Source organism: Equus caballus, chromosome 9, assembly GCF_041296265.1.
Source record: "Equus caballus isolate H_3958 breed thoroughbred chromosome 9, TB-T2T, whole genome shotgun sequence".
NCBI lineage: Eukaryota > Metazoa > Chordata > Mammalia > Perissodactyla > Equidae > Equus > Equus caballus.
The window spans coordinates 9,847,199-9,919,287 of NC_091692.1; the positions used below are offsets into that span (position 1 = coordinate 9,847,199).

General features: G+C 35.2%; 2 long non-coding RNA genes across 3 annotated transcripts; both read right to left on the minus strand.

Moving 5' to 3' along the window:
• Positions 1-433: 433 nt before the first annotated feature.
• LOC138915630 (uncharacterized) lies at positions 434-3,610 on the minus strand. The gene is made up of 3 exons (XR_011421725.1): positions 3,499-3,610; positions 1,409-1,588; positions 434-651 (listed from the first exon to the last, which is right to left on the minus strand). It is a non-coding gene; the product is annotated as an uncharacterized lncRNA (long non-coding RNA).
• Positions 3,611-31,670: 28,060 nt separating this feature from the next.
• On the minus strand, positions 31,671-50,948 carry LOC111774916 (uncharacterized). Of its 2 annotated transcripts, XR_011421234.1 has the most exons (7): positions 50,822-50,948; positions 49,186-49,263; positions 48,742-48,847; positions 47,691-47,743; positions 41,692-41,777; positions 36,539-36,657; positions 31,880-35,902 (listed from the first exon to the last, which is right to left on the minus strand). It is a non-coding gene; the product is annotated as an uncharacterized lncRNA (long non-coding RNA). The 2 variants fall into 2 exon arrangements; XR_002810240.2 differs by lacking the exon at positions 50,822-50,948 and having other exon boundaries at positions 31,671-35,902; positions 49,186-50,815.
• Positions 50,949-72,089: the final 21,141 nt, after the last annotated feature.

Below are 72,089 nucleotides of genomic sequence, written 5' to 3' on the forward strand. Positions count from 1 at the left end.
GTAAACCTGGTAATTTGGCAAGGAATTGCATTCCTTAAACACCATGTGTAAAATTTTTCCAAAGCAGTGCAGGTAATATTATTCCCTAATGTATAGTAATAGATATTATCTTAATTCTATATGTTTCATTCATTCATTCATGCAATTAAAAATGTTTTCGGCACTGGTATTATGCTAGTTACTGGGGGTAAAGACATGAATAAAATATATTTATCTGCCTCAAGAGATTCACAATTCAGAAATATGAATATATAACCAAAAAACTGACATTACATTTGGATAAACATTATGGCTTTCAACAAATTGTTTTTCGTTACACGTGGACTGAAACTCAAAGCACAATAATACAAATAGTATTTCTGTTTTATGTATTTAACTCATCATTGTAAAATTCCCTTTTGCAAGATCTGATTAACCCTGGTAGTCAGATAAGTTACACATAAGAAATGTGCTTTGTAACAACGAAATGCAAACTCATTTTATGGTTACCATAATTATTATTAGAACACAGAAAATATTTTAGCTCCATAAGTACATTTAATTTAGACTTTCAATACAAGCACTTACAGTTGAAAATCTTCAAAGTCTTTTATATTGCTCCAAATAAAACACAAAGTGGCTCTCCTCAATTCAACAGGAAAAGGCCTGTTTCTGAGAAAGCATTTGAGTATATATTTTATTTGCACAACATACTTATTCAGGGCTTGTGTGCTAGGTAAATCTACAGACCTTTTTGCTATAAAAAGTTATGCAAGAAATATATATCCCTGATCTTCCCTAGGGGAAAGACTTCAAAAGCATAACTTTCAAATAGGGGTAGAATTTCCCAAAGAAGTTCTTCATATCCCTGATTTTAAGCAAGACATCTGTGGCAAGAGAGAAATTTGAATTTGTTGGGAAATAAGTGAAAACAAATTCTGTACTCCATGAATATTGCTGAGTTCTCAAACATAGATACCTTTCAGAAACAAGTCATCCACAACAGTAAAAATATTTTAGATTTATACAGCACCTTCTTCTGAAGAATTCATTGAACACTAAGCTGGAAAATGTTAAGGAAAGCAATATTATACTTAAAAATATGGAGAGAAAGAGGACAATAAAACTGGCTGTGTCTACCTAGCAAGACAATAGACCATTTTAAGCCAGGCTTTAAACCAATCAAGCAACAAATTTTACTGATTTAACTCAGAGGATTGACCAGTTGCTTGAGAAAAATGAATCAACAAGCTTTTAGTATCATCTACATAGATCATCAGATTATTTTGGAACAAACATTAAGTAATATGAAGGCATTCATTGAAAAGTTAAGCATTTTAAAAGATGTTATTTTGAAGGGGAAAAAAATACCATTTAGCAATAGACTTCTTTAGATGTGAAAATAAAATTATTTCTTAGCAACATGTACCTGGAAGTATAGAAGACAATCATCACATCACGAACAGTAATAAGAAAAACTGATGTTGATTGATAAATTTCCAATTGATAATATTGAGACTTTTTTCTTCTTTTATCCATCTATCACATTTATAGAGTTTCTCCTTTGTGTCAAGCAAGGTACTGGTCTCTGGGGGAATTCTGTGGTGAACTACAAAAACCAAAAAAAGTTTCTTCCTTTACAGTCTTGTTCAGTAAGAACAGTCCTCATTGTAAAATTTCTTGCTTGAAAATCCAATCAATTTTTTCCTCATTATGTGAAATTTAAGGAATAATAACACTGACAAAAAGTTGTATAGTTATTTCTCCACCTTCTATAACTCTAGCTTTCTGAGGATCTTTAATTTTATAAATATGAAAACATATTTCATATATTTATATTTATAAATATCCATTTATATAAAATATATTTAGAAATATTATTTAGATATTTATATATTTTGAATAAATATATATAAAACGTGTTTTATATAAAATCACATTACAATACCCAAAGGCAGAGTAAAATTGGCCCAGCAAAATTCATTGAGAAAAATGCTACTTTGTGAACTTGTGTATGGTAATTTTCACCCCAATAGGGCAGTGTTTAGCATAGATGCTCTTGAAAGCAGAGCTGAGGCAAGGATTAAAATTCTGATCCTTTATTTGAGAAGTGCAAGCCAAGGGCCATGAGGATGGAAAAAAAGTGGAAGTGAGGCAAAGGTGCAAAGCACTACCATATGATGTCACTGCCCTGACTGTCATGTCAAGAAGAGCCACTAACAGACATAGCAAGTAGTTCAGAGTTGTGACAGTTTGATATGCTGAGTCACAAGTTATCCTGAAGCTTATATGACATCTCTTGAAGAATCTACAAAATGAAGACCAATGTGCAATACAAGCTTAGAGAACCTTTTGACAAAATTGGGCTTCTCAGAGTCCTGTTTTTCTGGATCCAGGTAAATTTTGCTTCCTAGACACAAAGTAACTAAACTATTTATTTGCTACCTAGACCCCCACACACCTATGTTTATTTTCAAGCATCAAAATTATGTATGGATTTTGGTAAAAAGTCAGAATATATTTTTGTTACTTACTCATATTGTTGTCACTCCTTTTCTGGAATTTTTTATTGTCTTAAAAAAGGATTTTTCCTCATTCAGTGAATATTCTCTGATTTCTCTAAACCCTGAGCAATCTTATTTGTTTCAACTAGGGAACCTAATCTCACTGATCACACGTAAAAAACCTCAGCCTTCAACAAGGCAAACCTTAGGTATAAGTTTTCACTGTACATCCATTAAAAGGTTATGCTTTTCCTGCATTTGTCTAATAATTTTTTTTAATTGAGAATGGGTGAATGAAATGCTGACAACCCAGCGGAGTGAGGAAATAGCTTTATCATCTTATGTTTATTAAAGTTTTTTTAAAAACTGCAATAACTAACTTAATCTATTTGTATTTATGCTGATTAAGTAATCCTAATAAGTAGCAGTAGATTGCAACTTCCATTTATAAATGAGCCTAACAAGCTACACTCAAAGAAAAAACATTTTCAAGGAAAGAGGTAGGGCAGGAATTTTTTAATTGTTCTTGGGACAATTTTCAATATTTAGAGTTACAAAATACAGTTGAATTCTCTAGAAACATAAATGAAATAGACTTCGGTCTAAAAATGGCCATTGCCGGTATATTAAAAATACTAACTCAATGATGAAAAAAATTTGCTTGGGATATCATCAGGCATCCAAATAAATGAAAATCTGATATAATACCTTAAACAAGCATATTTAATTTTGTTCCATTCAAATAACAAGAACAAAAGACTATGCATGTGCATTAAATCTCTAGAAAAATGTTAGATAAACATAGAAATGTTATGAGGAAAACTTAAATAAGATAAAAATTCTAGAAATATATAGAATAGATTTAAAAGTTAGGGAATCTAAATTTTAGTCCTGACTCTGTCCCAAACCAGTTGTGGGACCTTTAGTAAGGCTTACATTCTTCCTGATTTTAAAATTTTTTATCTGTGCTCCAAATCAGAGTTGAAATAGATACCATGAAGCCTCAGTCTCCTACCTTAGAATGATGGTGGACACTGCAAATGGATCCTAGCTCTCTTCTCCGCTGTGCCCAACAGGTGCCACGTTCATTCTCATCTTACTACTTCAAGCAGGTCCTGGCAACTAACGGACTCTGGCACTAGAGAGGGAATAATTTTGGCATCGTGTGATTAGATAAGCCCTAGCAGATCTGGTATTCCTTAATTCTAGGTGTCCGTTCTCTGTCCAAACATTGTGTAATTAATTGTTCTTTAACAAAATATAACCAAATTCTGGGTTTTGGTGAGCTAAACTACAGAATATCTTGTCTACTGCTCATATTTAGAAAGAGAAAATTATTCCATCTAGCAGCTCAGGCCTAAGGGAAAAATCAAGCAGCTATTTAAATCAATGACAGTTGAAAATTAATTCAATTAGAGTGACTTAAGTATCACAGAGGCAGAATAAATTACAGAGTAAGAAGGTCAAGATATCTGGATTAAAACTCAATCCTCTCATCTTTACCCAAGTTGGAGTATTTATTCAACAAATGTGTTTGAAGCTCAAGCACTCTGCTAGATGGTGGTACAGTGTTAAACAAAACTGGCATAATCTCTGGTTATATAGAGCTCATCATAGTCAAGTGTGGGAGTAGGAGAATATATATCTAATACATAATTATAAATTTATAGGATGAATTAAATTATCTCATAGTAGAAGCAAGTCATGAAAGATAGGTTAAGAAAGTGGATATCTAGGCTAAGATTGAAGAATAAGTAGAAGTTAAACTAGAACTAGAGTTGGTAGTCTGAGAAGGAAAGAAGAGGACAATCTTTAAATATATTTTTCAAGACGGTGAAATATGACTTGTTCAAGGATTACATTTAGCAGACAAAGGAGATAAAGTTTGGCATTAAATTTCTAACTTTGCTCCAGAGTGGATGGAGGCACCATTGACTGAAATGGATAATTAAGAGAAGGGAAAAAATTGGAAGAAAGCTTAAGAGTTCAGCTTTTGGAATTGGAAGTTTATAATTCCAATAAAACTTTCAAGAGATAATGCCAAGTAGGAACTTGAGGTCTGGAAATTAGAAAAGGAGTCCAGGATAGATATTTAAATTTGGGAACCACCAGCATATGTATGGTATTTAAAGCCATGGGAATGGATGAGATTGCCCAGGAAGAGAATTCTGTGTGAGAATTTATAAGAGCTATATGTGAGTCTTGAGTCTCATGATTTTTATAGAAACTTTTTCCTCAAATTATGGTCTGTGAAATAATAGCATCAGCAATACTTGAAAATTTGTTAGAAATACAGTGTCTCAGGACCCACTCCAGACCTATTGACTCATAACTTGCATTTAGAAGACCCCTTGACAACTGGTATGTTAAACTTTGAGACCCTCTTGAATAAAGAGAAGGGGTTAGCAAAGGAAACCGAGAAAGAAAGAAGAAAGAAAGGGGAAAATATGGTTTCACAGAGGCCATGAGAAGAGAGTGCATGAAAACTTATCAATAGTTAGAGTGTAATAAATGGTGAGAGAGTAATCAAGAGCGTTCAGTGCTATTGGGAGGACATATAAAATGACAGAAAAAGTGTGCCTTAAATTTAACAGCAAGGGATTTAATAATGATATTAGCCAGAGCAGTTTTGATGCAGCAATGCAAGTGGGAGCCCAGACTTTAGTTAGTTGAAAAATGAATGGAAAGTGACAAAATGGCAACAACCATGTGGAGACAACTCTTTCAAGAAGTGTGCCCTAGAAGGTGAGTGGCAAGAGGTCAAGAAGTGAAGGGAATTGAGAGGGTGATGAGAGAGTCAAATTGGATGATATTAACATAAGCAATGATAGATGATGGATAATATTTGAATGTTAATGAGAATAATCAATTATAAAAGAAAAATTTTGAATGGAACAAGAGATGAAAAAAAAAGAGAAGGAGCTCAGTACTGATAAAGCGGGAAAGGAAAGAATTCAAGGCAAAGGTGAGGAGTTTGTCTTTGATAGGTGAGAAGCTTTCCTTCATTATTAAAGGAGTAAAGGAGAAGACGAGTCTAGATGACCATAGGCTTGGCGATTTGGTGGAGGGATGATGAGAGAATGCTCATGTAATGGTTTCTAATATGAAAGAAGGTCATTTGTTTAAAATGAAGGTGAGAAGGGGAGTCAAATATTTAAGAACTGGGAATATTTTTATTCTTTCTAGATAAAAATACTATTTTATTTTCTTCATAACAACCCTTCTAGATAGGCCATTTTATTACTCCAATTTTACAGATAATAGATTTCAGATCAAGCAAATGAAAAAGCTTGGATACAAACAAGCAAACTTACTTCACATTCACTCTTTGTCAACTACTAAAATATGTATTTTGTGAAGAGAGAGAATTTATTAGAGAAATATAAGGATGTCTGGTGAGGACGAATTTTAATGATAGCCATTGGACATATTGTACTATCACCAGTAAAACACTATCTTTATACACACAAAAAAGTGACAATTTCCCTCTGAGTCACTTTTTATCTTCATATTGAACTTACTATTATGGACCTTTAAGAAGGTATAATAATTAATAATAGCAAAAATAATTAAGTTTTATATAACAGTTGATACACATTTTAACATACTTTATTTTACTATATATTATCCCATAATATTTAATGATTTAGTATATTTTCTTATAAAAATGAGTTCTTTTAAAGATATTTTTGATGTTGGGTCAGAAATCAATGTTACTAAGATAATTTATCTCTCATAACGTTGTATAGCCAAATTAGATAAATTATATGAAAGCATGTTATTCACAGAAAAACTTTTAAACTCCACTACAAAGGATAAAAAAAGATAAAGTTTGAGGAATGAATGTTATCGCGATTTTAAAAACTATGCGCAGAGCCCAGACTTATCATTCAATGAATTTTGATGAAAGTTATGTTTTATGATTGATATCTACTACTAGGTTTGACCATAAATAATCAGTAAAATCTAAGCGCTGCATTGGTTATGAGCATATTTTTTAGATGACTGGGATAATTTCACTCTGACATGATGCTATGAAATAAGAAACTTCCATAGGACACTATTCAGGACACTAGAAAAACAATATGTCCTGAGAAATCTTAGAAAATTTTCAGAAGAGTACTCTACACGGCCCTTTGTAAATGTAGCCACAACAGCAGTAGAAGATTTGAAAGATACCACCATAGGGTTTGGTAACAGCCAAAGTACAACTGAGTAAAGATCGCATGCCAAGATGTAAGAGGGAACTACAACAGCCAGGAGTGATGACACAAAGGATAAAAGGATCAGGCACCTAAAAAACAAACAGTGATTGCCAACTGTGTAAGAAAAATCCTGAGGGCCAAGGGCAATAAAAACAAGTGAGCAAACAAACAATTCATCTTTGTCACAAGGCCAAACCATATATATTCAGTAAAATAGGCTCTGGCCAAATCTGCAGACAAGACTATCTCTTGGGAGTTTTGATGATTCTGGCCCATGAAATATTTCCACAAAATAACACGAAAAGTAGGAAGCTGTTAAAAATATAAATGACTAAAATTCAGTGGGATAAAATATACCTACTCCATCCAAAGTTTAACCCCCTCATCTCCTTTTACTTTAACACTGTATCTTAGGATAAAGATAACTTTTACTTTTAGCTACAGATTTTATTTTCCTTTTTTGATAAATGTGTGGTGAATCCTGAAGGGGATAATCCTATACAGGCACCATTCTAAATGAGATGCTTTTGGTCAAGGACATAAGAATGGGGATCTAATTGCCAATTGGTCTAACTTAAAAGGGTCCTTGGAGGAGGAGAGTTTGAAGATGGCAGCATAGAAGGATCCTGAACTTGCCTCTTCCCACGGATACAACAAACCTAAAACTACCTGTGGAACAGTTTCTTCTGAGGGAGATCTGGAAACTGAATGAAAAGAACCTTCACAACAAGGGAAAACTCAGAGAGGGTTGGAAGAGGCAGAGATACAGCCAAGTTGCGGAAAAGAGCACAGCCTAGATGCAGTGTTTCTCACTCTGGAGCCATCTCAAAGGTACGGAGCTTTTCTCAGAGGAGCAAGGGTTTCAAGCTCCACATTAGACACCTAGCCGTTAGATCCAATACAGTACAGAAAAGATCCCAAAATATCTGGCTTTGAAACCAATTGGGAATAGGCACAGGAAATCTGTAGAACTTCAGGGAAAGAAAGCCTACTCTTAAGGGCACATGCACAGACTTAGTAAATCAGGAAACCAGTACAAAAAGAAATCAGATAGAAAAGTGAATAGTCCATAGGTAAAACAGACTCACTTACTAACCTTGGAGCACATCCAAGAGAGGCCAGAGGCAATTGAGCCCCCCCTCCCCCCCCCAGGGACTGAAACACTGGAGGCAGCCATTATTGTGACCTAGTTCAGCCATGCTGTTATGGACACTGGCAAGAGTCACTGGAATCCTTCCTCTAGCCTATTAGCTCATTGACCTGCCCCACACACCAGTGAGCTCATAGCTGACTTGTGCTACTGGGCCTAGGAAACAACCATAGAGGGGATCTGCCCTGCCTATCAATGCCTGAAATTGCTACCCACTGCCTTGCTGGGCACCTGCCCCATCCATCAGCACACCTGAGGCAACTTTGCACCACAGGGCCACATAGCCAGTTCACACTGAAGTCCTGCCCCACCCAAGAGCAAACTGGCAACAGCCAATAGCCCCACACCATGAAGCTAGTTTCACCAGAAGTCTGCTCTGCCCACCAACACATCTGAAGCAGCCAAGTGTTGCTTGGTCATGCAGCCAGCTACACTTGGGGCCTGACTCCTCACCAGAAAACTTCAGTAGTTGTGCACTACCAGATGTCACAGCCAGCCATGCCTGGGGCTTGTCTTACTGAATAACATGCTGTTTCAAGAGGGGAGCACACTGCCAGTCCCCATGAGACATCTCCTACCTATGGCCAAATTTCCAAGATAGGGAGATGTAGCTAATCTACCCAATACGTAAAAATAAGCACAGAGAAATAGGCAAAATGAACAGACAAAAGAAAATGTTCCAAATAAAAGAATAAGACAAATCCTCAGAAAAAGGAACCAAAACAGATATAGACTATCTACCTGATAAAGAGTACAAACTAATGGTCATAATGATGCTCAATGAACTGGGAAGAAGAATACATGAACACAGTGAGAACTTCAACAAAGAATTGGAAAATATAAAAAAGAACCAATCAGAGCTGAAGAATACAATAAAGGAGATGAAAAATTCACTACAGGGAATCAACAGCAGAGTAGATGACACAAAAGAACAAATCACTGATGTGGACTAAAGAGCAGAGGAAATCAAGCTGAACAGAAAAAGGGAAAAGAACTAAGAGAACAAGGACAGTCTAAGGGACTTCTAGGACAACATTAAGCATACTAAAACTCACAGTATACATGTCCCAGAAGGAGAGAGAGACAAAGGGGCAGAGAACTTATCTGGAGAAACAATAGCTGAAAACTTCCCTAACCTGGGGAAGGAAATAGAGATTCAGGTACAGGAAGCACAGAGAGTACCAAACAAGATGAACCCAAAGAGACTCATATCAAGACATGTTACAGTCAAAATGTCAAGAATTAAAGACAAAGTGACTCATACCAAGACATGTTACAGTCAAAATGTCAAGAATTAAAGACAAGAGGGAATCCTAAAAGCTGCAGGAGAAAGGCAACTAGTCACATACAAAGGAAACCCCATAAGGTCATCAGATGATTTCTCAGCAGAAACCTTACAGGCTAGAAGGGAGTGGCATGGTATATTCAATGTGCTGAATGGAAAAAGCCTACAACCAAGAGTACCATACCCAGCAAGATTATCATTCAGAATTGAAAGAGAGATAGAGAGTTTCCAGACAAGCAAAAACCAAAGGAGTTCATCACCACTAAACCAGCCTTACAAGAAATGTTTAAGGGATGTGTTTAAGTGGGAAAGTAAGATCCACGAATAGGAGTAAGAAAATTATCAGAGAGAAAACATCACTGGTAAAGACAAAAATACAGTAAAGGTAGTGGATCAATTACCTATAAAGTTAGTATGAAGGTAAAAAGACAAAAGTACTAAAATCATCTATATCTAAGATAAGAGGTTATGGGGTGCACAAAATTAAAATAGGAAGTCAAAAACATAAAAGGCTGGAGGGGGGAGTAGAAGTGTAAGGCTTTTAGTAAGAGGTTAAACTTAAAAGATCATCAACTTAATACAGATTTCTATAAATAGGTTATTATATATGAACCTCTTGGTAACCACAAACCAAAAACCTATAATAAATATGCAAAAAAATAAAGGAAAAGAAACCCAAACATAAAAAGAAAGTCATCAAATCACAAGGGAAGAGAGCAGGTGACGAACAGAGGAACAGAGAAGAGTTAAAAAAGCATCCAGAGGGGCTGGCCCCGTGGCGGAGTGGTTAAGTTCGCGCGCTCCGCTGCAGGCGGCCCAGTGTTTCGGTAGTTCGAATCCTGGGCGCGGACATGGCACTGCTCATCAGACCATGCTGAGGCAGCGTCCCACATGCCACAACTAGAAGAACCCACAGCAAAGAATACACAACTATGTACTGGGGGGCTTTGGGGAGAAAAAGGAAAAAATAAAATCTTTAAAAAAAAAAAAAAAAGCATCCAGAAAATAAGTAACTAAATGGCAATAAGTGCATACTTATTAATAGTTACTTTAAATATATATGGAATACATGCTCCAATCAAAAGACATAGAGTGGCTGAATAGATAAAAAAATAATAATAATAAGACCCATATACATGCTACATATAAGAGACACACTTCAGAACTAAAGACATTGAAAGTGAAAGGATAGAAAAAGATATTCCATGCAAATGGAAACAAAAAGAAAGCTGAGGTAGCAATATTTATATCAGACAAAATAAACTTTGAAAAAAACTGAAACAAGAGACAAAGAAGGACATTACATAATGATAAAGGGAAAAATTCAATGAGAGGATATAGCATGTGTAAGCATCTATGTGCCTAACATAGAAGCACCTAAATACGTAAAACAATTATTAACAGACATAAAAGGAGAAATTGAGAGAAACACAATAATAATAGGAAGTTTTAACACTCCATATACATCAATGGCTAGACCATCTAGACAGAAGATCAATAAAAAAGCATTGGCCTTAACTGATGCATTAGACCAGATGGACTTAATAGATACATACAAAACATTTCATCAAAAAAGCACAGAATACAAATTTTTCTCCAATGCACACAGAACACTCTCCAGGATAGATCACATATTAGGTCACAAAATAAGTCTCAATAAATTTAAGAAGATTGAAATAATGCCAAGCATCTTTTCTTACCACAACAGTATGAAACTAGAAATCAACTACAGGAAGAAAATCTGAAAAGCCACACGTATGTGGAGATTAAACAAAATGCTACTGAACAATGATTACATCAACAAAGAAATCAAAAAATACCTGGAGACTAAGGAAAATGAAAATATAACATGCCAATTTATGGGATACAGCAAAAGCAGTTATAAGAGGGAAGTTTATAGCAATACAGACCTACCTCAACAAACAAGAAAAATCTCAAATTATCTAACATTATATCTAAAGGAACTAGAAAAAGAAGAACAAAGGAAGTGAAAAATCAGTACACCTATCCTTCTCAAACTCTTCCAAAAACTTGAAGAGGAGAGGATGCTTCCTAACTCATTCTATGAGGTTAACATCACACTGATACCAAAACCAGACAAAGACAGCACAAAAGAATAAATTTACAGGCCAATATTGCTGATGAACATAGCTGCAAAAATCCTCAACAAAATATTAGCAAATCAAATGCAACAATACATTAAAAGGATCATACACCATGATCCAGTGGGATTTATTCCAGAGATGCAAGGATGGTTTAACATCTACAAAGCAACCAACATGATACAACACTTTAGCAAAATTAAGAATAAAAAAATCACATGATCATTTCAATAGATGCAAAGAAAACATTTGACAAGATACAGCATCCATTTACGATAAAAACTCTGAATACAGTGGGAACAGAAGGAAAGAATCTCAACATAGTAAAGGCCATATATGACAAACCCACAGCAAACATCATAGTCTATGTTGAAAAACTGAAAGATACCCCTCTAAGAACATAAACAAGACAAGGATGCCCACTCCCACCACTCTTATTCAACATGGTATTGGAAGTTCTAGCCAGAGCAATGGGGCAACAAAAAGAAATAAAACGAATCCAAATTAGAAAGAAAGAAGGAAAGCTGTCACTACTTGCAGATGATAAGATTTTATATACAGAAAACCCTAAAGAATTCCCCAAAACAACTATTAGAAATAATAAATGAATACAGTACAGTTGCAGGATACAAAATCAACATAGAAAAATCAGTTGTGTTTATACACTAACAAAGAAATAGCAGAAAGAGAAATCAAGACTACAATCCCATTTACAACCACAACAAAAAGAATAAAATACCTGGGAATAAATTTAACCAAGGAAGTGAAAGAACTGTACACTGAAAACTATAAAGTATTGTTGAAAGAAATCAAAGAAAACACAAAGAAATGGAAAGATAGTCCATTCTCATGGATTGGAAGAGTTAACATAGTTAAAAAGTCTATACTTCCTAAAGCAATATACAGATTCAATGCAATCTCTATCAAAGTCCCCAAAATAGTTTTCTTGGAAATAGAACAAAGAATCCTAAAATTTATATGGAACAACAAAAGAGCCCAAAAAGCCAAAGCAATCCTGAGAAAAAAGAACAAAGCTAGAGGTATCACACACCCTGATTTCCAAGTATACTACAAAGCTGTACTAAACAAAACAGTATAGTTGGAGCCAGCCTAGGGGTGCAGCAATTAAGTTCACACATTTCACTGTGGTAGCCCGGAGTTCGCTGGTTCCGATCCCAGGTGTGGACCTATGCACTACTTGTCAAGCCATGCTGTGGCAGGCATCCCACATATAAAGTAGAGGAAGATGGGCACGGATGTTAACTCAGGGCCAGTCTTCCTCAGCAAAGGGAGGAGGATTGGTGGCAGATGTTAGCTCAGGGCTAACATTCCTCCAAAAAAAAAAAAAAAAAACCCGTATAGTATTGGCACAAAAACAGACACAAAGATCCATGGAACAGAATCGAGAGCTCAGAAATAAACCCACACATATATGAACAGCTAACTTTCTACAAAGGAACCAACAACATACAAAGGAGAAAGGAAAGTCTCTTCAACAAATAGTGTTGGGAAAACTGGAAAGTCATATGCAAAGGACTGAAAGTAGACCATTGTCTTACACGATACAGGAAAATTAACTCTAAATGCATTAAAAACTTTAATGTAAGACCTGCAACCATAAAACTCTAGAAGAAAACATAAGCAGGGCTGGCCTGGTGACGCAGTGGTTAAGTTTTCATGTTCCACTTCGGTGGCCCGGGGTTCACTGGTTCAGATCCCAGGTATGGACCTACATACTGCTACATCAGGCTGTGCTGTGGTAGGTGTCCCACATATAAAGTAGAGGAAGATGGGCATGGATGTTAGCTCAGGGTTAGTCTTCCTCAAAAAAAAGAAAACGTAGGCAGTATGCTCTTTGACATCAGTCTGAGCAGTATCTTTTTGAATATCATGTCTCCTCAGGCAAGGGAAACAAAAGAAAAAATAAACAAATGGGACTACATCAAACTAAAAAGCTTCTGCATGGCAAAGGAAACCATCGACAAAACGAAAAGATAACCTAACAACTGGGAGAAGATATTTGCAAATCATATATCTGGTAAGGAGTTAATATCCAAAACACATAAAGAACTCACACAACTCAACAACAACAACAACAAAAACCTAATTAAAAAATAGGCAGAGGATCTGAACAGACATTTTTCCAAAGAAGATACACAGATGGCCACCAGGCACATGAAAAGGTGCTGATCATTACTAGCTGTCAGGGAAATGCAAATCAAAACCACAATGTGATATCATCTCATGCCCATCAGAATGGCTATTACAAAAAAGACAAGAAATAACAAGTGCTGGAGAGCATGTGGAGAAGCAGAACCCTCATACACTGCTAGTGGGAGTGTAAACTCGTGCAGCCCCTATGGAAAACAGTATGAAGATTCCTCAAAATTTTAAAAATAGGACTACCATATGATCTAGCTATTCCACTTCTGGATATTTATCCAAAGAACACAAAAAAGTAACTTGAAAAGATATCTGCACCCCTATGGTCATTGCAGCATTATTCATAATAGCCAAGACTTCGAAATAAATTAAGTACCCATCAATAAATGAATGGACAAAATAGATACAGTGTGTAGGTATACACACACACAGTAGAATACTACTCAGCCATGAAAAAGATGAAATCCTGCCATTTGCAACAATACGGATGGGACTTGAGGGTATTATGGTAAGTGAAATAAATCAGACAAAGAAAGCCAAATACAGTATGATTTTACTTATATTTGGAAGATAAGAAAACAACGACAAACACATAGAAACAGAACAGATTGGTGTTTACCAGAGGCAAAAGAGTGAGGGGGGAGGGCAAAGGAGGTAAAAAGTTACATTTGTACAGTGACAGATGGTACTTCAACTTTTATTAGTGAACACAATGTATTCTATCAGAAGTCAAAAGAAAATACTGTACACCTGAAGTTTACATGATGTTATAAACCAGTGTTACCTCAATTTGAAAAAAAGAAACAGAAAAAAAATAAATAAATAGCTTTTTAATTTTTAAGAGGTCAGGTTTTTATAAAGAAAACAGCAACATAAGATATTTGTTGAAAGTAACCATACATGTACTAGGGAATAAAGTATACACAGTTTCAGTAAACAGGAAACTGAAAGATAAATTTACATAAAACAAATAGTATAGAGACTGCATCTCTGTAACATTAGAGTCAGTTTCAAGTTTTTCTTCAATAAATATAGCTTAAAAAATTTATTAAACAACACCAAGGAAAATATCTGTTTAGATATTTCTTGTCTAGATCTTGTTATGTACTAGATGCTGTGTCAATCAATATTGAGAATCTTTTTTGTATCTCATTTGGTCCTTTTTCTTTAAGATAATCCCTGCAACATAGATGCAGAACTAGCATAGGAATTAGTATTAGCAGACCAATGCATTTAAATTGTTATCATACCTATATTCCATACACTAACAATTTTAAATATAGACAAGTAAGATACAAAAATGACACAAGTCAAATTTCAAGAGATGGAAACTACAATGTCCAGGATAAAAAATGCATTTGATGGGATTTGTGGAAGTTTAGATATTGCAGAAGAAAAGATTAGTAAGATTATTGAACCTGAAGATAGTGTTAGAGTCTATTCAATGTGAAACACGGAAAGAAAAGATAATTTAAAAAATAATAAACAGAGCATCAGGTGGCTGAGGGATAACATCAAATGGCCTAATATTGGCATAACTACAGCCCCTAAAAATGGAGGGTAACCTGGAGGGACAGGAAAAATATTTAAAGAAATAGTGTTTCAAACATGATGAAAAGTATAAACCTACAGATTCAAGAAGTTCCATGAAACCCAAACTATACCAAGGCACAGCATAATAAAACAATGACAACCAACAACAAAGAGAAAATCTTAAAAGCAATCAGAAAAAAATGAAGTGTAATAGAGTGAGGAACAAAAGAAAAGATCGCAACAGATTTTTTTCATCGAAAAACAATGCAAACGAGAAGACAGAAGAGCAACATCTTGAAAATACCAAAACAAACACACAAAGGGGAAAGAATAGTCCCTTCAATAAATGGTCTTGGGAAAATGAGATATCCACACACAAAAGAATAAAACTGGACTCTTGTCTTACACCCTTCATAAAAATTAACTCAAAATAGATTAGAGACTGAAATGGAACACCTGGATTCATAAAACTCATAGAAGAAAACATAGAGAAAAAGTTCCTTGACACTGTTTTTGGCAATGATTTTTTAGATGTGAGACCAAAAGCATAGGCAACAAAATCAAAATTAAACAAGTGGGACTACATCAAAATAAAAAAGCTTGTGCATAGCAAAGGAAACCATCAGCAAAAAGGCAACCTATGGAATGGAAGAAAATATTGGCAAGCCATATATCTGACAGGAGATTAATATCCAAAGTATCTAAGGAACTCATACAACTCAATAGCAAAAACCCCCAAACAATCTGATTAAAAAATGGGGCTGGCCCCATGGCCAAGTGGTTAAAGTTCCACACACTCTGCTTCAGCAGCCAGGGGTTTGCAGGTTTGGGTCCCGAGTATGGACATACTCCACTCATCAGCCATTCTGTGGAGGCATCCCATGTACAAAATAGAGGAAGATTGGCACCGATGTTAGCTCAAGGCTAATCTTCCTCAAGCAAAAACAGAGGAAGATTGGCAACAGATGTTAGCTTAGGATGAATCTTCCTCACCAAAAAAAAAAAAAAAAAAGGCAAAAGATCTCAATAGACATTTTTCCGAAGACGACTTACAGATGGCCAACAAGTACCTGAAAAGGTGCTCAACATTGTTAATCGTAGGGAAATGCAAATCAAAACCATAATGAGATATCACCTCAAACCTGTTAGGATGGTTTTTATCAAGAAAATAACAGATAACAAGTGCTGGAAAGAATGTGGAGAAAAGGGAACCCTTATATACTGTTGGTGAGTGAATACTTGGTACAGCCATTATGGAGGTTTCTCAAAAAATTACAAATAGAATTGTCATATGATCCAACAATCAGTCACACTTCTGGGTATATATTCAAAGTAAACAAAATCAGCAACTCAAAGAGATATCTGCATTCCCACTTCATTGCAACATTATTCACAATAGCCAAGATGTATATGGAAATAACCTAAGCATCCGTGGATGGATGAGTGGATAAAGAAGATGTGAGATATAGATATAGACACACACACACACACACATCCACATACATTTATATAAATCACACACATGCAGGAATATTATTCAGGTATGAAAAAGAGGGAAATCCAGAGGACATTACACTAAGCTAAATTAGCCAGACAGAGAAAGACAAACACTGTATGTTCTCATGTATATGTGGAATCTAAAAAAAAATAAATAAGTCAAACAGAAACAGTGGGTAGCATAGTGGTTACCAGGGACTAGGGTGTGGGGGAGATGGGGTACAAACCTTCAGTTACACCTTGAATAAGCTCTGTGGATCTAATGTACAGCATGATGATTATAGTTAATAATACTTTGTTGTATACTTGAAATTCACTGAGAGAAAACTTTAAGCATTCTCACCACACACGCACACACACAAAGAGATAGATGTGCTAATTAACCTGATTGTGATAATCATTTCACAAAGTCTACATATGTCAAATTGTCCTGTTTTACACTTTAAATATATATAATTTTATTTGTCAGGTATATCTCGATAAAGGTGAAAAATTAAATTACATAAAACAATAAAACAAAATTCCAAAAACAGGAGATGGAAGGAGCACTCTGGATTTTCAGCTGTCAGAGTCAGGGGAAGCCGGAGAGCTAAGAGAAGGCCTGTGAGTCATTCTCGGAACTTCAGAGAGCGTGCTCTAGCTACGCTCCCCAAGTGGGAACCATGCAGAATGGCAGAAAGAGAGGGACAAACAGACAAACAGGGAAGATTCATCCTGAGCTTACATCTCTTGCCAGTCTTCCTCTTTTTTTTCTCCCCAAAGCCCCAGTGCATGGTTGTATATCCTAGTTGTAAGTCATTCTAGTTCTTCTACGTGAGCGGCTGCCACAACATGGCAACTGACAGATGAGTGGTGTGGTTCTGCAACGCAGAAACGAACCCAGGCTCCCCAAGTACTGAGAGCGCTGAACTTTAACCACTAGGCCATCAGGGCGGCTCCAAACCACACAAATCTTGATAGGAGATTTGCACTGATCTTCAAGACACCATTTCAGGCTTCAAAGCGAGGGTATGGCTGGGGAATTACCAGACTTACCCGCAGTGAAGCCAGGTGGAAGACAAAAGAGAATGGGGGAGGCAGCGCTTCAATTTGTCAATCAGTCCTCTGCCAGCTTTACTGCATGCACAATGCTCCATGTCAAATTTTCTTTCAAAGTCTGTTTCTATTAAAAGTACAAAGGAATTTACAAGTTTCCAAAAAATGATGGATCTCAACGATATCATGTAAGGAGCAGAAAGGAGAATAAATTCAGGTAAGAAAAATAATTTTCCTCCATTGGGATATTTATTCCAGCAATAAACAGATTTCCCTCTGAACCCTGTTTCAAGGAAAGGACTATAACTGGTTATTTTTTCCATCTCGGTAATCCCTAACCTGATAGAAACTCAGTGAAAAAGAAGGAAGGAAGAAAACTGAAAGTAAATAAAGAAAGAATAAGAAAAGTGGAACACCTCAACAAAAACCCCAGAGGAACGTAGGAGTAGAAGATAAAGAATAAGAGTGGGCAGTGCCGTGTCAAGCTCAGGTTCCACCCTGCACCATGATCCCCCTTTATCTCTTGCATCGTGTCTCTGAAATAAGAAAAAGAGAAACTCTGTTATTCAACCCAATTTCACAGCTAAACAGTATCACCTGTTTAAGGAGGTTTTATGGCACAGGCATATTTACCTCAGAGAAGGTTCCCACTCCCTCTGGACCACCTTTAAAAACAGAACGTTATTTGTGACTTCAGAGTTGAGGCTTTGTCTTAGGACTCGACTCGGAAGTGAACAATTACATCCGGTTTCCAGAATTCTGAAATGTCCTCTTATCATATGTCCCAGGAACATAGACCTACTATTAACAATCTATGTAAATTTTACTAAAAGTACTATGAATGTTATCATCTGTTTAGGAGTTAGAATCCAAATTGGTAGAAACAGGGTTGTTGGTAGAGATTTTATCTTAAAAAAAGCAAATATTTCCCAAATTTTTTAAAAGGCAAAGGAATCTTAACATGCCTCTCTAGTATTTTATCTTTTACATAGGAAAAAAACCCACAAATTCATAAAATATGACTTAAGATTACACAAAAATCAAAAAAATTTGTTCAGAAATTTCAATACCTCCTACTGCAGTCTATCCATTTGTATTGAAGCAAACAGATTTAATAAATATGGATTTCATTCTATCATTTGAGAAAAATGGGTTCATTTCTAGACAGATTCATTATCAGCATTGTTTTCTGATAGTTGTGAGTTTTAATTTAACTTTTCAAAGATGAACAGATTTTTAAAATTTGTAGGAAAAGAATGCCATTATCTTGAAATAATTTTATATAGCTCTTTGTGAGCCTGATAGAACTTTTTTCTTTTAAACACTTTAAACAAGCCATATTAAAGCTTTAAGATATTTTTTGGCCAGTTTCTATGAATTCCAATTAAAGATTCATTAGTGCATCATGCCAGTAAATTTGAGCTGCAGCAGGCATATTTGTAATTATTCCCAAAAGAAGCTTGACGCTAATGGACAATCAACTTAAGAAGAGAAAGAGAGAGAGAAGGGAGGAGAAGAAGGGGGAGGGAGGAGGGGAGAGGAGGAGAGGAGAAAGAGGAGAGGAGAAAGAGGAGAGGAGAAGGGAGGAGAGGCGAGAGAAATGGACAGAAAACAGAATGAAGCATGCACCAAATCCAATTCACAATGAAATCAACCTCCTGTCAGAACACAGGCTGCCCTGCTTTTGACACGTGATATTCCTCCCTGTGTGAGTCTTTATTGCTCTACTAATTTGTACCTGTTTCAGGGATTAAACAGATCTTTTTATATTTATATTTCATAAGGACTTTGTGAAACTGACTAAATGGGTATATTCCTATGTTTGGAATTAAACATCTGTTCCTTAGTATGGATTGTTGTGGGACAAATGAATTAGCAATGTTAAAAACATCTATTCATTTTAGAAAGTACATTTGCTGTGTGTCTATTTCACTGGAGAATATTTTTTCTCTTTATCTTTCTCAGTTTCCATCACTCATCTTTGAATGTCTTTAAAGATGTTTTTGAAATCCCCTTCCATCGTGCCACTTTTCTCTGTGGCAGTCTCCTGTCTGCAAAGGGCATTTACTATCAAGTTTGCTGTATATGCCTAATTTTATATTGTGCCATCAATCTCCCACAGCCCCGACATGAGACAAGGCTGAAGGTTCAATCAGAGGTTGGGGGTATCAATGTTTAATGCATTTCTCAATAAAAAATTAGCACGTCTTCAACGAAAATAAATGTTCTTGTTTTATGCGCTCTATTTTACAAGACTATTAAAATGTTTTTTTATTATAGTTTTAGTATTCAGATAAGGATAGTATCAAATTGAACTGTTAGGTTAAGAAAATAAAATACACCATGAAACATGACTCTTTTAAATGTGAAAAACCTAAAAAATACAGGTGATCAAGTATGTGTAAACAAACAACATAAAACAAAATACGTATAATCTATAAAAAAATAACAAAATGTTTTCACATTTGAGAAAAAATGGGTTATGTGTTAAGAATCAAAATGTTAAACTTGCAATTTTTTTTTTACTTTAGAGGTGAAAATGATTCCAAGTATTCTATTTGGAATAGCAAGTATTGTATGAACAAGGACAGCAACAAAATCACAGAATTATTTTCCAAATTAGCAATAACTGAAAATTTACTCCAGGATGTAGATATCGATTAGTAACAATATTTTTCTTCCATTTCCTCTATGGGACAGTCTGAAAGCTGGAGTAAGTAAAGTAAATGGTTTAAAGAATTCTAACATGTACAATAAAAAGTAGTTTATTCATATTAAAATATGTATAATAATTAAAATTGAAAAGAAATATTTTATATATATATCCATTGTTTTTAAAGCAAAACATTGCAGTATAAAATCTCATTAATCCTTCCCATAAATTATTTCAATACAGAGATTTTAGAAGCCAAAAGCACGTTACAGATCTGAAATAGAAATCAACACGGCAACATATGCACATTAAAACTGATGTAATTTTCAGACGCTCCATGGTCATTTGGAGGGAAAGTCTAAGCCATCTTGCTGATAGAATCAGGAGACTCCTCTCTTCAGTCATTTAAACCAATGCAATTTCTAATGGTTTTACTTGTGCTGTGGTGAATTTACTATAAATCCCACCCGTGTGACAGATTCAATCAGTCCATTTGTTGGAATGACAGGTCATATTTGCAGCGGAATGATCCAGCACCAAATATTTCAAAATCACTAAAGATATTAAAAATGACAACGAATGCAAAGAGCAAGAAAATAGCAGTCAGTACAACACAATTTCAGAAATAAAAAGCCACTTTGATAACTGCACAATTACCTGTAACTTGCTCCCGAAACAAATTGCTATGAAATCTTACATTAAGAATACTTCGCACTTTAATTAGCTTCTGCTAAGTTTGACAGTATTCTCTTTGGCATAACTTTTCTGTGTCATAATTTCCACTGAGAAGCAGGAAAGTGGGCTGAAAAACAACACAACGTCTTCTAGACCCAGCGCTGTGACCTTGAGCAAATCTTTTAACTTCTCCATCTGGAACACACAAAACCATCGGCAGTCCCTTCATCTCACAGTAGGGAAATTAAAAACCAGTTTTTAAAAAATCATCGTCATGTGAATGGGTAATGAAAACTGTAAAGCAATAGACACTTGTAACATACTATTTTATTATTTTCATAATTTTGTGTTAAGAAATCTGTTTAAATGAAAATTTCTCTGATTAATCTTTAAAATTACTTTATCTTAATACTGCTTTGCAAATTATGTGTTGCTCTTCCCTCCTTGAAATTAGTTTTCTTCTTTTCACAGTGATTCTTTTCCTACATATTTTCTCACTGTCCCATTTTCATATTAATATATCTGATAAGTAAGATTAAATAAAAGAAAGGCAAAAAATTGCATTATAAGCTAATTTGCTGAAGTTGATTTCTAATTTCTTTTTAAAATAATGCTATGACTATTAATCAAGCTAAGCTCCAAAAGAAGGTTACAGAAAATGAAATACAGTTTTAACCAAGATACAGAGAATAGTCATTAGTCACAATCTGGAGCCTGAAATATTCTCTCTGAAATATTTGGAAGTCCCTCGGAGTTAAAATGTAAACAGACTCCATTTTCTTCCCTATGTCAAGTCCTGCCAGTACTGTTTACTCTGGCCAAAGGACTTTAATACAAGTTTCCTACAGGAGTTTACTACTAAGCTATTGACCCGAACTTTGTATGTACATGGCTATTCATCCTGAGGAGTGCACAAATGTTTGCTTCATATTTAATTCATCTTCGAATAGCATACTGCTAATGAAAATAGACGACAGGCAGATGAATGGATGGAGAGATAAACAGATAGACAGATTACAGATAGACAAAAAGATAGATGATATATAGATGGATCCATCCATTGATAGATGATGGATTATAGAAGCAAGGGTTCTACCAGATACCGTGTGTGTCCTCGGGCATATCACTTAATCTCTTTATTTCTAGGAGTTCAGTCTCCTCCTTTGTACAAGGAGGAGAATAATAGTACCTAATTAACAGAGTTGTGAGGATGAAATGAGGTAACGTCTAAAAACCACTGAAACGGCGTCTGATTCACAGTAAGCGCCCAGTAAGTGCTGTGTATTTATATTAGTATCTCAATGTCTTTAAATACTTTTACATGCAATTGTTTATTTTTATTTTTATTTTTTTCTCCCCAAAGCCCAAGTATATAGTTATATGTGCTAGTTGTAGGTCATTCTAGTTCTTCTACGCGGGATGCTGCCACAGCATGGCTTGATGAGCAGTGTGTCGGGCTGCGCTCAGGATCCGAACCGCGAACCACAGGCAGCCAAAGCAGAACATGCGAACTCAGCCACTACACCACCAGGCCAGCCCTGATCTTGGCTCTTTTTATGTCCTCTGTAAGTATTGCTCCTCTTGGATTATTGAGCTAAAAATGTCTTCACATGTCATTTAATCCAACTCTGATGAGGGAACTGAGCCAGGCAAAATTAAGTGACTTCTGGAAGCCAGGTCCAAAGTTAGGGAAGAAGCAACACCATTTGGAAGGTTGCTTGAGTCTGAGGATCAGACTCTGGCTGTAATCCTATAGTGTTTGTTAGGAGAGCTAACCCTGTGTTCCCTGGTTGTCAGCTGGAAGGAGCCTTGGCTTCTCCTCCTGCCTGGCACTGGCTGACATTTCTCACTCTCAGTGGGCAATTGTAAATTCCAGTCAAACTGTGTTTGGACAGCGGTTCACATTGCATCCATAACATTGATTTACATACACATTATGTTTCGGTAGGCTATATAAAATGGACTTATGTAAATAAGTGTATCCTTATATCACATATAAAGAATAAAGAATATATTTTCTCATTGTAAATTAAAACTCCAATGTTTCAAGCCTTACCGGATAAGCATTCAACCGATGCTACAAGGACCTTTCCTTAAAACCTTTCTAATGCTTCACTTTTAGGAAAGCTCTCCATTCATACACCCTCACAACTCCAATTCAGTCAAAAAAACACAACAAATCTCGCTTGCTAAGCCATTTTAACAAAGTTCTGGGTTTGAGCCTCTGGCTCTGATTGGCTTGCTTTAATCATGACCATTCATCTTTCCCTAAATAAATCACCATGGTCTGGAGAATCAGAAGCTCTCAAAAGCCAAGCCTCCGTCACATATGCACCCTCGGGAATGAATGGTGTCAATTTCACCACATGGAACAGGAGCAAAGGAGGACAATTCTCCAAGGAAAATTGGCAGTTCTATCAGAATCAGGCAGAATAGCACCAAATATGCACTATCAATAGGTGTGCTATTGTATTATCTGAATGGCAATTTACTTTTAACAGATCCCTGAATAAAAGAGTGTGATGTTTCCATCTGTGTACAGCTACGTCTAATCTTAAGTCCTTATACTCTTAATTAGCAGATACTCTAAACAGGATGCAACACTCCAGAGATTACTACTTGTGTCTTTATTTATTGTTACGAAAATTTTCACCAGGACATTTTAATTAGCTTAAGAGATGTTAGAAATAACTTTCATTGAAGAAATATTTGTACAAGACAGATGATTAGTGATAAAAGTTGTATTAGTTCCTTTGCCTGTGTATGAACAAGGTAGAAAAATCATTCAAATATCAGAGCATGTCAATTGTGGTATAACTCAAGACCCAGAACTACAGTGCCTCAATGCTCCCACCCTTAGTAGAATGAGCAATGATCTGAAGCCTTCAAATGCTGTTGCTTCTGACTCAGCAAGACTTTCTTGAACAAAACTAAAAGCAAGAGGAGGCTCTAAGTGAGTAGGGGGACATGGAACATTATTTAGGTATCAACAGCAGTTTTTGATGAGAGTTTGCATTAATTTAGCAAAACATCTTATTTTTAAAAATGGTTGGTATAAATGTTCAAGAAATAATTGTATACAACTCAACTGAAACTTAGAAAGGAGTTCCTATCAGATAGATGGACCCTGCCACCTATGTGAACTACCAAGAGTAATAATAGATGTATCATCATCATTTTATGCTACAAATTCTGAGAAGCAGTAACATTTTTTTTGATCAAGACATCAATTTGAGCTTCAAGTGATTTTTTTAAAATACGATTTCTAAATTTTTGCTTTTAGTTACAAAATTTGCGTGTGTGTGATGAGGACTTTTAAGATTCACTCTTTCAGCAATTTTCTAGTATGCAATATAGTATTATTAACTATAGTCACCATGCTATACATTATGTCCCCATGACTTATTTATTTTGCAGCTGTAAGTTCGTACCTTTTGACCTCCTCCACCTATTTCACTAACCCACCATCCCACCCGCTCTGGCAATCACCAATCTGTTCTCTGTATCTATGAGCTTGTTTTAATTTTCGATTCCACATGTAAGTGAGATCACATGATATTTGTCCTTCTCTGTGTGACCTATTTCACTTAGCATAATGCCCTGCAAGTCCATCCATGTTTTTGCAAATGGCAAGATTCCCTTCTTTTTTATGAGTGAATAGTATTTTATTATATATGTCATATTTTCTTTATCTATTGATGGACTCTTAGGTTGTTTGCATATTTTGGCTATTGTAAATAATACTGCAGTGAGCATGGGGTGCATATATCTTTTTGACTTAGTGTTTTCATTTTCTGTGGATAAATGCCTAGAAGAGGAAATGCTGAGTCACATGGTAGTTCTATTTTTAATTTTTTGAAGAACTTCCATACTGTTTTCCGTAGTGGCTCCACCAATTTACATTCCCACCAATAGGGCACTGGGGTTCCCTTTTCTTCACATACCTGCTGACACTTGTTATTTCTTGTCTGTTTGACAATAGTTCTAATAGATGTGAGATAATATCTCATGGTCGTTTTGACTTCCATTTCCCTGATGATTAGTTATGTTGGGAATTTTTTCACGTACATGTTGGCCATCTCTGTGACTTCTTTGGAAAGATGTCTATTCAGATCCCATGCCCATTTTTTGATCAGGTTGTTTATTTTCTTGCTATGAGTTGTATGAGTTATTTACATATTTATTATATTAATCCCTTATCAGATACATGATTTGCAAATATTTTCTCCCATTTGGTAGGTTGCCGTTTTATTTAGTTGATGGTTTCCTTAGCTGTACATAACTTTTCAAGTTTGGTGCAGTCCCACTTGTTTATTTTTGATTTTGTTGCTTTTGCTTTTGGTGTCAAACAAAAAAACTCATTGCCAAGACCAATGTCAAGGAGCTTACTGCCTATGTTTTCCTCTAGGAGTCTTATGGTATCAGATCTTATGTTCAAGTCTTTAATCTATTTTGTGTTAATTTTTGTGTATGGTGTAAGATAGAGTTCCAGTTTCACTGTTTTGCATGTGGCTGTCTGGTTTTCCCAACACATTTTCTTGAAGAGACTGTCCTTTCTTCATTGTATATTCTTGGCTCCTTTGTCCTAAATTAATTACCATATATGTGTGAGTTTATTTCTGGCCTCTCTATTCTATTCCACTGATCTTTGTGTCTGTTTTTATGCCAATACCATACTGTCCTAAGTACTATAGCTTTGTAATATAGTTTGAAGTCAGGAAGCATGACGCCTCCAGCTTTGTTCTTTGTTCTCAAGATTGCTTGGGGTATTCTGGGTCTTTTGTGTTTCCATACAAATTTTAGGATTGTTTGTTTTATTTCTGTGAAAATGCCATTGGAATTTTGATGAGGATTTCATTGAATCTATAGATTGCTTTGGGGAGTATAGACATTTTAGCAATATTAATTTTTCCAATCCATGAACATGTCATATTTTTTCCATTTCTTTATATCTTTTTCAATTTCTTTCATCAATGTCACAGTTTTCAGTGTACAGGTCTTTCATCTCCTTGGTTAAATTTCTTCCTAGATATTTTATTTTTCTGATGTACTTCTAAATGGAAATGTTTTCTTAATTTCTCTTTCTGATAGTTCATTATTAGTGTATAGAAATGCAACTGATTTATTATATTGATTTTTCTAACTTGCAACTTTACTGAATTTGTTTATTAGTTCTAACAGTTTTTTGGTGGAGTCTTCAGAGTTTTCTACGTATAATGTCATTTCATCTGCAAATACTGATGATTTTAGTTATTCTCCAATTTGAATGCCTTTTATTTCTTTTTCTTATCTGATTTTTCTGCCTAGGACTTCTAAGGCTATGTTGAATAAAAGTGGCAAGAGTGGGTATACTTGTCTTCTTCTCGATCTTAGAGTTAAAGCTTTCAACCTTTCACCATTGAGTACGATGTTAGCTGTGGGCTTGTCAGACATGGCTTTTATTACATTGAAGTACATTCCCTCTTTACTCATTTTCTTGAGAATTTTTATCATAAATGGATGTTGAATTTCATCAAATGCTTTTTCTGCATCTATTGAGATGTTCATATGGTTTTTTTCTTTCATTTTATTAATGTGGTGTATCACATCGTTTGACTTAGGATGTTGAACCATTCTTGCATTCCTGGAATAAATCCCACGTGATCATGGCAAATGATCCTTTTAATGTATTATTGACTATAGTTTGCTAAAGTTTTGTTGAAGATTTTTGCCTCTACACTCATCAGAAATACGAGGCTATTTATTAATTCCTCTAGTCAACGAATTTTTACTAAGTGCTTTTATTATGTACCAGGTCGGCTTTAGGTAACTTTAAATAATCAGATCACAAAGAACCTTGAAGAGAAGGTGGTCTCCAATTTACCCTATATCAAATTAAATCCTTAGAAACGTACTGTCACTGGTTTGCACCAATTAATTACATCTGTTCATCATAGGGGTACATAGATAGAGCCTGTTAAACAGTTGGGAAAGGCCAGGAGAATGAAAAACAGAACAAAACAAATAACCTAAATATAGCAGAGGACCTGATAAATATAGCAGAGTCCTAGCCTGATAAATAATTTTCCTGGGCAGCACTGTGTCCTTCTCAAGACATAAATACCATACGAAAGAAGATTGTGACTCCAACTATTACCTTTTTTTTTTGTTTTATGTAACCAACTTCTTACCAGTAAGATTGTGTATGTTACTCTTCAAGAATGTGTTTAGAAGTTATACCAGAAAAAATGGCAGATAAGGATCTGTGAAATTTCTGTCCTCCCTAAAAGCAATGAGAAAATGCAAAAATTGTCAGAATCAAAGTTTTCAAAACCGGAAATTAATCAAAGACTTGCTGCAATCCAAGGAGCATTTGCTCAAGAAAAATGACTGAATCTCAATAAGAAAACTGAGTTTTTAGTGTTTTAACTTGCCCTATGTTTACCACCCTCTCTTCAGCTCCATGGAAGCCTTAAAAACAAACAGCCTAGAATCAGTGCAAACCAGAGGCCTGGTAGCCACTGATAAGGAAAAATGGAGTTGCAGATTTTTTAAAGCTTAATTCCCAGAGAATTGTCATGTTTTTTTGGTGGTTGCCTAGAATAGCCCACTGGTAAGGCTGTCTTTGCTTGACCTGCCTCAGAGCTCTCTAAGATCTAAACACGTTTCTCAGGGGATATTTGTTGAAAATAATTAGATAACTTTTGAAATTTGCAGCTGCCTCAAGTGACCAAAAACAATGGAAGTAAGAAGTAAGGTTTTAAGAAAGCTCAGGAATGAAAAGTCTACAGGGTATTTAAAAAGCCTAGACATATATCTGGGAATGTAGACAGGAAGACTTCAGGAAGCCATAAGTTTTAACCTATGGCTGATTTTGATGCTCTACACAAGTAGGAAGTAAAGGCTAAGGCAGAGTTGTAAATTGTCTGTGTGAATGTTGAAGGTGTGCCACAACACAAGCAAAGAGCACCTCAGCAAAGACAAGGAGACCTATTGGTTCTATCCATTTAAGAAAATCTTTGTCCACTCGTTAGCTGCCTCTAAGAAAACCAAGCAGACTTCAGTGGCCACACACACAAAGAAAAAAGACTTTACAGAATTATCTCAGAGAAATCATTAAAGAAAACAACAGTAACAACAAAAAAGTAGCAACAATAAACCCTGGAGAGAGAAGACAATATTATTTCCAGAATTGTCACATTATAATATTAAAAATGTCCAAGTTCCATTTAAAAATTGAGATATGTAAAGAAACAAGACAGTAAGGTCAATTCAGAGGGAAAAACTTCTATTAATAGAAATTGTCTCTGAGGAATCCCAGGACATTGGACTTATAGACAAAAACATTATATTAGCTATTTTAAATATGTTCAGAGAAAAAAAGGAAATGTGTCTAAATAACCAAAGAAAATATGAGAATGCTGACTCACCAAAGAGAGGATATCAATGAACAGATAGAAATTTATTTTTTAAAAAAAGAAGAAATTCTAGAGTTGAAAAGTACAATGATGGAAACAAAAAAAAATTCACTGGAGGCTCTCAACGGCACATTCAAACAGGTAGAAGAAAGAACATGTGAAGTTGAATATAAGTCAATTGAGATCAGACAATCTGAAGAATAGAAAAACAAATAGAATGAAGAAAATAAACAGAACCTTAGAAACTTATGGGATACCATCAAGTATACTGACATACACATAATGGAATTTACAAAAGGAGAGGTTATAGTCAAAAGGGTAGAAAGAATATTTGAAGAAATAATAGCAGAAAACATCCTACACATAATGAAAAACATTAATCTACACATCCAAGAGGCTTAACAAACTTCATGCAGCATAAACTTAAAGAAATATACATCTAGACAAATCATACCCAAACTGCTGAAAGCCAAAGAAAAAGAGGAAATCTTGAAAGCAGCAGACAGAAATGACTCATCGTGTACGAGGGATCCTCAATAAGGTGACCAGGTGATTTCTCATTAGAAATCAGGGAGAGAAAAAAGCAATGGGATTGAATTTTCAACACACTGAAAGCAAAAGACTGTCAGCCATGAATTATATCCTCAGCAAAAGTATCCTTCAAAAATGAAGGTGAAATTAAGACTTTCTGGGAGAAACAAAATCTGAGAAAATTCACTGCTAGCAAAGCTAAATATAAGACATACTAAAGGGAGTCTTTCCAACCGAAACAAAAGAACATATGAGAACACGTGAAGAAATAAAGAGCATTGATTTAAGTAACAACATAAGTATATACGAGATAGTAAAAATTTCTTTCTTTCTTTATAACTTCTTTCTTCTCCTAATTGATTTAAAAGACAACTGCATAAAGGAATAATTATAAATCTGCATTCCTGAGCATACAATGTAGAAAGCTATAATTTGTGTAACAATAATAACACAAAGGAGTGGAGGAGAAATGAAGCTATAAAGAAGCAGAATATTTGTATACTAGTAACTTAGGTTAGTATGAATCCAAACTATATTGTTATAAATTAAGATGTTAATAGTCATCCTCAGGGCAACTACTAAGAAAATAACTCAAAAAATATAGCAAAAGGAACAGGAAAATTAAAATGACTCCCTAGAGAATATCTACTTGACATAAAAAAGGTAGCAACCAGGGAATAGAAGAACAAGAAGGCACATAGAAAGAAATAGCTAAATGACATGTGGAAATACTATTATATCAGAAAATTACATTAAATGTAATGTAATTAAATGTAAATGGGTTAAATACTCAAATTAAAAGACAGAAATTGGCAGAGTGGATTAAAAATGACCCAATTAATACATCTACAAGAGGCATACTTTAAATTAAAAAAAGACCAAACAATAGATTTAATGAAAAATGATGCAAAATGATGTACCATGTAACCAGTAACAAAAAGAGAGCTGGAATGGCTATACCAATGAGTTATACTAAATAGGCATTCTGAAAACATTTTTTTACTAAAGAAAAAAGTATGTTTTATAGTGATAAAAGAGTCAATTATCCAAAATACATAATAATTTAAACATATATGCTCCTTAGAACAGAACTCCAACACACATGGAGCAAAAAAAGACAGAATTAATAGAAGAAATAGATAATTCAACAATAATAGTTGGAGGTTTCAATATCTCACTTTCATTAAAGGATAAAAAAAACTAGAGAGAAAAATAACAAGGAAACAGATGACTTGAACAACACTAAACACTCTAAACCAACTAGAGCTGAGACGCATTTATAGAAAACCCCACCAAACAACAGCAGAATACACATTCTTCTCAAGTGCATATGGAACATTCTCCAGAATAAACCATATATTAAGCTTTTAAGGAAGTCTTTATAAATTGAAAAGTATTGAAATCATAAAAAGTATGTTCTTCTTCCAAAATGGAATAAAATTAGAGGTCAATATCAGAAGGAAATTTGGGAAATCCAAAATCCCTAAATAAAAATGGATCAAAGAAGATTTCACAAGAGACATTAAAAAATACTTTGAGGTTAATGAAAATGAAAACACAACATAGGTAAACTTATGTGATAGAGCTGAGACAAGGATTAAAGAAATTTATAGATGCAAATTCCTTTATTAAACAGAAGAAAGATTTCACATCAATAACGTAATCTTCCATCATAGGAAACTAACAAAAGAAGAGTAAACCAAATCAAAAGAAAGTAGAAGGAAGGAAATAATAAAGATTAGAGCAGAAATAAATGAAATAAAGAATAGAAGAAAATGATAGTGAGAATCAATAAAACCAAAAATTAGTTGCTTGAAAAGTTCAACACAATAGGCAAACTTTCAGTAAGATTGATTAAGAAAAAAAGAAAGATTCAGATTATTAAAATTAGAAAAGAAAGTGGAAATTGTTACTGACCTTATAGAAATAAAAAGGATTGAAAAGAATAATATGAACAATTATATAACAAATTAGATAACCTAGATGAAATGGAAAAATTTATAGAGAAATAGAAACTATCAAAACCAATTAAAGAAGAAATAGAAAATGTGACTAGATCTCTCACAAGCATAGACATTGAATTAGTACTCAAAATTTTCCTAAAACTAAAGACCTGGACCACATGGATTCACTGTTTATGTCTACCAAACATTTAAAGAAATATTAACACAAATTCTTCATAAAATAGAAGAGGAGGAGTTTCTTCCCAGACATACTATGAAGCCAATATTACACTGATGTTGAAACTAGATAAAGATATCACAAGCACACTAGAGATCAATTTCCCTTATGAATGCCTATATTAAAAATGAAAAATCTCAAATCAGTAACCTAATTTGCCACTTTTAGAAACTAAAAAAGAGTAAAAGTCTTCAACAAAATACTAGTAAACTGAATCCAGGAGCACATAAAAATGATTATGAACCATGACTAAGTGGTATCTATCCCAAGAATGCAAGGTTGGTTCATCATATGAAAATCTATCAATGTAATCCACCATATTAATGGAATAAAGGGCAAAAATCATGGAATCATCTCAATAGATTCAGAAAATTACAAAATGCCTCATAATTTAGTGATAAAAAACACTTGGAAAATTAGATATAGGAGGAAACATCATCAACCTATTAAGGGCTAACTATGACAAACCTTTAGCTAAATGTAATGGTGAAAGCTGAAAGTTTTCTCCCAAAGATCAGACAATGATGCCTACTGTCACCCTAAGAACAGAAAACAATGTTCACTCTCACCACTTCTATTCAACACTGCACTGTAAGTTCTAGCTAGTGCGATTAGCCAAAAAAAATGTTTTGGAAAACAAGAAGTAAAACTCACTCTAATTGCAGATGACATGATCTTTTATATAAAAAATTATAAGTAGTACAGACACCCCCCCCCCCATACAACCTGCTAGAACTAATAAAAAATGTCAATAAGGAGGCAGGATAAAATATCAACATATAAAAATTAATAATATTTTTATACACAAGCAATGAACAATCTGAAAATGAAATTAGGAAAAGAATTCCATATATAATAACATCAAAAAATAACAAATTTAGGAATAAATTTAACAAAAGAAATGCAAGACTTCTGTAAGTGAAAAATACAAAATATCATTGAAAGAAATTATTGAAGACATAAATAACTGGAAAGTTATCCCATGATCATTGATCAGAATACTTTATATTATTGCAATGTAAATATTATCCAAGTTGATCTACAGATTCAATGCATTCCTTCTAAATATTCTAGCTGCCTATTTGCATAAATTGACAAGCTGATCCTAAAATTCATTTGAAAATGTAAGAGATGCCTAATGAATGAAACACTCTTGAAAAAAAGAACAAATTTTAATAATTCACATTTCCCAATTTCAAAACTTAGGCAAAGTTTCAGTAATCACTACTCTATGGTACTTGAATAAGGATACACATATATCTCATTAGAATAGAATTGAGTCAGCAATAAACCCACACATTTATGGCCAATCAATTTTGAACAAGGATGCTAAAAGCATAAAATGGGAAAAGAACAGTCTTTTCAAAAAAAATCATGCTGGGAAAACTGTATATCCACATACAAAAGAATGAAGCTGAACTTTTACCTCTCACCATACCGAAGTTAACTCAAAATGGATTAAAAACTTAAACACAGGAGCAAAAAAGTAAAAATTTTAGGGAAAATACCCATAGGTATAAATCTTTGTTTTCTTGCTTTAGGCAATAACAGCTATGACACCTAAAGCACAAGCAGCCAAAGAAAAATCAATTGGACTTCATAAAAATTGAAAACTTTTGTGCTTCAAAAGATATCAAGTAAATGAAGTGATAACCCACAGATTGGGAGAAAATATTTGCCTATCATATATTATAAATGTGTAGTGTTCAGAATATATAAAGACTTTTGTAACTCTACAATAAAAAACAAATAAGCCAATTTTTAAACGGACAAAGTTTTTGAATCTATATTTCTCAAAAAGGACTTACAAAAGGCCAATGAAAAGATGCCATTAGCCATTAGAGGAATACAAATCAAAACCACAATAAGATAACAATTTACATCCAATAGGATGACTATAATAAAAAAGACAGACAGTAACAAGTGTTATCAAGGATGTGGAGAAACGGGAACTCGTGCATTGCTGTTGGGATTATAAAGTTTTGCAGTTCCTTTAGAAAACAATTCGACAGTTCCTCAGAAAGTTCTCATGTGAGCCAACAATACCACTCCTAGGTATATAATCTAGAAAACTGAAAACATATGTTCACACAGCTTATCCACAGGTATTCATGGCATTATTCATAATAACCAAAATGTAGAAATAACCCAAATGGCCACCAACTGATGAACAGATAACCAGTGTTCTATATGCACACAATGGAATTTTATTCAGCTATAAAAGGGAATGAAGTACTGATACATGAGACAACCTAGACGGACCTTGAAAACATTATGACAAGTGAAAGAAGCCAGTCCCAAAGACAACGTATTTTATGATTCCATCTAGATGAAATATCCAGAATAGTTAAATCCCTAAAGACAGAAAGTAGATTAGTGATTTCCAGAAGCAGGGGATGCAGGAGCAACGGGGAGTGGCTGCTCACTGGTACAAGGTAATAAAAATATTCAGGAATCAGACAGTGGCGATGGTTGTGCAACAATATAGTAAATCCCACCAAATTGTAATTTAAAAGGATGAATTTGATGGTATGTGAATTAATCTCAATAAAAAAAGAAAGTTTATAGCCTTTAACTCTTTTTTTTTTTTTTTGTATCTTATCAATCACATCAGCATCCCCTTATGGGATGCCCAGAACTATCTACGATGTGCCAGCCATATGCTAGCTATGAGATTCACAAAGACACAGTTCCTGAAGTCAAGAAGCTGACATCTCAGTAGAGACAATAGAAACGTAACCAAAAAACCCAACACCATGAAGCAGAATAGACGACGCAGTGCATAAGACCATTGTCAGCGGAGTCGGACTTTCTGGATTCAAAAACCAGCTTACCTATTTTCTGCATGTGATCTTAAGCCAAGTAACCTTTACAAACTTCCACTTTTTCCCTAGAGAAATTGAATGATAGCACCTGTCTCATTTGATGCTGTGAGTATTAAATGAGCGTTTGAATGAAAAGATCTGATATAATGCCTGGCTTATAGCGTAAACACTAAATAAATCGTAGCCATTATCAGTATGCTAGACATGTGTTCCAATTGTTATGGGGGCTTAAAGAAGGAAATACATAACTCTTTCAACAATCCAGGCAAGCTTTCAAGTGTGAAGTTGAATTTGAAGGATTAGTAATATTTAATAAGCAAAATAATTGAGAAATGGCATCATAACACACAGGAAAGAGCAGGTCTTGTGAGCAAGCAGCTCTTGGCCCTAATTTCCCTTCATCAGTTCTTAGACAAATGCCATTCTGTGATGAACATTTAACTTTCCCCAACAAAATTAGAAAATTAGGAAAAAGGAGATGGTATTGAATTTAAAAAGCTCCTTTTGTGTACATTATAGAACTGACCTTTATTCTCATATTAATCATATTCCAATTTTAGTAGGTTTTAAAATATTCAACATATTATTAAACAAAAGAGAGAGCAAATGGTAGCATTGTTTTTAATCCTAACAAGTAAAAATCTATTTGTTCTCTTTTGATTACTATCATTTATTTACTGTTTTGCTTGTTTCACATTTTACTGCTAAATGCAATCAGAGGGTCTGGTAACCACTGCTCAGAGTGGGATTAAATGAGTTTAGAAGGGTAGGCAGAGTTAGGCTGTGAAGATCCTTACATATATTAAGATCAGACTTGATTTTGGAGGTGATATGAGGAAAACATGGGAGAAAGTTAACAAGATTGTGACATAATCAGAATAAATAGTAGCCATTAATAAACATTATGTCAATAATTGAAAGAACCCATAAACTTCTTCCTCAGTAATTTACAATTTCAAATTAACAGGTTGGGGGCAGGATATACTGTACACAAAAGTCAAAGGGCTTGAATTAGAGAAGATACATGTACACGGATGTACGTGGGCTCCTTAAGAAACAAACAAGACAAAACAAATACACATTTAAACTAAAATATTTGTTAGTGTCTCCCTGTAGACAAAGATTAGTAACCATGGAAAAATGGAATATAACTCCAACAAAATGAAATAAATTGTTATATTTTTATGTGACACACTTTATCCTTTGTCCAAAGAAAAGCTTGTTTTATGAATTAATACAAAACATCTTAAAAATAAAATATTTTAAAAGAAGTCAAATTATTCATTACAGCTTTTTCCTAAATTGCATAATTCTTTATGTTTGTACATTAAATTCTTTGATATATCTCTCTTTGAATAAAGATATGTCTCTCTTTTAATTGACCATACAGCGGCTGGTTTTACACAATTCACCAATTTCACATTCAAAAGTATTATATAGTGCCCTTGTTCTTGGAGAAACAATAAAAGATAAAGTTATAATTATTATGCATAACCTTCATAGTTGCAAAAATATTATCTTATTTTTGTCTGAGTTCAATGGAAGATAACATTAAATTTAGCATAGTCTATTACATAGATCTCAGTAGTAAAAGTTTTGCCAATGCTGAGCCATATTTATAGTCTCCATAATTTGAGAGAATATTTGTATTGTTTCTTTATGTAAATTTTGGAACAATTTGTAGGTGTTAGTGTTGCCACAGCACATCATTCATTCACATCCATTTATTTCAATGCGTATAATTGACTTAATTTGGATACTTTTTTATTTGCTATCCTAGGTCCCTACTATAACCCATTAGATGAAATCACTTTTGGAGTTGATTTCAGTCTTCATAATGCATTGCACTATAATGATATGCACAATATAATTATGATATTTTGATAACGAAGTAGTCAAAGAATGAAAAACTCTCTTCTGAGAGGCTTGATTCTTCTACATCAAATGATGGAAGAGCTGGTTGAAGACATTTAGCTCCACTTGGCTTACAAAGTGATAAAGTTTGGGGGCTGGCCCCGTGGCTGAGTGGTTAAGTTCGCGCGCTCCACTGCAGGCAGCCCAGTGTTTCGTTAGTTCGAATCCTGGGCGCGGACATGGCACTGCTCATCAAACCACGCTGAGGCAGCATCCCACATACCACAACTAGAAGAACCCACAACGAAGAATACACAACTATGTACCGGGGGGCTTTGGGGAGAAAAAGGAAAAAATAAAATCTTTAAAAAAAAAGTGATAAAGTTTGAAATATACTTCTTATAAAATATAACGTCTCAATCTGATATATTTTATTCCAATTTTTAAAATTTTCTTCTGACAATTTGCCTTCAAAGCACGAACATTTATTTCCTAAGCACTTACCATTGTTGAGAAATGAGAGGCCGTATATTGGAAAGGAGATAGTGTCAGAATTAAATTAGAGAAATAAAACTACTAGAGATGATGCAGGATAAGAGATTTACTATAGGGCTTCAAATTTATACATTTTTGGTAGCTGGTAAGATAGTCTTGGTCTGCTGTTTCATCTCCACCTACCCCCGAGCCTAAAGGCACAGGACAGGTGGTGAGGTTTGAAAGATGGACAAGTAGAGAAGAGCAATGACAACTGAGACCTGTGTCTATATCTCATGGGAGCCCATATTGGCCTCTTCTCATCTCCAAGCCTCCAGTCTCACTGCCATGGTTGACTTGTAGAAGAAGCTATCACTCTACCAAGTAATCAAACTTGTACTTGGCTCAGAACTGAGATGTTGACAGCAGATTTCCAGCAGGAGCTGGAGACCTGGGCTGGACTGCTGCCCACGCCAACGACGTGAGTCAACAAACCTGTAGAAACTTTGATGAGCTGCAGAAGAGCCAGACTTGATCAAGTTTCCCAGAGTGAACACAATTACGGCTTTATTTTCACCTTCCAAATCTCGCACAGATATATCTTGTGGCCAAATCTAAGCAAAAACATAAGAGGGAAAAATTCTGGGAAATGTAGTTAAGCTTAGCCAAGTCAACAAATTCTAAAGCCACCACAGTCCACCCCTTGTCAGCTAGGCACCCGATCAAACACATCTCGTTTAACCACACTTTACTTCCCAATAAAGACAAAAGCAAGCTTATGCTTCTGCCTAATGTTATGCATCTATCCTGCATACAACCAAAAAGCATGCTAACTTTCTCCTCATAAAAGGTACTTTTACTTTAAAAGTGTTCTTTTATTCATTTTTCATTAATGCTCATTCTTCTGGCTGAGTCACAGTCTCTTTTTTATATCATATAACTGAAATATTGAGCTATTAAATTAGCTAGTATTTACAAATATGATGTCAGATAGTAGGAGAATGAGAGGTAGAAAAAATAATTGGTTAAAAATGTATAAATATAGTCATAAAAATTAGGAAGAAATACATATAACTGTTACAATTCTGATTACTGCAAGTAGCAATATGATTGTAGCTAATACATGTCTAACTTCTTCCTAGATCCATTTCACGTCTCCTTTGCCCTCAGCTGGTCTAAGTTCCTTGCCTATTGGGTGACTCAAACTGTTAACACTGTCTGAATTGAGTTGTAGCTCTCCATTGACTTGATCCACAAGATTTGGGACTACTAAGAGGTATCCCAGGGAATCTTCTGAGTTCCAGACATAATTCTCTTTTCATTCACATTATATAGTAGTAATCCAAGTTCGTTCTGAAATTCAAGATCACTCACCTCAACCAACACAAACTCACTACTTTGCCTGATAACTCATCGGCATCCGGAACCCAAAAGAGACAGGGGGCTACCTCAACTTCCAGTTTAAAGTAACCCATTGTATCTACCATGGTGGAAACATTCTATCTTTGAAAACGAAAACTACTAGATTAGAAAAGTCTAAATTTGTGGGAATAGGAAACAAAATTTTGTTAGGGGATCAATAGCGGTAATATTGATAAAAGCTACTCACATTAACACCATCAATTACTGAACTCTTGAATATTAGCTTAGAAAAAAGCCAGTATATACATTATGTACTATTAAGAAAATTGCCCCAACCCAATGTATGACACTGTGAGATTTGATTTCTTTATATAAATTATGGGAGCGGTAGTCAGTAAGTATTATTCTTACTTTGATTAAAGAGTAGTATAGTTTGAAATTCACACTCTTTCTTCAGATTTGCTTGCCTAACTGTGCTATTGTGTTTCAATTTCAATTCTGTAATTGTCATCCTGTCACTGTTCCACTGAAGTCTGAAGTTTTATTACCTAAGTAATGTTGCTTATTAAGAAATGAGAGGTAGTATACTGGAATGGAAACAGCATGGGTTGTGAAAATAAATAACCTGGGTTTACATCTTGGCCTTGTCATGTCCTAGGAATGATCTTCAGGGACTTAGTTAATGTCTATCACTCTAAGCCTTCTCATCTTTAAATCAGTATGATAACTTAACAGTGTTTTGTGAGAATAGGATAAAATACATACAGATCAGATAATAATAGACACATAATAAACATTAGTATTCTAATTGCATTTTTTAAATAGTGAGATGCAAATTCTTCCATAAATTAAGCAGGTTAAAATATTATAAGGGAATGGAAAAATCATAAAATCAAATAATTTTCTTCAAAATGCATCCTAGAAATTGCATTTTGCTGTTTGTTCTGCATAACAAATACTGGAACGATGTATTTGCATTTGTTTTGACATATCTCTGTTGATCATAGGAAGCATTCAATTGCATGTATTTAAATAATTGTTATAAAAGATTAATATTTTATTACATACATACCATATGCATCATATAATACTATGTATACATTATATACGTATTATATCATATGGGATTTGATGTCTCTATAATCTGACAGAAATTCATGTTACCACAGGGGAAAGGGGGAGAACGGAGGGCAAAAGGGGTGATTAAGCTCACATGTGAGGGGATGGACTATAATTAGTTTTTGGGTGGTGAATATGATGTAATCTACACAGAATTCGAAATATATTATGATGTAGATCCTAAAATAAACAAATAAATGAAAAAAAAAAAGTAGAGCTTTTAGAAAGAGGTCAAGCCAAAGAGTCTATCAACTCACGTATCCCATGTTGTGTTTGATAGTTTATTTTCCATCGTTTAGTCTGAATCTAAACTGTTTAGTCAAATCCTTAAGCAACTTTTTAAATAGAATCAATGAATTTATAGTGAATTAAAGAAAACTACATTATTTATGTAATCTCTGATAAAACTGGCTGCCTAACTGTGCCCAAAGCATGACTTTTTTTTTAAGATATGGTAAAATCCGTATACCAGAATTTGGTCAAGATTGACAATGAGTGTTTTGAATTTTTCATTCTTTTTTATTTTAATTTCAAAGCATCTTAAGTCACTCATGAAAACATAGCCCACAATATCTACTTTCATTAAGTATGCATGTGCTCTGATCTTATTTATATTCCAATATGTAGTTAAAACATGCCATTATGAGTTCCTAAAACAAATTTTTCTCTTTATACTAAGCGTTCAAATTGCTTCCTTCTTTATTCTAAGGGGTCGTATTATGGGAAAACACCTGTTTGCTCTATTCTACGTTAATATTCATAAGAATTAAGGCCTGAAATCATCAACCCTTCCAATAGTTCTAGTTGTAAATTGATGGAAGATAAAAGAAGTTATGACAGTAATTATGTAAATGAATGTAGAAAATTAGCTTGCCACTGTACTCATTTCAGAAATAATTTTAAAAGCAAGAGGCAAACAAAGGAGTTAGAGATGAGCTAGTTCAAAAACACAACACTGTCATTGACATGAATGGCTTCCATTCATTTGATCATCACAGAGACAATATTTATCTTTATTTTTTAAAATTGTTACTGATTTATGTATTTGTTTTCTGTACTGTATGCTCATTGAGTTAAAATGTAAGCTTCTCAAGAATTGCTGGGTTGAAACATAAAATATTTGAAAAAGTTAAACCTTTCATGTATAATGGGAAAGTAACCCACTTACTTAAGAATAAATAATTGCTTGAAAAACAAAGATTTCTGCAAATGAAACAAAAACCTGATAATAAATAGAGTTTACTTTTTCTATTAAATTTTACTATATGCTGTAATATTTTCCAATGTATTCTTGTCCATTTTGAAGAAATCAATTCTTATTTAATGTCATGCGTTCAGATCTTAGGAATTCTGAAAATAAACTACACATGACAGGCACAGGAACCGTAAGTGCTGAATAGTTGAGTGTGATGTGCAGGAGACAGCACGGTGCAAATGTGAAATCTTTTCAGACAATAAATCTATGAAGAGTAAGTGTAACTGTTCCTCCATCCCTCTATCAACAGCTTCACCGTCAACAATAAATGGTTGTTTGAAATCTGCCTTTAACACGACAATGCATTAAGGATTTTGGATTCTATGAGGAACGAAGAAAACAATTCTTGTTCCTTCAAGAGCCTTACAATCTACAGAAAATAAACAAATAAAATATTAACACAGTTGAGTAAAGTAAATGCTCCAGGTATTAAGAGATGAGAGTGATTATCAATGGAAGACCCAAGGGGTAGAAATACAAAGAAGGTGGTTTGTGAAAGATAATGCTAAAAACTGCTTGATAAATATTAATTATGTGCTAGTCATTCCCTTTATAAACATGTTCTCATTTAATCTCACAACACCATTATGGAATAGCTAGTGTTGTTTTCCCAGCTAAACAGATGGCGAAAATGGCGCAAAAGTCAAACTTCTCAGTTACATCACTATTAAAGTTCCACAACCTGTATTTTCCCCACTTTGAGATTTAAACTGAATAAAAGGTAGGAGAAGCAAGACCCTGAAGCTAGGGAGGAAAAAAAGAGACAATTATAAGGAAGCATAAATACATATACAAAGCCCTACCACACTATGGAGCACATTTCTAAAATAATTATTTCTAATATTACCTTCTGATTATGAATGAATAAAGATGATTTTGTTTTTTCTAGATTTTGCATATAAAAAAGGATAAAGTTTGGTCACTGGTTTCTAGAAACTGAGATTCGCTAGCAACAATATGTATTTATATTTCTACCTATTTCTAATTATTGATAAGATCCTGAACCAGTAAATATTCTCCTGGACACTGCGGCAAATATTTCAAATCTCTCAGATCCAGGTTACAGCTCTGTGGACAGAGCATCACAGCCCAAGAAGAAAATCAGAAAAAGCTCCAAAATCATATAATTTTTACAGTCTTCATTTTTCAGTTTTACCTGGAGCTGCAGAGCTACACTTGAATAACTTTTATTTAAAGTGTATATTTAGTATTTTTTGGAAAAGTCTATTTGAATAGTTCCAAATAGAAAAATAGCTTATCTACGTTTTCAAGATTTAGATTCTCCTTGAAAACAGAATCTTTTTAAACTAGTCAGTTTCTAGCTTTGTACATAAATTGGAAAATTCTTTAGATGCATTTCAAATTCCTTGCAAAGTAATATTTGGAATTAATAAAAGGTTATTGAATGTTTATGCATAACATTTTTTATAACATAACATTTATAATAATAAGCTAGGTAGTCATTTTAATTTTGTAATATATAACATTATATCAGAATATTTTATGAATATATGACCAGAATTCTGGGGAAAAAAAATAGAATCTGGAAATTAACAGGAAACAAAAAAGGTACTGGGTTATGCAGATACCTTAACTGGAAAAAAAATATAAAGTGTAATAATAAAATATAAAACATTAGAAATTAGATGAAATTTACATAGAACTTATAAATTTGGCAATTGTAAGAAAGGTAATATAAATGTATACATAAATGCAAAGCTTGGCTCTGGTATACTAGTAAACCAGCTCTCTGGAAAAAAATCCTGCTTTAAAGCATTTGCCAATTTTCATAGTGTAAATACTCCTACCATAGTCAATTTCAAGCTACCAGCATAATCTCACTGAACAAAGAATTGGGAAGAAATGCTAACAATCTGGTTTCATGATCCAGTGGGAGCCCACTCCAGCATACCTTGCTCTTCTTCCATCTCCCATGAGAAGCTCCCTTCAAGCACAGATTGAATTTTGTATCTTTTGTGTGTCTGATATATATGCAACCTACAAGACAATGACCATAACATGGTTAAATGGAAAAGCCTGAGCTGCCAAGGTAATGTTTACATAACAAGTATTGTAGCGTCCACATTCAGTCCCATCCTGAACCACATTCGGCTCTGATCCCAAGTTACTGCTCTTCCCAAGGACAGTGAAACAAAACACCCCTTTTCTGGCTGCAGGAGTACAATACAAATGGTCCGATGATATGGAGCAAAGTACCCAGCCTGGAGTGTCATCTTGCATTATCAGAGAAAATACTCCCTGGGGGTATTATATTATAAGTAGAGAAGACAGTGTTTTGCAGCAATAACTGGAGTGAAGAAGAAACACTTCCTTAGTTGTACAAGTGATTAAGTCTGCTGCTTAAAATCTGGTTTTTTGAATAAATATTTGAGTAGAAAATGAATAATAAGATTTCTGATACAAGAGAGCACCATTCAATGTAGCATAGTATGGTTCAAGAACTGCACAGGACACACAGCAGAGTGTTGGAACACGGTTAAGACAAGAAGAAAAATGCAAGCCACAGGAGAACACAGTCTTTGAAATATTCCCCAATGACAAAGTAATACGGAAACTTTACTGAATGTCACTTTTTGTCTGTGTTTTTTATAAATTGTGATTGTTAACTATAAAGTCCATACCACTCTCATCACATGACGTGCCTCTTCCAGGAAATACCATATATTAAAACCTGGGAAAACTAAATCCAACCTAACTACTTTCATCAACATTCTTGAACCAGAGTGGACGAAACCAGTCTCAGCAGCATTTCCTTACAGACTTTTGCTAAAACGGGACTGGTCTTCACTCGGGTGAACTAAATGTATTGATGCCTGCGCGTGAGTCATTTGCTTTCAAAATTCAGTGTTTGTTAATTTCAGCCAGGAAAATGCTATTTGGGTATAGCAAGAGTTAACAAGAAGCTGGATAATCCAGGATGAGAATGTATGCATATCAAAGTGTGATGATTCATTCCTGTCAAGTACTACTAAGATCGAAAGAGAGCTGTAGAACATAAACCGAAAGGTAAATGAGCAGAGGCCATGCAGGCTTTTGTTTCTTCTCTTAAGGTTTTACTTTATCTGGCAGATCAATTGTTTTAAAACTTTTCTTTAGAAGAGCAGAGCCTGTTTGTGGTGGATAGTGTTATTTATTCCTACTCTTTCATGCCCCCATGCCCTTGCCAGCGTTTCAATACGAGTTTAGTATGCTTCTCTACTATGTGACATCATAGGCCAGTGTCATTTGAGAACATAGGATATGAGCGAACTTTGAAACGTGCTTGTATTGTTTGGCCTGTCTCTGGAGCTTCTGCCTACTTCAAGAGGAGAGCGGGCCACAAACAGCCACTCATACCAGACAGAAAGACTCATGGAGGAAGCCTGGGGTACCTGCACCAAGGCCACCTCAGCCAATCCAAAGACTGAGTTAACAAGAAAGCGAATATTTGTTATTGTAAGACAGTGACATTTGGAACACATTCATTACATAGCATTATTATAGCAATCGTTGTCGAATGCTTTTTTTTCAAATATAATTTTAGCTGGGCCTAATAAGTAAAATACACAAAGCAGAATTGTTCGTTGACGGGGATGAGAAGCTCCAAGCACCGCTTGAGTCAGCTTCTCTTTCACCTGTTCCTGGTGGCCCCAGTTTGAAAAGAAACTCAATGGTTAGCTGGGAATATAAAGAGATTTCAAGTGGTGGAGCAATATGATCAGATGTCTTTGAGTGCATATGTGTGCATATTTTAAGGCCAGTCTAGCAGCAGAAGGATGACTAAAAGAGGATGAGACCAACGAGAGAGAGAGAGAGAGAGTGCTGAAGTACAAGAGAGATTCATGCTGAAGATCTGAACCAAGTAGTGGGAGAAAGAGGAAGAAATGGATTTAAGACACTTATCTGGGTAGCTGACATGACAAGATCAACTGGAAAAGCGTCTGACCCAAGTATCAATTAATACACTTAAAACAACAAAGATCTAACACTTTCACCTTACTGTGTGTCTGTTTTAAATCATTTGTCAGACAGAACAATGAAGTGACTGACTTTCTACTCTGTATCACATGGTGGCAGATGAGCTCAAATAAAACACATGACACATGAGGAAAGTTGGATAAAATGATGAAAACGTGATAAGCAGGCAACATTAATAAATTGTACACCATTTGGTTTTCCTCTTATTTAAATTTCAGTTAGAATAAGAATATGCATGATGGCGATAATGATAATTATTTCAAAATCGTGGCTTCTCTAAGTCTGGAGAAAAAACTGCCAAACCATCGGCTTGGTAGACTGAAATGAGAAACTACCACAGAATTTTTAAAAATAAAGAATTTATGGTTTTAGTTATCAGTATAGTAGGAAAGAACATGAGTTTAGGCATTAAATAAAAAGGGAGCTAAAGAGAAGATAATATACAGTTGTATAGATCCTTTGGTTTACATGGACTCTGAACAACTACCATATGAAGCAATCCGGCTCTACACGCATGTCAATCTCTCAGGAACCGTGTGAAGGTCAAGTGAGAATCCTGAGCAGTGGCCGCCATATGGAAACAATGACGGGTCAAAGAGGAATTGGAGACAAGTGCTCTTGCTCAGGAAGATCTCAGTGGAGGCCAAAGGGTGTAATCGTCTGGTTCCCTAATTTATCTTCTCATAACAGCACCTTAGATCTTGATGCTGCATCAGAGCACTAAGCATCACTTCAAGAAAGTAAGTGCTTAGCCGTGGATCACAGGGCAGGTCTGCTTTGATGCTCAGGGTTTGCAGACTGGTGAATTGGAAGCTTGAAGTTTCCACATTGAAGGAAACAACTTTGATATAAGCCTTGGGGCTGAAATATCAAGAAAGGACTTCTAAGAATCAATTGATGATAAAAGCTCTATCCCATTTTAACTTACTTTTGTGTATGTGAAAAGAATGCTACCAATTATTCTGTTTGCTAAGCTGGTTGGTTGTTCCTGGTGGCAGGATGCCTGCACTTCATAGAAAAGGGATGTTAACCTACAGATACATGTCAAATTAAACCTTTAATGTGGAGAAAAAATATCAAGAACCTTAGAACCTTCAGAAAATGTTTCCACTTAAGTGTTATTAGATGGAATAGACAGTATAAATTTTCAGCCGCTTTAGTAAATGTTAAATAATGAAGTTAGAGGTTCTGTCATATTAAATGGGATCAACTAACGCAAATAGTTGCAAGCAATGAAAATATCCAAAATGAAGCTTACTGGGCTTAAAATTCAGAAGAAAGTGAAGGAATTGGAGGTCATGAGTGAATCTGAGATCATGTAAAGGTTAGCAGTTATTGGAAATTTAGGATGTAAGATATCCTCACTGGATAAAAGAATGTCAAGAAACTAAATGACCATAATATTGGAATGATCAGATATGAACAGGTAACTCACAGAAAAAAATGTAAATATTCTTTAAACGTATGAAAAGATGTTCAGTTTCATTTAGGTTATAGAAACTAAAATTAAAACTATTACAGAGTATAAAGAGAGAGTGTTTTTACCTACAAGATTGTCAAAAGCCAAAAGACTTATCACAGTCTGTGCTGGCAAGCTATATTCTCACCCATTGTTTGCTGAAATGACAATCATTTTCTGTTAAAAAATTACATAAAAATTATAAAATGAAAGGATGCCTTTATGAACCCATGGCGATGATGTGCCATGAATTGAGGAGAATGATTAATTCAATAATGCATCTAAAGTTAAAAAAAAAATTACAGGAATATAAAAAGTGATAGCAAATTTAAATATGAAAGAAAATTTAGCATCAAACTTCTCAAATATAAATAACATATTTTTTTGACTGTTTATATGTCTTTAGCACCGTGTACAATGTATCACATAAATGATGTATTTATCTATCAAACATGTCTTAATTTCGCACTTCATCCTAGGGGCTGCACTGGGATGTGGTGAAGATGAAAGTGCATCAGTATACATCTTGCCTTCAAGCAGCTCATTATCTATTGAACAGACAGAAACTGCGCGCACAGTTTCAATCCAGAATAAGTGGCAGAATGACTCACATGTTGGTGTGAGAAAATTTGGGTCAGATAACTTTTCAATTAGAATAGAACTGAGAATTCTAAGTACTCTGGCCTACTTTTTATGGCCAATTTCTTCCTTTACTGTCCCAGAAAAATATTGCATGGCTTCTTCTCACTCCTTAATTCTCTAACACTTCCTTCCCCATCCTTAAAATGAACTGATAACCCAACTTCTTCCTTTACAGAGAAATTCAAAACCTCAAAAGTATTACATTTACTCATCTACTTGTGCCTATGCCTCTACACTCTATCCTCTTCTACACTGCTTGGAAGATTTACCCGTGCTCCTAATTATGGCCGGTTTCCATTTTTCTAGTAGATTGTATCAGTTCTTGCATTCTCAAGACATTGTTCTGGCAATTATTCTCTCTATTTCCTACATTATCATCTTTTCTGCTGTGCTGATCATTGCAATCAGGATAAACACGCACTGCTTTTGTCAAGATTACCAATGACTTCTACATATCGAAGTTTAACAGTCATGTTTGAGCTCTCATCTTACTGACTATAAGCAGCATTTAACACAGGTGATCAATTCTCTTCCCTTGAAATATTTCTTTTCACTTGGCTTCTAAAGCTCCTGACTCCCATGGATTTCTTAACGATATCACTGGCTGTTTAGTTTCTTTCCTGGTTCCTCATATCCTTGATGCTTAATATTGAAACCAACTAGGCCTCTCTTTGATTCTCTTCACTTTTCTCTTAGCATTTACTTGTTGGTCATCCCATTCCTTCTCTTGGTTTCAATACAATCTATATGCTAACAATTTCTTACTTTACATCTCCAATTCAAAATTTCACCTGAACACTTCAGTCATACACACATACACACCCAAACACATACGTGCATATGCGCACGCACACACATACGCACACACACATAGACCCATATACAACCTCTCTACTTTGGTGTCCAATAGAATCCTCATACATTACAAAACTAAAAGTGAATTTCTGATATAGTCTTCCCCAAACATAAGTTTTGGTTTTTTGTTAATTTTTATTTTTTTCGGATGTACATCGTATTTCAAATTCTGTATACATTATATCATGTTCACCACCCGAACACTAATTATAGTGCATCCCCTCACCTGTGACCCTAATCACCCTTTTTCCCTCCCCTCTCCCCCCTTCCCCAATGGTAACCACCAATCCAATCTCTAATGCTATGTGTTGTTTTTTTTTTGTCGTTTTTATCTTCTACTTATGAGTGAGATCATATGGTATTTGACTTTCGCCCTCTGACTTGTCTTGCTACTTTCTCACGTAAATATACATCAGACTTTCAAGGGAGAATAGTCTTTTGATATTTCCAAATGAGATTCCAAGTCTTTTCTGAATCCGCTAATTCACAAATTCTGCGATGGCAAACAATTTCTTTCCTAAAATTCAGGGAAATATAGCTAAGAGTTGAAGTAGGTCAGTCAAATTCTCAATGAGATTCATTGCCTATATAAAAATCTGTGGAAAACAGATGCTTCCTTGAATATGGCTGCTAAATTACTCTTCTGATGGTAGGATATGTGCACAGGATATGAGATTCAAATTTGTGTCACACATGTTACTACAGCTATTTATGAGCTTTCAGGGTTATTCACAAATAATGAGAATGTTAAATCCTCATATGCCCACAAGCTCCTACAGTATTAATTAAATTCTGCATAAACTTTTAACATGGATTATCAATTATAATGTTACCCATGTATGTCTTGTAGGAGCTATTAAATCTTTAATCTATCTCTAACTACTCAAATCCACAGGAATTTCTAGCTCTCTGAACTTCCAGAACAAGTAATACTTATACCACAAGTAATACTTATACCAATAAGAGTTGGCAAGTACCTCAGGCATCCTAAGACCAAGTTCCATTATTAACTCCATTCTCAGAGGAGGACCTAAATTTGGAAGAGAAAAAGGAAATTACCAAAGCAAGGCTACATGCTTTCTCTATATTTAGTTTACTTATCTTTTGACTGACCTTATTACAACTATCAATAGTAAGTAAGTAAAATAATTATAATGCCTAAAATCAGACTACCAGCCACAAGCCTAATGTTCTAATGTTTAGATATTGAGAACATAAGAATGATCGCAAAAATATCTTTTGGTTAGTCGATTATGAAAACTACTACATAGTAGAGGGTAACATATTGAGATATAACAGCTCTCAAAAAATCAGTATATAAAAGGTCAAAATTTGAAGAGTAAATTTTTGCCTGCAGATATTCTCAAATACATTAGTTCTGCTATGCACAAAACATTGAGAACAACCATCCATACCATAATCTTTCCACTTTAAAGAAATCTCTCAAGTTAAGTTTCTAGAGAAAATTTTCCAAAATCTAATGTTTACCTAAGATCTTTCTTCCCTGAGATTGCTCCACAAAAATATAGCTTAGCAGCAAATTTGGTAAAAAATAATTTTCAAAATGTAATTAAAGCAAGATAGTTCTTGAAGCACGATATAGTGAATATAAGAGATCACGTATAAAGATAATTTAATAGTAGCACAACACTAACAAGATGAATTAATCTGCATATTTATTTCATTCTGGAAACCAAATTATATGTAACAATGAGAAAACAATGACTCAAATTGACTTTTAAGCATTGTTGGCAAAGAAAAAACACTACTCAGGATAAAATTTTAAATAGAAACTCACTGTACATAAAAACAAATGATAGGACATAGATATAAACGTACATTTTTTTTTCCAACAATCACAGGCAAGAGAAGAACTAATTGAAAACCAATAAATTAAGTACAGTGCAGCAAGCGGTCTCTAGCGAACTCGGTCTATACATCAATAGGTCATTCTCAGTTAATTAAGTGAAGGCATAATCAGCTTAATTTATGTAGTTCACGGAAGTTAATGATATCATGGTACAGTACCTGACGTTTGGCCTGTCCATATAACTTGTTTTATGCATTCGGTTCATTCCGTTGTTCCTCAGAATGGGCACTTTATTTCTGTAGCTCACTTTCAATGCCTGTGTTCCTGCAGAAAATGGGAAATTTAACAATAAAAAAATTAAGATAAAACATCACTTAACAAAAAGTTATTTTTAAAATGACCTGATGTTTCAGCGAATTATTTTGCACTCCATAAAGAAACCGTAGCAATGAGGAGAAGTTTTCTGAAGTCAAAGCAAATATTAAAATAAGATTGGTATAAATGTACATGACATGCAAGTATAGATATTAAAAAGATGAGCCACTGAAGAAATTTTTAAAATATTGTGCAATCGTAAAATACATAAGCGTGAACTTGAAAGATGTAAGAATTATTTGATATATTTGTAAGGTGTGCTACATTTCAACACTAGATTTTTATACCTGCTGGTGGACTATCTTCTTTCTCAGCGAGAGAGTTTCTTTCCACTGTCTCTGTAGCTCATCTTCTCTTCTCTGAAGCTGCAAGTTTACACACAAAGACAAACCACAATGTCAACCAATTGGACCTCACTTAAGGAACCTGGGAGATCGATGTGTAAAGCAAAGAATGAACAGGACCCTATTTCTGAAGTACGTTGCTCAAACTGCTCTTTCATTAAAAGACGCTCTTTCTTATTGATTTTGGCTTAAGTAATGAGAAAGCTTATCCAAAAATCTTTAGCATTTGGGCTCAAGTTAAGGAAATCAATACAGTCATTTCCCATTTGAACTGCATATGTGAGTTTTATGTACGAGAGACAAGACAAAGCCAAATTCAGATAAATCAATAGCATTGTCAATAGAACATGAAACTGACAAATAGCGTTTTTCAGCAATTAAAGTGAGCTGTAAACATACAAAGACTAATCAATTACAATGTTTTGCCATTAACAGTTTTTAATTGGTACAAAAGTTATGTGTGAATGTGACTCCCCAGAAATGAAGAGTAGAGAACAGACTTCAGCATCCTTTCACTAATGAGGTGAAGCATGGCCATTTCACTGATGTTTTTATGAACACACAGAAAACTTTACAACTGCCAAAACAAATGAAGACTTTAATTAGGCAGATAGTATTTGAATATCAAATAATCTATGTAAATCAGTGAAGTACTTTATGAACACAGTCAAGGTGCACATACTGCATCCTTTCTTTTGGAATATACTCTTTGAAACACTGTTTTAAATTTTTAAAGAGTTTATAACATATTTTTGTATCTCTTAATTGAACAAAATTAAAATAGTTTTTATTTAAGCTGAAATAATGGGATCATTCTTAAATTTGAAAATTGAAAGCCAAAGTATCGCATTTCTTCTATGGTTGTATTCTTAAGAAATACAAAACTTTCTTTAAAAAATATTTCGCTTATAGATAAGGGATTCTAGCATTTATTCAAATGACTTTTAAGAGTGTTTTGTATCAGTGATAACCTGTAATAAAATACTGAGCCATTATGGTCTGCCATTACTCTGAAATATTCATGAAAATTGCAGTACAGATAGCCAAATATAATTCATAATACGCTAAGATAGGCGTATCATTAAAATGCAGATAAAACCTTTGTTTTTAATAAAAAATGATATAACAAAAGTAAAAGGTTAATTGAAAAGCAAAATAAACTACCGAATTTAGTAAGGCACATTACCTAGATTAACAGAAATCAATGAAATCATTAAAACAATTAATAACTTAGAGCTCCATTCAGACTAAGATAAACTCTGTGGCTATTAGAATGCGGACACAAGGCTACAGAGACATATCTATTCCGACTGGGCAATTTCCTCTCCTCTGTAACAGTTCAGTAATATATGCAGCTGGCATTATACGGTCACCCATTTCTTCTTGTGAGACAAGAGATCGTTCATGCTCTTTGCTATCTATGCTAAGTGAATCATAAGAACCACAGTCCTTACAGAAGAGAATGTATTTCCCCCCAGTGTTCAGGATATAAAATGGGCCATTAAAGCATCAATGATATTAATCAGAGCCTCATAATTGTTCAGCCTGTCCCCTGGATAGCAAATGTTCAGAGTTCTACCCATGCTCCAGTCATAAACAGGGACGCATTTACAGCAAAGGCAGGCACAGCTATCTTCCTAGTGGTGATGAGGTACACCTAAAGCCATCCTGTGCTTCTCTGAAGATCGCATCCTGGAAAGAAACTGAAAATAAGCAAACATAACTTTATGAGTTACATGAACATAACAAAAGTTATAATTATAAATGCTCCCTTTTTGCCCAATACACTAAAAAATAAATAAATAAAAGTGAAACTCTAGAAACAGAAGTGTAAGATAATGTTATGAAACAGAAAAGGATGCTTGAGTTTTAACCCTATTCCCAAGCTTCAGCCTTGATCTAAAGGAAGTTCCTGTCTTAGTCCTACAAAAGAAAAGAAGACAGATGACATTTTAAACCAACGCTTTATTGCCACCACCCTCAAATGCCAAGACTCAATGATTACATACTATTTTGGTCTTTTTTTATTCAGACTAAAACCAAGAATATACTGGTGCTCCCCAATAGCATTATAACCCTAGAATACAAATTTGAATACAAATACAAAGATGAAAATACAGTCTTTGTGAGACGAAAATATTTGTATTTAATAAGGTAAAAATCTGATCATATCAAAGTAAAGCAAATTTAAGTCATTACTTTAATCTGTAAGGGAATGCAACTTATCAGTAAATGTTTAAGAAATAACATGCAAGCAACCAAAAACTGAAATCTTAAGTTTTTGAAAGGGATTCTGATGAATGATCCTACAGAAGAATGTTCTATATAAACATGTAAGAAAGTACATAAACAATTTATAAAATATCAATAAACTGAGTAGCAAATAGTATATTAAAATAAAAAAATGTTCATTCTTAATCCTATATTCTAAGGAAAGGTATATCCAAGTTTAAAGAATGCATGATTCATGTAGAAAATTCATATTAGACAAAATCGTACAAAAACAACAGATGCAAATATAATGAATAGTTATAACATCCTAAAACTGAATTGCAGTGGGCTCTGGAGGAAGATCAATCTTGGTTTGACATTGCAGCTCTGCCATTTGCTAGCTGTGGTAATTTAGGGCATATTTTTACTTCTCTCTGAGAGTTTCTTTATCTGTAAAAAGTGGAGAAAATAATAGAACATTCTCAAGGGGTTGTTGTGAAGATTAGATCAGACGATATGTGTTGTACTTCGCACAATGCCTCACACATATTAGGCCTGTGCTAAATACTTCATGACCAAATGAATTAATTACTTTATTAATTAACAGTCTTACTATAATACAGAATTTGAATAAAATGCTGAAATTTCAAAATATATTGCTAGTCAAGTAATTTGTATGTAAATGTAATTGAGAAAACTGTTTATTGTATCTGCAAAAAAGATTTCTGGAACAACTCTACTAATAAGGATTCCAATTGTTACGGAGTCATTCACTCAACAAACTCATATTGAATACCATGTCACACCAGGCATGGGATTTTTAACCCTACATTTAGTAGAACTTTTTAAATGACACTCATTAGCAGACGCTCATTTCACATATGACTGAGATGATAAAGCAAGTACTAGAGGCAATGACAAGATAATACTTTGCCAAGCACCGTTACCCTAAAACGTGAAATCGAGTGACAGGTCTCTCTCCTCGCTAGCTAGGGCTCACCAGAAGCTGAATACAAGAAGAATCGGTCTCAATTTTCACTTCCAAGAAAAGGTACATGCCCATAAGCCAGCCTCTAAAATCAAATTGAGCGTCTTCATCTACAGAATGCAGCAAATACTACCTGCCTTTCTCTCTTCCTGGAATTTTGGGTGAGAATTCAAGAGATACAACATATAAAGCCTATGACCTCTAAAGAACTACACCAATATATGTTGTTGCTCTTATTATTTTCAAGAGGAAATATAAGCAGCATTCCATGTTTCTATTCCTCAGCTAGTCCAAGTAATTTACAAATTACTGAACAACTTCAATTGTTTCTGTCTTCCCCAGCTTCATAACATTGTTGCTGCCTCCATCTGCTTCCTAAACCTACTCTTGCTTCAAGTCTTAGCTCAGACAGGCCTTCTCTAAAGCCTTCTTTTTACTTTCTCCATCCCACTCACTATTGATTGAAGTTCCATCTCTGTGTGCTCCTAAAACCCCCTGTTTTCTCTCTACGAGAGCACTTCCTCTATTAGGTCATTGCCTTTTTACTTGTCCCCTTATATTGCTCCACTGGAAGTTCCTGGGGATGGGAACAATATCTTGCCTGTTTTTTGCATACCTGACATGACAAGTACTTCAGCAAATGTTGCCTGGATTGGTAAATGAATTCATAAAATGTTTGGGAATAAATTTTTTTAGAGCTTATGCTACAGACTACACACTCTGCCAAGCACTTTATACAAAATTATCTCATTTTATTCTCAAAAAAGAATACTCTACGATAAGCAGGATTAGTATTCCCATATTATGGATGTGGAAATATATGAGAGATTAGGTTCAGCCCCAATCACGCAGATGGTAAATGGTAGGTCTAAGATTCCAAGATCTCTCAAACATTGTATTAACCATCTCAGTCCGGTGGAATTCTCATTTTCACAGGTTCGAAAACTGTATTATACCAATTTTCCAGGAGAGATCAGGTCCTGGTTTATGTATGCAAGGTAACTGATCTTAGACCAAAGCATATAACAGAGTACAAATTTATTAATTTCTAATAGAATATACAAATGCTAAGTAGGCCAAAATATTTTTTTCTGTATTTCATGATCTCACCTTTAAAAAAGCTACATAAGATATCATATTTGTTTGTTCTTTCAACAAATATCATTGACCACCCATTAGATAGAAGATATTGAAGACAAGGCAATAAACTAGATGGAGAAAAAAAGCCATACTTTTGTGGAGTTTATATTCTAGCGAATTCTTATTTGGCACCATGTGCCAAGCACTGCGCACTTTACTTTTATTGACTTACATAATCTTTCTAACAACTCTATGAATTTGTTACTACTGTTACCTCAATTCTACAGATATGTACACTGAGGCAAAGAGAGGGTAAGTAACTAGTTCAAGGTTAAAGATTTTAAGAGCTGCACTCACAGCTTGAACAAGGCTCTCTGTACAAGGAACTTGCAGTCCAGGCAAGAGAGCTGTGTGTCAGTGGATCCTGTCACTCAGCCTCATGGGATGTTACGAATTGTGCTACAGAACCCTGGATGCCGTGAGCACCCAGGGCACCAGCTCTTTTCCTCAGGCCCTCTTGTTCCCTGAGGAATGCTACAGATGCTCTGATACAGACCTGCTTTCCAGTCTTCCTTTGTATTCATCCATCAGAAGCCCCATTACCTCATGCCTCGTAGGTGTAATACGATTAAGTCCGTTACATTCCCTTCATATGAATTGCTGGTTGCAATTAAGAGACAGCCCACTTACACTCATTTCCCAGAGCACAAGATCCATTTTATGCTTTGTTTTTTAAAATTTAGATTGTTCTCAACGTTATACCTTAGGGCTATAAGTGCTTCTAGTCTTTGACTACAGCTTTTGCAAAAACTAGAACTGGAAATAAGCTTTTACATTTCTAAATCATTCCTGTTTTGAGAGGTCAGCAGCACATTATTAGTACATGGTTTCAGCAAGGACATAAAAACCTTTTCTTTATAGACTTTTATTGAGTAATATTTTAAATGTAATATCTATTATATAAATATTACATAATTATTTATATTTTATTATCTATAATATATTTCAATAGTATGTCACCAGATATGTGATTGGTGCATTCCACAATAACATAACGCTGTCTTTATTTTCAGCTCTCCCCAAAACTATGCCTCCTACGCAGTAGCAGACAAGTTGTATCTGAATTGAAAGTTTAAATCTAAAATAGCAGTAGCATTAAAAATTGGCTATAAACAAAAATTGATTAAAGATTTCTCCTTTGAAAAATTCTCTCAATATGAGCTTCTATTTCTTTTCTTTTCTGGTTGCTCCTGTGTCTCTTCTCTTCTTTTTTTCTTAACAGATGCCAGTCCCATTCCGTTTCCTTCTCAGTACTCCACCAACACTTCCTCTCAATTCTAGCTTAATCTCCTATCTTCTTTCCCATTAACCTTTAATATACACACTTGCTATCTCCTCTTTACTTCCTATCTGGCCCATTCATCTCTCATTTCTTTCCTAATATAATAGATGTGAGAAAGGAAGCTCGATACTCTATAAAACAAACACAGAAATTAAGGTCTCAAAGATGAGAGAACAGGATAACTGAATTGCACCACCTGAATACAAACATATTTACATATTGTCTCTTTCTCAGGTGTTTTTTCCTCTTGCTTTTCTAAACCAATATTTTAGGGAGGAAAAAAAAAGACGCACTAATTTTTAATCCCTCTCTGCTCCATCAACTGAAATTTCTCTGAACTGCATTTGAAATAACCTATTCAAAGGATTAACTGTGTCTGGCATTTATCTTTGTATCTCTCCTACCTGGCAGAATGCCTGTCACAGAGTAGGCCCTCAATGAGCGTTTGACGAACAGAACTGAAATAAAGAGGGTTAATACTTGATAGGAAATAAATAGGTGAATTAAAGGAGAAACTGCTGTTCACCAATTGCTGCGGTGAGGACCGCGGACTTGGATGAGGGCGGGTGGTCAGGACTCACAACTTTACGTCCTACTGTTGGACTCCTCACTCTTTCCCTGATTATCATTTCCCTTCCCTCCCGGGCCACCTATTCAAAGGTGCAAGCACCTGTTTGCAAGTTAGGGTTAGAGTTGTACTAGAGGTTCAAAGACTCAAACAGATGATGCTGTAATAAGTCACTTGTTTTTGATCCCTAAATAAATGGTGACCCAAATCTAACACTGGGCTAAAAGAAAAATCTAAATGTAAAACTTGCTTTAATGGTCTTGCTTTTCTTCTGTTCTTATCTCCCTATAACACTCAGATTTTAAGACACACTGTCTGAATTAAACCTTCATGTACTCTCAACACTACTTGGACTTGCGGAATGTCAAAAATATCATGGAGAACAGCAGTTCTCAAAAGGAACTCTTTCAGAGACTCCTTTCAGGGGGTTTACGTCCGCACCCCCTCCCCATAGAGAAGATGTGGTTTATTTTATACATTTGACTTCAGAGTACCTTCTTGTTAGAAGAATGGAACATGGTGCTCTCCATATTTTTACGTCAACCAACCTAACCCAATTCTATCATCTAAAAATGAATAAAATCGTACTAACTTTCACTGTATTTAGAGTGAATCTCATCCCAAAACTTAATTCAACTAATTCTAGAATCAATATATAGTAAAAAAGAAGGGGATGTAAAACAATAATATGTTTTACTTAGTTAATAAATGAACTGATTTCATACTAGAGGACGGAACCTGTACGTGGTGCAGTAGAGGCCCATGGCATGAGCAGTCAGTACTTCAAAAGGTACCACATAAGACTCATACAGGTGAATTGGAATTGGTAAAATTGGAAATTGAGAGAGATTCTGATAATCTAGTCTATTAGGATTTAAAACCAACAGATGAGTTTTTCTGCTTCCTCACCATTCATCTTATGCGGCCCTGTTACTGGAGTACTCAACATACCTTTACAGACATGCTATTCTCTGTTCTTAAGATCTCTACCCACCCCAGGAATACATTTTTACTTTAACAAATTATTTCTTTTGTACACTCCTTTCCAAATGAAAGCTACAGCCTACATTTACATTTCTCTGTCAGAAACTTTCTCAACTCTTTCTCCTAACACCAACATAAGCCTACAAGACAGATCTATAAAATATGCCTTCTAAGGAAAAGTCCCAAGTAAAACTAAAGTATAATGATCATCAATTTCAAAACCATACTTAGCAAATGTGAAACTCCAGTAGCTTCCCTTTCTTACTTCTCTTAGATCATTGAAAGGGAGGAAGAAATTCCAGAAATATTAAGGAAGACATAATAATTGATTAGATGTGGAGTCTGAAGAAGGAATTGTTTAGGATGATTCTGAAATGTCTGCCTCGAAAAATTAGATGAGTGTAATTTCTGTCATGAATAAAGACCAATGACATTCTGATTAGATTTCCATTCTGGAAAAGTCAAAGCTATGGGGACACATAACATATCAGTGGTTGCCAGGGGTTAGGGGTGGTGAAGAGGTTTCCTATAAAGGGCAGCATGGGAGAATTTTTAGGAATGATGAAACTGTTCTGTATATTGACTGTGGTGATATTTGCATGTTTCTATGCAGTGGTCAAAACTCGTAGAACTGTACATCAAAAACAGTGAATTTTACTGTAGGTACAAATAAATAGTAAATAAAAATAACCAGTGCTTGATGGTGAATTATTTTAAATGAGGACTTATCTTAAGAATTATAAATATGTCAGAATGATTACAGGGGAAAATAAATGAAAATTAATAGAACACCAAATTAGAAATTAGACTAGAACAAGGAAAATAAGATTGCTTACAGACTAGAAATAAGAATGAAGTAACAATACTAAATTAAAAGTGAGATGAAGCTGGCCCTGTAGCATAGTGGTTAAGTTTGTGGGCTCCGCTTTGACTGCCTGGGGTTCGTGGGTTCAGATCCCAGGCACTGACCTACACATTGCTCATTGAGCCATGCTGAGGTAATGTCCCGCTTTTGCTCTGCTTCTCTGGTTGGCAGAATTCTTACTGCTGAATATAGACAAAGGTGGACAAGAAAGATAACCTAAGGCATACATTTCAGACAAATTTGAGAGGTTGCAGTTTAACTTTATAGGTTATAGTTTGGGGCAAAGAAATAATGTTGACCACATTCTGGTCTTCAGCTTTACTTAGTTAATGAGCTTTGCTAAATTCAGTTTGTCAAAGCACCTGGACTCATGACATATCAAGAGAGAGACTACGGTCTTGGCATAAATTCCCTCTGCATGCCACCATCAGCAAGAGTTAGCCAACCGCCCCTGCCTCTCCTCTGCGGGACTCAAACACTGTATGAGCAGGAGTCGATGGAGTGCCGCCAATACTTATCCTCCCTGTTACTGCTCCAGGATTCCCTGCTTCCCACTCGCAGTCTTCTCGCCCATCAGCAGTCACAGGCTGGCTCTCACTGACTTTGCAACACCAGGACTAATGGCATCTTTCTATCCCTGCTAGCCCAGGACAAATCCCCATCCAGCTGTAGCCTCACCTCTATCTCTTCTGAACTTATTTCCTAACCTTATCCATCTTCGAAATTTTAACACTCTGGACCTCAAAGTCAATCATTAGAGAACAACTTTTAAAGTTTATACTAACTACTTTTGTGAAAGTTCCCATCTCCTACTTGTCTTAAATGAAACTTGGCTCTCCGGTGACATTGCTTCCCAGAAGCTATTTAAGTAATATGTTCTTTTTCCACACCCCTTCTGTCTCCAGACCTAGAAATGAAATTGATGTCTTTTTTGCTCCACATTGTTGCTTCTAGACCACTATACCCACATTTTGTAGTCATCTAACGCTCCCCAGTGAACTACCCCTCTTTCTTTGAAATTTTAGCCCCTCGCTCACCGATGTTTTCTCCATTTCCACACCTGTCCTTCTTCTTGGATTTCAAGTTCCACGCTGAAGTCAATATCCTCATCTCTCGAATCCTTGACCTCATTCATCCAATGATCTTGTTCTCCACCCTACAGCAGCTATTCAACACCAACTGACCTTGACATTTCCAATGAAAACAAACTCTCTGTCTCAATTTAACACACCTAGCTTTCTATTATCATTTGTATGTTCCAGCTAACTCCTCTGACACCTATCTCTAACAATCTTTGGACTTCATCAGAATTTTCAATTCATTTATTCTACCAACTCTTCACTGTTCCTTCCTCCCTTCATGTCCTTTCTTTACTATTTACCCAGTTTAAATTTATGGTGAATTATTATAATAAATCTTTCTCTTAATTCCTCCCTCTTGCTTGAGAAAAACCCTGGTTAAATCCAATTTTCCAGCTCTACCCAGTACCTCTGAAGCTAAACCTGGCTGGAAAAAATACACAATAATGCTGACTGGTCTATTGTGATGACAAAATTTAAGTGGATCTTTAAGCCTGCTTAGAAATAACGTTATATTTATCTAATTCATTTTCTCACTTATTGTCTTAGGTAATTGTTCTCCTCACACTCCCAAAATCTATTCAAATTTCTTCACACTCAGCTCATGACGTTGCTTCCTACTTTGGTGAGAATATAGAAACAGTAAAAACAGAACTTACGTAAATTGTCTTCACTACATTTAACTCGCTGCCTGTATTTGTATTGATAGCACTGCGTTCTCTACTGTTACTGTGGCTGAACTCTGAATGCTCATAAGTAAAGCACCCCTCCCACTTGCCATTAATTGACTCCCACAATTTTCTACTCTTTCTTTTGCATTCTTAGCTTTTCTCTTTCCATTGGATCATTCCATCAGGATGCAACAAGCTACCATTTCAGCTATATTTTAAAAAAATTAAACCTGCCTACACCCAATTCCTTCATCTAGCTCACCTGTATCTTACCTCCAGCTTTATGAGAAAACTCTTAGAAAGAATCTATGCATAGCTGTCTTCTATTTCTTCTTTCTTGTTTTCTCTTGAATCTGCTAAATTAGGTTCCACTATCAGTGCTGCAAAGAAAGCATTACCAACCTCAGCAATGACCTTCACTTTGCTCAATCCAATAGTCATTCCTCAGACTTCATCCTGTTTCATCAGTCAGCAGTATTTGACACAGTTAATCATTTTCTCCTCAAAATTTTTTTTCTCTTTTTCAACATAGCTTCTAAAACATCACCCTCGTCAGGATTTTCGGCTGCCTTTTTGACCTCTCCTCCTCAAAGGAGGAGGTTTTCGGGGTTTTTTTCCATCTCTGACTTATAAATCTTGGAATGTTCTTGGCCTCAGTCCTTGAGCCTTTTCTTTATTCAGTCATTAGAGTGACGGTGCCACCCAATTTATGGCTTGCATATATTTACGCTGACAACTCCCCAATTTTTATTTCCTACCTGGACTCCTCCAGGAATTATATTTATATTTTCAAGAGCCTTGGCATCTCCACTTAGTTATTTAATTGATCCCTCAAACTGAACACATCCAAAACTGCTCTATGATATTCCTCTACAACTGCTTCTCCTATAGTCTTCCCCATCTTAGTCAATGGCAACGCTGTCCATTTAGTCATTCAAGTTAACAATCATGTTGTCATTCTTGACTCAACTTTCTTTCACCCCATAGCTAGACTGATAATAAATCCTGTGGCCTCTAATTCCACAGTATATTCAGAATTTTATCACTTCTCCACTTCATCACTGTTATCACCCTGATTGAAGCCACCAGCATCTCTCATCTGCATTATTTCAATTAGCCTCCTCCAGGTCTTCCTGTTTCAGTATTATCATTCTTCAGTTTCTTCTCAACACAGCACCGGAGTGAGTCTATTAAAGCCTAATTCATATCACGTCACTCCCCTGATCAAAACCCTGCAACGGTCCTCCATCTAAGACTGAGAGCCAAAGTCCTTACAGTGATTTCAAGGCACTCAATGATCTGAGGTCCCTAATACCTCTCTAAATATGGCAACTCCTGCTTCCTCTTTTCCCCGGTTCACACTGCTCCAGTAGCACTAGTGTCCTTGTTGTTTCTCACATAGCCCAGAGATACTCTCACCTTTACACACGCTACATCCTCTGCCTGAAGGTTTTTCCTCAGTTGTCCGCAAGGCTAGTTCCCCTATTTCCTGAGGTCTTTATTCAAAAGTCATTTCTCAGTGAGGTCTTCTTTGGCCACTTATTCTAAGATTTAAGTCAATAATCTTGTCTCATCACCATCTTCTGCTTTATTTTTTTCTTCCTTGACATATATATTTGACATCACTATATTATTTACTATCTCTAACAGTAGAATTTAAGATTCATGGGAACAGATCTTTTTTTATCACTTTCATTCATTGCTATATTACCAGGACCCAAGGCAGACAGTTCCTGGCACATAATAGACACTCAACAAATAATTTGCTGAATTAATAAATGTATATGTGAATGGACTTTGTATCAAAGTCTACAAAATAAAATAGGTAAGAATGACATTTCATTCTAATAGTTATTTTAAACTAAAGTTTCCAAAAAATGATTTATTATTATTTACATCCTTTATGTAGTTACTTTGTGAGAGATAAAAAACAGAATTTAGAAAGATAGGCAGAAACTAGGGATATAGAAGCATATTGTGGGCTACCATGAAGAGAAATCCCCAAAGTTCAATGGTTTCACACATTAGAAATTTATTTCTTACTCATGCAAACCCAGTGTGGGATAGTGCAGGTTCTCCCATATCTGATGTCTCAAGAATCCAGATCCCTTTTATTCTGAGATGCAGTCAGCTTCACATGAGATTTGCATGGTTTCTACACCCAGGGAAGAAGTAACATAGAGTTCCCTAGTCAGTTCTTAAATTCTTCAACCCATAAGTCATAGATCCCACTGCTGTTCACACTCCCTTGGCTAAAAATAGTCATGGAGTTCTTGTCTTGCAGCAAAGATAGGGAAACTTCACTATCTACAACACACTCATAAATAAAATTATAGGTAAACCTCAAATGGCATATGTTCAGGAAAGAATCTACATGTTAAAAAAAATTACAGACTATACCAAAGAGCATAAGGAAGTGAACATTGACTCGAAAAGAGCATAAGTACTGGAGTAAATCAGGGAGGAGGAGGGTTTTCAACTGGACTTTAAGAAGAAAGTAAGTCTTTGCCAAGAGAAAAGAAAGTTAAAAAATTATTACAAGTAGAATTATCTTAATATTTTACTTTACTTTGCTTGTGTGATAGCCAAGTTACATTTTAATTTTCTGACAAGTGGTTAGAGACATTGAGCATGACCAAAAGTGCAGTAATCTTATTTGTATGTCCAACCTGGATAAACATACTAACTGTTAGTAGGCTATGAGCATTGGTATTAAATATATGGCTGTAGCTTTATAACTCTTAAAATACATTATTCTGGACCATTACAGTTCATCTATTATGCACATAGATCTAAGTTTCTCTAATTTTTAGGGACTCTTCTTAAGAGATTCTTTAAAAATATGCATAAGATCTGCAATTGTTGGCAATAACACAAAAAATACTTGGAGAATTGTATAAGGAAAACAACTTAACTATTATAACAATAATACAACTAGTGTGAAATTTAGCTATTACATAATAATTTCACTCTCTATAAAAACAGTTTATTGCGAAATTGGTATACAAGGTCATTAAGGTTATTCAAATTGAATCCAATAGGTAAATCTTAAGCTGAACCTTCCACTGTATTATTTCAAGCTAAACTTTTCACTATAGTGTATTACAATGAATGAGGACCTATCAGAGACCACATCCAGAGATGCCATTGTCAGTCTCACTTCTCACCTGACTCCACCGCAAATCCAATCAATAGATTTGTGGAAAGTGTTCTACGTAGTTGAAAAATGCTGCGAAAAGTGTATATCCATTCGTGCCATTTTATTTTTAACTTTGTTTCTCATAAAGTTTAAAGATTTGTCAAGTATTAAAAAAATCATTGCCTTCTTGATTGCATACTATCAAGTAAAGTTTCTGATATAAATATTGAAGGTGGGGCACTCGTCATCTGCTCCACACATTTCCACAGAAGTGAGGTGACTTTTGCTTTACATCCCAGGAGGAAAAACTATTATAGAAACATTTCCAGTTCTTCTTCTTTGCCTATCAATTTGTTTTAACAATAGTTAGGGTTAGAGCCAAAATTCAAGTTAAGGCCAAATATCTGTCAGGCTTCCATTTCTAAACACTGACATTAGATTGGCTTTAAATCTTCATCATTTACAAATACTTTAGGCTAGCAGTTTATATACACATCAACAATATAAAGCTATATAATCAAGCAAGGTATTTCTTCTAATGGGGATGGAGGGAGAATGTGTTTTATCACTTTAAATTTTGTTCTCATTAGTCTTACTTAGTACCATCAAACATACTATATATCTTTTAAATTGATTTTTTTTCTTGTAGAGAACTTTCATATTTATTGGAAAATTCTTTTCCTGACTGTGAAAAGGTAGAGTATACTATGTAAAACATAGGCTGGACAGTTTTCAAATTTATTTAGTCAGCAGGTCAAAATTACTCCTTCTGAATATAGTCTTTAAACAGCTGGATTTCAGAGAAAATGCGAGCACTCTAACTTAGCTTTCTACTGACTAATCCATACTTTATTTTCCCAACTGACTGGCACGCATTTGCATTCTTCTGAAGAAAAAAATGTACAATCAGTATAATAGATATTCTTTCAATAAACTGTGTACTTAAAATGAAAAATAAATAATATTCCTTATTTGGTGACTCAAGATTAAACCTACCTCTACTTCTTCCAATGACATCATATAATCATTCTCAAAGTTAGATTTTTAAAACCTCAGAATATTAGAATCATGGATTCGTACAATTTATCTTTTCTGCTATCTCTTCCCCTCAAATGAAATTATTAAAGTTATTTTGCTCCTTCTATAATACTCTCTCTTTGATCCATCCTTTCTTTTTCTCTTTTTGTTTAGGTACCAATCTCTTCTTATTTTGAACACTCATAACACCTGCAGAAGGAACCTCTGATGCTCTGAGTGTGACCATCTTCCTAAACATCAGTTACATCCTGTTACTTCTCTGTTCAAAAGTCTTTAATGACTTCTCGTTGCCTTCATTCTTGAAAGTAGGAAGGTCCCTGAGTTTCTGAGGTTGACTTACTTTTGAATCTCTCATGACCCTCTGGAGAGTTAAGAGGACTTATAAGTGAGTCCTTAAAGAAAGGAAGATGTTTGACTATGTAGGGCTTAGTCTAAGCTCAAACTCTAGTTTTAAGAAATAAAGAAAAATAAAACGTTTCTGTGTTATGTAGTTTACCTTATACAGTTTAACTGGGTAGAAAGTAGATGCAATTTAGAGGAAAATTTTTGTCTAGAAGTATAATGCCTATATTTTACTTTTATGCCCCATGTGTATTTCCTCTAGTTGGTGTAGTTTTAGGGAAAGGAAGAAAACCCCCAAATTCTCTTCAAAATCCTGTGTTCTCTCATATAGTAATTATGTGAATGCTGCATTTTAATATTTTAATTAGACCTCAAAATTCTATATTTCAAATGACACATAGGTTATGGAAGAAGTAATATAGAAGGACCCCAAATTGACCATTCTCAAGAACTTTGCATTCTTTTCTAAGATGTATGCAACAATGAAGAAATAATTTAAGATTAAAGGGAATCAAGTCTGAGACTTTATGAGAGCTCAGAGCTAGGAGTGAGTGACCTCAGGTGGAATGATGCAGAAGGCCTCCAGGAAGAAATGGAGCCTAACTTGGTCCTTGAAGGATACGTGGGTGACAGAATGTTGGAGGAAAATGGACAGTTGGAAAGGATAGCAAGAATAAAGATACAATGTTGTTATGATCTTTAGACGGCCAGACTCATCAGAGAGGAGTAGTCCTGATTCAGTGGCGTAGGCAATCAATTTGAGTAGCCAGGTGACATTAAGAGTGATAGGAATGACAAGAATTATATGAGGATATGGATGGTGGAACTAGAATGGGAAAGTCCATTTGGAGAAGATTTTCAAAGAAAAATCAAGAGGACTTAGAAGCACGTTGGTGGTGGCAAGAATTTTATTAAAGGTGAGATGTTATAAATGAAATTTTTAAAAGCAGTACAGTTATCCTTCCAAAAAGATTTTTTTAATAGAGGTGGATGAACTGTGTGACATTTCAACATCTTTTCCAAATCTATAGTTCTTTCAACACAGACGTGTAATTAATTGATCTTTTGTACAACCTATCTTGCCAATGTTCATTTCAGACTGTGCACTTAAAATAGAATAAGGCTGATAGTATTTAACAGGTTGTACCTTTAAAATGAGTACACAGAATACTTTCACGTGAATATGATATGTGCAAATTCTGAAATGATGAAATTTTGGAATAGTTCAGGAAATTTTCACATATTCGAAGAATGTATTACATCTGTGTTTCTACACTTTAATAATGCTTACCAGATTCAATTTCCCCCTTAATCATTATCTTGCTACTAGAGTCACAGTAAAATTTGGAAGTAACAAAGTGATAAGGCTCTAGAAGTCCAATCTAATTGTGGGTCAGGACGTGTGTTCTGGGAGAACAATTAGGCATCAGGATGACTTAAGCGGCACATGGGTCAAAGAATTTTATGTGTGAAGTTCTCAGAAAGGCAATTAAATTATTATAAATATTATAAATGGTTTTATAATATTGTACAGAACTATAAATAGTCTTACACATTATCACAATTTCATGACAACAAATCAACAAAAGCCTTGTGAAAGAATAAAGTTAATGAATAACAAGCAGAATGGGAGAAGTACTACCAGAAAATTTGGAAGTTACTTCTCCCAGGGTTTCTCTGCTTGTGATTCTGTGTTTTCTTCATACCATAATTATGAAAAATTGTTATCGTTCACCTATCTGCATTTGGAAATAAATGAGAGCAACTATGTCAGTGGTTTTTCATAATCAAAGAGCCTCAAATGATTCTAATAATCTAAATGTTAATAGTAAAAGAGAACACCCTGACCTGGTCATACAGAGAACAAAACAGACCAGATATATTAATTAGAGAAAAAAGAAAGGCAAAGGAGACCTAGCTGTTGCCTGTTTAGTTGAGCGAAACCAAATTTAATTTACTAATTCTCATTAAACTCAAGAGAGTTTAAATTTTTTCAATAATGTTTTGAATAAAAGAAAATGGAAGATCTGGTGAAATGAAGAAAAAATTGCCAACTACCATTCAAGCTGCATATAGTTGTGTCCATGTCTTTCACTCTCTTTAAGAACATTTTCAAAAGTCCAAATTACTCAAAATCATTCTATCGGCCTTGGAAATGATCAAGTAGAGGTCAATTTGCCCAGAACATGTAACAGTCTAAAGGAAGTTTGGAAGCTGTTTTGAGCCCAGTAAAAAGGAATCAGGGAGAAATCTGGAATAGGATAGCTATAATACAAGCCACGCATAATGGAGGGAGGACTGTTTCAGAAAGTTTTGAAAAGTTATTACAGTTTCCTTGCGTTTAGTCTTTTTGTGATCTCTGACCTCTGATAACCCAACATACCTTTCTTGAGGGCCTAATAAATGAAGTAATCTGTCAAATACTGGAAGAAGCAAAGACAAAAGATGGAAAGATCTTATTGTAAAAGAGCTCAAAATTGAAAAAAAAGAGAGAGTGCGTCCATCCTATATATTCATTTTTTCATTGATTAAATCCCTAGTTGTTTAACATTCAGGAATGAAGGAAGATCCATTGTAAATTCCCTACCATAAAATTTTAGAGATAAGGAAGTGTGCTGATGGGTGACAGTGAGCAGAGCCAAAACTCCTGCCTGGTGGGAGCAGTATGATAATTTGAGGTGTGGATTCAGTAAGGCAGTGAGGAAGGAACAAGGATGATAAAGAGCAGCAGTTTGAAGCTCCACGAGAATATAACAATTGTCAGCTGTCTTAAAACTGGAATCAGTGTAAAAATATAGATAAGCCTCATTAGTGCCTCTTTTGGGCATAAGGGAAAAATAATTCCATTGTATATTTCAAATCTATAATTGTCACAAAATTATAGTTTTACTATCAGGGAAGATTTTTTTAAAAATAGACTTCTAGAATAGATAGACATGTTTATGTACACATCCTCCAAAAACACCATTAAAAGATAGAAAAGAAACAAATGCAAATGGATAATGCAAAATAGGTCAAGACAAACTCCAGATATACTCTAAAGGGTTTAAAGACAATTTGTGGAAGGGACTATTTACACCTATGAAGGAAGTGTTAAGGAGGCAATAAGAGATGCTGGGAACCCAGGGACCAGTAACAATGGAACATCATTATCAGCCCTAGGATTGAAGGGCCAGATGAAGAAATTGGTGTTTCAGAAGCTTGGAAAGAACTGGAGATGTGAAAGAGGAGCCTCCGGAGAGCAGTTGTGGCCACTGTGGAATTCAATCACTCAGGAATCACAACCAGACATGGAAAGAGTATGAAATAACTACTCCAGCTTTCCTCACTGCACGCCAGCACTTCTCATTGGCCAAATCCCAACCAGAAGCCAGAATGCAAGGGAGTCTGCATGATGCAATTGATAAAGGTCAGCCTCTTGTGTTGCAGAGAAAGGTGGAAAATTGATCTGGGAATGGAGAGGATGACCAAGATTAACCAGGACACAAAGAATAAGAGTTCAGCTTTCCTTGATCTCCTATGGTTGATTTGTAATCTGTTAACTTGGCCAGGCTGAACTACATTTCCCAGAATTTCCTTTCTTATATTTTTTCAGTTAGAGTGTGCCGCAAGTGAGATTCTTGTAGGAGATATCCAGAGCAGAGGAACAGCAGCAGCCATTTTGTAGCTCACATACTTTGTCACTTATCTACTGACTCACCTGGTGGCATGAGGCAATGGTGGAGCCTGAAGCTGGCCCTTGTACCTCTCGATTCTCCCTCAGTTTCTCTGATTTCTGGGCCAGTTGTGTATGCTTAGCTCCTTGAAGAAGTGTCCTGGCTTCTGTGGGACACATACACTGCTAAGATCAGAGGCAGAAAAAACTGACAAGGGGGGCCGGCCCCATGGCCAAGTAGTTAAAGTTCCATGCATTCCACTTTGGTGGCCCAGGTTTGTGGGTTCAGATCCTGAGCACGGACCTATTCCACTATTCAGTCATGCTGTGGAGGCATCCCACATATAAAATAGAGGAAGATTGGCACAGATGTTAGCTCAGGGCCAATCCTTCTCAGCAAAAAACCATATATATGGTTTTATGTATGGTTTTATATAAATGGTTTTAATATGTGTGTATATGTGTATATATATACACACACATATTTAAAAAACTGGCGAGGTGTTGATCTGTCCATGTGATCCCCAGCTCATGCTTGTGGCTTCCACCTTGTCCTTACTCACCCCTACTTTGCAGCCATCTTTACTTCCCAACTGCCTTGCCTGTGGACTTCAAGTTCCCACATCACATGCAAAGATAAGAATCATGCAGACTCTGCCTAGCCAGTTCCCACAACTACGCGAGTTCAAATTCCTGTAACAAATTCTTTAAAATATATAATACACATAATGACCTCATTGTTCTATTTTTCTGATTGAACTCTGTCTGATATATCTGCTGTGAGTCTTCAATAAAGGGCGAAGATAACAAAACGTGAGCCAATCATGTCACAGGACACTAAAAATAATTCATTAATTAGAAGCATCAAGCAACTCTGGTTTCTACCACACCAATGGTTTGGTTGAAAACAGAAAGATTATTTGAACAAGTATGAGTCTCTGTGGCAATACAAAAACCCATTCCTCAAACGTGGAAAGAGAGAAAGGGCACTAACTGGAGAAACTGAATGAGAAGTTCTGGACTGGGGAGTACCAGGCTCATCTGAGTGAAGAGAGAGGACACCTAACTGGAAATGGGAAGATTATGTGAAACAATGCAGACAGAAGAGTGAACAATCCCCCTCTCCAGCCCCATTATTTTGACACACTCCAAAAATGCAGACTGCCAAGTGTTTAACTGACACCCCACCCACTAACTTAGGCAGAAGATTTAAAACTCTTCTTTAGGTAAAATGAGCTACTTGAGCAAAAATGCAGCTACCTACACTTGGTTACCTCAAAGAAGGAGCTGGCACTTACCTTTTTAGTACCTCACCCTTAAATATGAATGGATATTCAAAGACCAGCAGATTCTGAAGAAATCCTCTCATATGACAGTGATATTTTAATATGACAAAGGTTACCTGGATGTGATAGAGACAAAAATTAATGGTGATTTACATAAGACGGAAGTGATTACTCTCTCAAATAAAAGTCAGAACTGATGTGATAGCTTGTTCAGAAAAGTTGACAAGGTCCAAAGATCCTTGTAACTAGTACTCTGCTCTCCACAGGGTGTTGTGATCATCTGCCTTGCATAAGATGGCTTCCTACTTCATCTACATCAAGCCAGTGAAAAGCAGTGGGAGAAGCAGCAAGGTGCAAAGGTCACACATTTTCTCTTTAAAAGCATGTACCAGAAACTGCACACGTCAAAGTTGGTTATACAGCCACACATAGCTGCAAGGGAGGCGGGTGAATTAACTCTTTATTATAGTGGCCCTGTGCCCTGCGCAAGCCTGAAGATTCTAAAGCTAAGAAAGAACTGAAAAAGGCATATTGGAGAGACAATTGGAAATCTGCCAGTTTTCTCTTTTGAGTATTTACTATCTGAGCAAACCCCCGTCAGGAGAAGCGACTCCTAAATTCAATCCCATTGATGCACTCAGAACAAAGTCCAGGATCTCTATGTGATGTTAGATCTAGATATGGCTGCTCACGAGCCAACAGCCTGCAATCAAAGACAAGTCATCAGTCGATGCATCCATTATACAGGGAAAAGCAGCAACAAGATTACAGAAGTTAAATCTCCCATTGGGAAAATGGAAGAACAGAGTATCCACAGCAATTTCAAATCCTGCTCACAGGAATCACAAAGTGTGATTCCTCGTCAGTGGAGAAAGTTCCTTGATTAGTCCACAGAGCAGCAACTTGACTGTAGTTGACATTGCAGTGTGTCTCTCTTAGAGACTGCACTGCTTTTATAGTGTTCTTTCTGTTTGTAAAATTTAGGGGTCTGGAGGTTGTTTTAGAAGTGATCTGATCACAGCCTCTGTAAATCAAGCTCGTGTTTTCTCTGATGATCTGAGTGACTCAAAAGATGGGAATACAGTTGCTTTGCTTCCAATCAATTCTATATTGGAGTAAACACAGACCATATTCTCTCTAGATATATTTTACAAATCTAGTAACTCAGATGTTTTATTTACTGACCTCTCTGCCTATTGTCCTCTCTTGTGAAACAATAGGCTTGAGTGAGAAGTCAGCCCCGCTCATATTACCTTTAGGCTGTGTTGGCACATGTTACTGGCTGAGCAACATACTTGCTTCAGTTTGTAAAACAAAATCAGTTGACTGTGTGCTGCTTTTTTTTTTTTTTAACATTTGAGATCCTAAACTACCCGACTCTCAGTCAATTAATATTGCAAGCTGTATGCAGAGAGAACTTTGCAAACAGGCTTACCATATTTACATTCTCTTTATAAAAATATTAAGAAAACACACACGACATTATCAATACTTTCTACTCTTTTGTAGCCTGTTGTCTATCTGCCGTCCTATATCACAGACAACAGTTTTATCAAATATCACTCTCTGGCATAACAAGGATGCCCGCTTTCCAGCCTGCAACGTTTGTGTTCTCACTGCTCCACTATTTCTGATAAACCAAAGTCATATATTGTCAGTTCTATCCCATACAGCACCCCTTTTCTGATTTTAGAACTATGAAGGGAATTACCAAAAGAGACAGTTAAAAGAGTTTACAGTTATCTTTCACAAGTGGGACTCAAAGATAGAAAAATATATTTGACATTTTTGTCAAATAAAATATTACATAAAGTAAAACTCTTCTGCATATAAATTTAGCCCAAGACAGTAGAGCCAACCTGGCCTCAAAGATCAAATTAAAGTGTATCTCAAATATAAATTTTGTCAAAACGTATAAGACTAAGTTTATAGATAGTAGAATATTGTAGTACTATCTAGGGCAGTGGTTCTCAGCTGGGGCCAGTGTTGCCCATTCCCCTTCCCAGAGGTCATTTGGCAATGTCTGTAGACATTTTTGTTGGTCATGACTGGGAATGAGGAGGTGTTACTGGAAGCTAGTGAGTAAAAGTCAGAAACTCTGATAAATATCCTATAATACACAGGATGGTTTCTTTTCCCCCACTCCAACACCTGCAACAAAAAGTATGACCCAGTCCAAAATGCTAATACTGCTGAGGATGAGAAACTCTGGACACTGGATAAAAGAGACTAAACCTGTGGGTAGAAGCTAAAAAAGCATAAACATGGTACCCCCACCCTCTGCATTGACCAAATGGATGACTGAGATCTGAGGACAGCAAAGCACGGAAACAGAAGATGTGATTCTGGCAATAGAGTTCTTACCATTGTGGCAGAAAGAAATAAAGACCCTGCTGTAGTGTTTGTAGGGATTCCTATTGCTAGCTACCTTAAAGCCTTGTGGACAGGACAGCTGATACTGGCCCCGGAATCTGCCAAAGTTTCCCTCAACATCAATAGAGTAATTGGATTGACTAGGTGAGAGGCACTGAATTAGCATAAAACCACATCAGTTCACTGTCGAAATTAAAACACTTCAAGCATTTGCTCCACTGATACAGTAGGTCAGTTACTTACTGGAGACTGATTACTAAAGTAATAAGGAGGAAGAAAAACAATTATTTTGATGGATAGCTGAACTCCAGAGTGCATACACTAATTTAGTTATTTAATTTTCATTACACATATGAAAAACTAGAATTTAATACTATGCATATTTCTTTGGGGAGTTTCATTTTTAATTAGGTATGACTTGAGCTCACTCTTTCCCATTGCTGAAGTTACACACAAACTCAGAGTGTGTGCATCAAATACAAGTAGGTCCTGCAATTACATAAATAATTTCTATTTCTTCACACATGCACCCAGATGGACCTTCGGTGGAACACAATTAAATAAGACAGAAGGTCATAAGAAATTGTCGCAAGTGAATTTATCTATTAATAATTTTCTCACTAAATTCTAGAGTTTGGTTTCAGTTTTGTTTTCAATGACTTTAAATCTTTTACATCAAAAATAAACTTCAAGTTAGATTTTTAAGAAACAGTGTACAGGTGGTAAGTCTAGATACATTCCATTGTTCCTAGAGTACTTTTTCAGAGACAAAGGACAGCCTTTTAAGTAGGCAATTTGTTAATTTTAATAGAATTCTGCACTGATGGTAAAGTGGCCAGCTAAAGTTATTTTACTAAAATGATATTAAGCATTTTTAGTCCTAAATGTAGTTGCCCAGATTTTAAAAAGGTTTAATAAATAAATACATAAAGTGAAAATGACAGAGAAATAGGATATTATCATAAATCTCAAAAACAGAATTTGATTTGATAAAGCAATTTGCAGGGTTTTATATAATTAGATATCATTTATATAATTTTTAAAAGGCAAAGCAATACTATGTGCATCCTTGGTTACACACAGACACACAAATATGTTTAAAGTATTGGAAGAATGCACACCAAATTAATGACCAAGGATGCATGCAAATGGACAAAGAAGGAAGAAGGAGAGACTGGCATGTGACTGGGGAACAATGAAACATCATCTTTCTCTGCAATTTCTTA